A 71,248-nucleotide genomic window follows, 5' to 3' on the forward strand; every position below is an offset into this window, starting at 1 on the left:
ATGCCCTCTTTTTTTCTTAATCTCCACTCCATTATTTACTTTTTTATTTTTATCCGTTTAATTAAAGGGAAAAAATAGCAGGATATAATATAGTAACCCACTTTGACTTTCTATTATCTCGATTTGAAGCCCTGTATTACTCTCACAATCTTGTTTTTGACTGAGGTTCCTCTATTCTGTTTTGCTGGATAGTATCAGGTTCGAAAGTTTAGGCATCAGCTGAGAAGATAATGAGATTCATTATAACGCCCATTCTCGTTGACTTTTATCTACTTTTGAAGACCTACAATATCTCCAATGTTTTGGTTTTGTCGGTTTTATTCTTTACTGTTTTGTTCAATTGTATTACAACTAATGATATAGGCAATTCTATTAGAAATAGCGGGAGGCATTATGGTAACCATTGTTGATCACCTTGTATTATGTTTTTATGTTATCTATTATATCCACCCTTTTGACTTGACCGATTCGGTTCTGTTATGTCACATTTGGTTTTACTCTCTTCCAAAAAAGCAATAAGAACTGTGGGAGCAATGAAACCCAAAATGTGTAATAGTCACTGTAGAAAAGAGAGGAAAAGAAAGTGCTCTAAACTATATAACTGCATGTATATTTAAATGTATAAGATAGAAAATGATATCACAGAGTTTTATTGGATCAGTGAACAGAACTGTTTGCAGTATCATTGTTGGAATGTCCACTCTACAAGCTTTAATTTTGTGACTTGAACAATTATTTCTAAGATGGCAATATGTAATCCATTAACTAGTGATTTCCTACTGCACATTTTTTTCTTCTGTAAATCTGTATAACTTGTACCCCTTCACTGTTTTTTTTTCTTTTCTTTTCTCCTTAAATAAATAAAAAAATTTACATAAAAAGAATGTACCTTGTGCTCTAGTGGGTCTAGAAGCCAGGGATCCTGGTTCCATATAGCGCTCCCTTCTGAAATTAGGTCTCACTAGTCAGTTGCACCTGCCTGTAACCAGTGTTCCATGTGAAAAACACCAAAATATGGTTATTTGAATCAAAAAGTTTAAAGGTTACTGATGGAGATCCATTTATAATTAAGCAATAATTAAGGAGAATGAAAGATTCTAAAGTTTTATTTACTAATTAACCTTTGTTATACGGTTTTTATATTCTTGGTGTCAAGTTAATGGCAAATAATCACACAAGTCTACATCAGCCCATGGACTGCAGCAAAGGAAAAAGACACTGATATTTCCCCCCTCTGCTTATTATGCTAGGTATTTCCTTATTTTTGACACTAAAAACCTGTTATTCTGTGATGAGGTCCTCGGCCAAGGCAACTCAGTGGATGTCCTGGGCTGTTCTTAAAGGAATTTCCCCACATGATGACCCAATGATAATGCTGACTCCAGACCAGGGCGACACATTTTACCTTCCATAAAGTGGAATTTCAGAGTTGGAGGAGACCTTAATCACACTGTGGTCAGGTAGTTCATTTAAAAACAGCTCGCCACAACCGGTGAGTGGGCTGGGAGAAAGAACACTATCCCTCTCGTATGTAAGCAAGCCTCTGGCTGGTTCGGAGGACAGGCTGAGTTGGTAAAATAGCTGAATCGCTATTTTGAAGATAACAAGAGGCAGTATGTTAGCCATTGTTGATTTCCTATTATCTTATTTTGAAGTCCTGTGTCACTTTCATTGTTCTATTCGGATTGGCTCTATTCTGTTGTGTTTTGTTTGGTTTTATTCTCTTTAAAACAAACAATTAAAAAACTAAAAAAAAAATGGCTTGCCAATTGAAAGTATTCCGGGTCCTTCTTGCCTAGAACAAAGAGTTGGATGACTCACACCATTATTACAAAGGTGAAAGTGAAGGGGTAGCGGAGAACTGGCTCTGTAGAGCAAACCAGTAGAACCAAAGAGGAAAAGAAAAAAAAAAAAAAAGCAAAAATAAAACTCCACCTTGGGTCTGGCAGTGTTCGATGGGCCACTGTGAAGAGCCATGGTAAGGAGGTCCTTGCTGCCCCTTGCTGCCCAGATCTCTTGGGAGCCACCTGAGGTTCTGCACAGGGGATCCTGAGAATCCTCTCCTCCACCCTGGGATATTGCATTTGCAGGTCCTGCCCACTTTGCCTGCCAGTTTTGCCACCAGGAGACCTTGCACCAAGGAGACCCATTCATGTGCTCATCACTGGAGGCCACTTGGGTATCCAGCGTGTGTTTCAGAGGGTGCTTCCGGGATGACTTCTCCTGACAGTTTGATGTTCGCCCGGAGCCCCTCATTGGAATGTGTCATACTTCGTATGGCAGGGAGTTTCTCAGATGAGACCCGGGCTCCCACCATGTGACATTCACACTGCTGCATGATCCTTTCTTCTTGCGTGTGCACAAAGCCTGTGGCTTGCTTCTACTGAAAGAATACGGCAAAGTTGTGGTAAGGCCACATCAGTGATTAGATTTCATAAAATCATGACTCTGTCTTGCTCGTAGAATCTCTCTGTTGCCCTCTGGCATGAACACTTTGATAATGCAAGTTGCTGTGATGGAAATGCCCATCTGATAGGAGCCAAGGGCAGCCTCTGGCCAGCAGCCCATGGAGATAGAGGTTCTTGTTCAACAGTCTGCCAACAAAAGCTGGATGAGCTTGGAAGGGACCAAGCAGAGCCTTTAGCGGGGACCTGCTGGGACTGCTGGGACTTGACTGTAACCTTGGGAGACACCCCAAAGCAGAGGACCCAGCTCAGTGTCCTGAACCACAGCCAGTGATCCTAACTGTATCATTTTAAGTGGACAAGTATTGGATAATTTATAATGCTATTGTGTTATGCACAACAGAAAATGGATGCATTGCTGCATTTGTCTGTCTTTCTCTAGCAGGACCAGAAGTTAGCTGTTTGAGGTCATCTGGCCCTTGGTGTGTGTATGTGTGTATGATCCATCGATTCTGAGTGCAAGGGGGATCCCTGAGGTTCAGGGAACGCCAGCTCCTGGAAAGGCTGGAGCTCCTGGAAAGTGCCCCATTAGCCCCCGCCTTTGGTTCTCCCACTGAAACCTCCAAAACGGTCTTTTTCTACCTGAGCCTCATTCAGTTTGCCAACCAGGGGCAGCAGGCGGTTACTCCTTGGAGTCTGAAACTTTTTTTTTTTTTTTTTTTTTGTCTTTTTTTATTTCTATCGGTACTGGGGATCGAACTCACGACCGCCTACTTGCAAGGCAGGTGCTTATGCCGCTGAGCTAAATCCCCAGCCCCTGGAGTCTGAAACTTAGTTTGGCCTGGGTAGGACACCTTAATAGACTAAGTACCACTCCACAGCCAAGGAGTGCATGCAAAGATACATATCCCAGTGTGGTGTTGACGCAGAGTACGAAGCGAAGCGCCTGGAAAATTTAGGGAAGATGGGGAGAAAGAGGGAAATGGAGGAGACACTGACAGGCATTGCGTGGAATTTCAGACAGCCCGGGGCCTCCATTTCCCCCTCTGTAAATCGAGGGTTTAGCTTCAGGTCCTGCAGCCACTGATGCTTGGCCTGACACACTCGGGGTTGCCCAGAGCTGTTCTCCAGATGCCAAGTCAGCTATCAGGTGAGGTAACAGAACACATTTCCTAAGAAGGCTGAGCGGTTAAATCAAAGCAATAAAACACGTAAAACGCGTATCACAGTGTTTGCGCCAGCTACTGCTGCTGCACCGGGCTCCGGGTCCCTGGGGGCCTCCGGGGCCACCGGGGCGGGCGGGCGGAGCGCAGCCCCGCGCCTGGCCAGGCCTGCCCCGCCCACGTGGGGCCGCAGCCCGTCGAATGACTCCGTGCAACGTGTTGGTGGCAGCGCGGGCTCTTCCGGGCTCCGCAGCTTCCTGCCAGGCACCGCGCAGCCGCCTCCGCCGCGGGAGCCGGGGTGCAGCCTGCGCGCGGGTGCGGAGCCGGGAGCCCGCGCGCCGCCGCACACGATGCGCGCCCCGCCGCCCGCGCCGCTCCCGCTCCCGCTCCCGCGCCTGCTGCTGCTGCTGCTCGCGCTCCTGGCCGCGCCCGCCGCCTGCGCCCGCACAGCCCAGTCCGCCTCGTCACCACTGCCACCGCCACCCGGCCCGGGACCCGCCAACGCCACCCTGTCGGGGTCCGGGGCGGCGGGCGGCGGCAGCGTGTCCAACAGCAGCGGCGACGCCTTGGTGACCCGCCTTTCCTCCCTGCTCCGCGACCTGCCCACCCTGAAGGCGGCCGTGATCGTGGCGTGCGCCTTCAGCGCGCTGCTCATCGCCTGCCTGCTGCTGCGCGTCCTCAGGTGGGTCCCCGCGCCTGCGCCGCCGTCGCCACAGGTGCCCGGGCTGGCGGTGGGGGTGGGGTGTCAGGCGGCTTGGGGAGCCCCTGGCACGCTGCACCTGCCGCCTGCCTAGGGTTGGGCTCAGGAGGGCGGGGGCGCTTCTGTGGTTTCTCTTGGGGCACATTCTAGGAATTCTTTCCCCTTCCTTTAAGAATCCACAGTGTATCATAAATAGGGGTTTCCGTTTAACTCTCTGCTAGCGCTGAACACTGAACACCACTCTGGATTTTCACGGCTTTCCACAGGATTTATTTTATATCCATTGAATAGAGGAGGAAAATATTTCCAGGGGGAAAGGTAGCTTATCCAAGTAAACTCAAGGGTGGAGGCGGGATTCGAACCAGGTTTGCTTAACTAGACTTCCGACCTTTCTCCCCACTTCATCTGCAGCTCCTCCTCGCCCCATCTGCTTTTATTCTGTTTTCTTTTCCTGCGGCTGCTTTTTCTTGTTTCTCCTTCTAGCGTGGGGGAGGCCCTAGTGCTCCAGCCGGAGGTCTGGGCATTGGTGCTGGCTTCAAATGGCTGTTTATCTTCGGTGACTATCCATGGGGGAGGTGTGTGTCTGGTGGCTGTCTTAGGCCCCTACCGACTAAGCTGTCCTAAAGAGCTTTCCCAAGGCCTCCAGCTGCTCAAAGAGACTTTTGCAGGGTGCTCAAGGTCAAGGAGAAAAGTGACCAGGAGATTAAGAAGGTCCTTGGTGTGCTGGGCCCCCAGGGGAGGCAAGCTAGGATTTCCTGAGAATGCCTGGGAATCCTGTTTGTGTAGGAAATGGACTCCACGTGTCCTGTTCTTCAGTGGCTGGCCTGGGGATCTGGGGTGCATGTTTACCCTCTCTGCCATGGCCTCTGCTTCCAGGTGTTCTCGCCATGCTTGGTTTGATGGCACCTCTGCTGGTAGTGTTTCCTGTGCAGGAGCAGAACCCAGGCCTAGGGAGAAAGGCTGACACCCATCCACTGAGGCTACTCTTGGTTCTGTGTGACTCTGAACCAAGCCTTCTGGGTCTGCTCCATTCTGATTAAACACCCAGGGTTTGAGAAAAAGGGGCTAAGTTCACCTCCCTGCAATCCCCATGCTCCCCTGACTGTCACTTGCCTGGCTCAGGCCACGTTGCTCCTTTCTGTGTGAATCTGCTCAGCGCTCTCCTGGTTCACTCTGACTGTCCCACTGTCCTTGCTTTTCTGCTTGCAAACTTCAGTGACCCTTTATAACCGCTGCCTCCTCTTTGGGCTACTTAAGTGTGGCATTTAGGGCCTTTCCAAACTGTCCCCAGCCCCCTGCAGCCCTTTGAGGCTTGTCTCACATCTCTTGTGCTCCATGGTGCTGGCCTGTGCTTTCCTCGCTCTGTCCCGATTCCTCTGCATCTTCCAAGCGTGACACAGACGCTCCTGTCCAGCGCTGGCCCTTTCCTTTCTCTGTGTAGATTTCCTGGAGGCGTTTTTTTTTCTTGCTCCCCAGCCGTACCCTTTTGGGTTTATCCTCTAGTGCAACCTTTATTTCGCCACAGCAGGTCACCGTGTTTGGGGCCCTGCTTCCTTACTCAGCACAGAGCCCTGAAGGGTGCAAGACCCGGTTCATCCTAGGGCCCTGGGCCCAGTGGAGGCCTGGCATCCCGCAGGGGCATCCTTGTCATTTCCTGACTTCCTGATTGTGCATCAGGAGTAAACCTGTGCCTACAGCAGCTCCGAGTGTGGGGGGTTGAAACATTTAGCTCAAAATAGGCTGAGCCCACAAGGCTGTGTACTTTTTAAAGAAGGTATTTGAAATATTTTGCCAGTCTGCTCTTTATTACCCAGGAGTGGGAGAGAAAAGAAGGCTGCACAGGGCCAGATGTGAGGGCATGGAGCCTCATGTTTGAGCAGGCGGAAGGGAGCGTCCTTGTTGTCCAGGATGTGGGGTGTGGGAGGAAGGGCTTTAGTACAGAGGAGCTGCTTGTGGGCACGGTCTGCCTCCTCCCCCCTGGGAAGAAGGGGCTCGGGGTAGGGTGAATCCCCAGGTACACATCTGCCATCCAGGATTCAGACTGAGACAAGAACTTGAGCGTTTTATCTCTGGGAAGGGCCTTACAGTACCCAGCCCCAGGTTGTACCCTCAGACGGGAACAGCACCAGTGGCTTCTAGAACACTCTACAAATGTGATGGCCAAGGCGGGCCTGGCGCCTGGTCTGAGCTTTGGCGGTCTGGACTGTGGCTGCTCCCCCTTCTCATGTCCCTCTGTGGGGAGAGTCCTGACCTGATTCACGGGCAGCTCCTTCGCCTGCAGGCCCTGAGTCCTGGGCATTCGGCCCCCCAAAGGCCCCTGAAACCATCTCACCTCTACCCACACTGCCCTCACCTGCTGCAGCTCTCTACCTTAGAGGTTTTCGCCTGGGTGCAGTCCTCCCAGAATCAAGGGTCTCCTGTGGGCTGGGTTTCTGCTTTTGGCCTCACCCCTCTTCACCCCAGCCTCCCTTTCCTGCTGGGATGCTGGTCCTTCTTTCCTCTGCCTCCATGTCCTCCCATTCGCCTCGGCATGCAGGAAAGGCGGTCTCTTGAGGCCCAGGGTCTTTCCTCCCTCTCTAGCTCCTGTGCTGGCTCCGCCCAGGTGCCCCTCACTCACTGATGCAGTCCTGCTAGACTCTAGGGAGTCACGGCCACACAGGTGGCTGTGTGCCCTTCTGGGTTTCCTGGTCAGAGGAGCCTCCCCAGCCCGGACCCCCTGAGCTCCTGAGCATGTTCAAGTTTTAAATTTCCTGCTGGGAGTCCCGAGTGTCTCTCAGTGTGTTCCTTGGCCCGGCCAGACTGGGGGCTCTTCAGAGCAAGGCTGAGCCTTGATCTTCCATGTCTCTGTAACACCTCCTGTGATTCCATGCTCAGGTTGGTGTGTAATAAAGATATTTTTAGCAAAAAGAATATTGAACTCCTGAGCATTTCAGATTGCCGATGACTGAAACATGTCCTGTGTTGCTAGGTGCATGGCGGATAGGAGATCTTGGGAGGTGCAGAATATCGTGGTTGCCCATTCATCCTTTTTGCAGTATAGAAACAGAGGGAAGGGGGCTGGGGATTTAGCTCAGCAGCATAAGTGCCTACTTGGCAGGTGCAAGGTCATGAGCTCAATCTCTAGTTCCACCAAAAAAACCCCAAAAGAAACAGAGGGAAGAGTAGAGGGTGATTGCTTATTAAGCTGTGGTTCAGCCTATTTCTGTTGCTGTTTTCCTGGAAGGAGTCAGCTTGCCAGACAACAGAAAAAAATGTGGATCTGGGGAAACAAAGTTTTCTGTGTATCATAGTGAAAAATACATGTACCTAGTCAAGCAGTTCCATATGCATTTTTTTTTCCACTACAGTGTGCTTTCTTTGCTTCAATGTCAAGGATTAGGAGAAGAAACAAGATTCTTGGAAAGAGATGTTCAGAGCAGTTCGGCTTGACAGTGAAAAAGTTTAAATAACCCTCATCCATTGGTTGGCACTGGTTAATAAATGATACTGATCCTTAACAGTTGTTGAAAGTGATGACATTGACATGATACTGATGATACACTGGGATGTGCAACATGTCACAGAGATGTGTGGGTAGTACGAGCTGATTCCAGTAAATAAATTACAAATATGTACCTATGCGAATGTACAAGGACGTCTGTTATTGGGTGTGCATGCATGACAGTGTGGGTGAATCTTCCTTATCATGCAGTTATTTATCACGATGTATTTATGTATTATATGAATTTCTGCATAATTACGTGACACATCTTCATTGTTTCTATCCTTATATTTGCACTTAGCTCCTTGTTGCATCCTGGGCTGGTACATGTTTGGGTTGTGTACCTGGCAGTGGGACTTCTGGACTTGTATTTGACTTCCCTGAGCAGACACCTGTATAAGCTCTTGCCTGCAATGTCCAGGAGTTGTCGAAGTCTTGCCTCATAACCAGAGCTTAGTGTCAGTTGACTTTCTGATGCTTTCCCATTAGATCGGTATGACTTGATATCCTATTGCTTTGCTTTGTATTTATTTTATACTGAGTTTGAGCCGCAGTCTGTTCCTGTCCTTCTTAAACAATCTGATTTCCCTATATGAGGAATCGTTTCCACTTTTCCATGTACGTTACCATTAAGGAAAATTTCAGATGAGAGACAGGAAGGAGGGCAGCAGTCTGGAGACCGCATGCCTTTCGGTGGACAAGAGTGCACCCTCTTGCTGGTGTCCACGGGCGAACCCCCTCCTGCAGACACGAGGTCTTTGGGAGAGGGCAGGCGAACCGGTCTAGTAGAGACTGGGATCTCTCCTGATTTTATTGTATGTTTTTGGTACTGGGGGTTGAATCCATGGAATCACATGGAGTTAAGCCCCCAGTGCTTTTTATTTTTGAGACAGGATCTTGCAGAGTCCTTAAATTGTCCAGGCTGTGCTTGAACTTGCGATCCTCTTGCTTTTGTCTCCCAGAGTTCAGGGATCACGGAGTGCACCAACCAAGCCTGGTTCTGATTTTTGGATACTGACAAATTCAGGGGCTGGACAAGTAGGTGGTAACTGCTGGTATCAGGACATTTTCCTCTTTTTCCCTTAGAGCACTTCGTTTGAGGTCTGGGGTGGGGTGGACATGTTCTGACTTTACCTTCTAGTGTCATTTGGACGGGGGAAAAGTCAGAGAAATTGTCACCGTGAGCCATGCCTCTCCTTTCCTGGTCTTGGCAGAGTCTGCTCCATGGTGCAGGCTGTGTTTCCTCATCTCTGTTGGCTGCTCGCTTGGCTACTTTTCATTTCAAAACCCCTCTAATATTCTCTTATCGCAAAGGACAGTTCATTTTGGTGCTTCTGCAGGGATTGGGAAGATGAATTCTAGGTGACCTGGCATTGTCTGCTTGTTGGTGGCAAAGGTGCACACAACTGGGTCTTGGAGACATTGGCATTACAGAAGCATAAACTGCTAAGCCAGATCTTTGAAAAGGAACTAAAGATTTCTGACTTATCTTGGCTTCTATAAATTTTCTGTTGTGTGTGCATTCACTTTGGCAATAATAAGGGAAGTTATTGAAAAGAAAATATTAAAACTCAATAGTTTTAGCTTTTAGGAAGACTGTTCTTGAATGTTTCTAGCTCATTCGTATGTCTAATTTTAATAAATTGAAGTTTTGGGGGAGCTATAGTGGAAGGTTTAGCCCCTTTCATGACACTGAAAGACAGTGTGGAACTTGCTTGGTATCGGGGGAAGTCATTGCTGATTGCGGATCAAGGCTCTGAGTGGAGGAAGAAAATTGTAGAAAAGGGATTTATTCATCTTATTTTGCATTTAATTTTATGTAAACATGGAGAAAAGTTTTAAATACAATGAAGACAATTCAGATTTTTTTTAAATAGCACGCTCTTAATTTAAATTTGCAACAAAATCATGGTATGTAGAAAGAATAAAATCCCCAAATGATTCTTATGTGGGAAGGCTTTTGCCCTGGGGTCATCTGGTCGTTTGCAGAGCCCTTTGTGACTATAGGGCTCCACTGTGGGAGGCGGAGGTGGAGAAGATCGCTGTTGGCCCCCAGTGGGTAGGAGCTGGGCTGCTGCTGAGCATTTTGCAGTGTATGAGTGCCTTTCAATAAGGAATTATCCAGTGCCAAAAATAAAGGGTACTGGAAACTTGGAACCCTGCCTTGGAGGCTGGCTGCTTGATGAGGTGACAGGTTTACTGAATGGCGTGGGGCTCCTGTTTTGTATCATTAATTAGAGTACAGCTTCCAAGGGCTGTCAGGTGTTTAGAACGAGGCTCGTGTCAACCAAATCCCTGCTTCCCTTTAAGCAGCTGAGTGTTCTATTGTATTTAAACATATGATTCTCAGTACAGATGCCATTGACACCGGACCTTTTCATCTTGCTTCTGCTCAGAAATGAGGCTGCAGCCATATGGCCAGAATAATCAGACAGGTACATCTGCTCAGGCCTCTGAAGATGAAGCGGGTGATCTTTAGCGGGTGAAGGAGGAGCCCGGTGACTGCCCTTAGTAGCAGGCCTGCGAGCTCCTGGCACCTGTCACCAACTTTCTATCAAACTGAAAAAGGAGGCTAATCCCACTTAAATGTCACCCCGAGGCCCCTAGTTTATATGGCTTTGCCATCAACTCTCATACCCTGTACTCTTTGTGTGCAGAGGTCTGTCTTGGGACATTAGGCACATGTAGGGTAAGTTGGGGTGAGAGTGGGGCCCAGGGAGGCCTCTGGTGTCAGTGCTGCAGAGTGTCCTGCAGAGAGATCGTCAGGCAAGGTGGCCCCAATTGTGTTGGGTGCTTGAGTTTACCAGCTGTGGGTTTGGGTCTGGCTATTTGCAAGGGGAGGCTGTGGGAGCATGCATTTAAAGTCATGGTGTTATTATTGTTTTTTAATCTTTCCTTAATCTCCAGGGCAATCTGTCAGGAGTACAGACTTACATTTATTTTCCTGGAGGTGGTGCTTAGAGGAAGAAACCTGTTTTTGTGGTTCAGAGGAGGGAAGGGCTGTGACAACACTCAGGCAGGGCTCCTCCAGACCTGGGGAGAGTAGGATGCCATGAGCCTGAGTGTAGGGTGCTGGGCCTTGCCAGGACCTCTGAGCCTATGGCTGGCTGAGCCTGGGCATTGGCAGCCTGATATCCTCTCACTCAGCCCTGCCCCCGGGAGAAGATACAGAAGAACAAACAGTGCTGCTGCCCTTAGTAACAGGTCTCAGAGCCCAGGCACATGGGAGGGAGGCCACACAATCTGAAAGGGAGCTGTGTTTCAAAAGCAGTACTTGGTAAACTGAGATTGGGTGGCCACACTGGCTTTGGCTAGGACCAGAAATATGGGCCCAGCATTTCCAGGTGCCCTGGGTCCACCACAGGGTCTTTTCCCACACTAGACTTTAGTGTGGGAAGGCATCGTGTGGGCGGAAGAGGAGGATTAGACTTGGCAGGGTGGGAGGAGGAAGAGAAGGTGAGAGGTTCCAGTGCTGGATGGATGAAGCCGTCTTTGTTGTGAATGGAGTTTGCATAGCCAAGTCCCTTGGAAACATCATGATGACATTAATAATAACAGCATTAATAACAATTACTAAGGGGCGGGGGACATAGCTAGGGTGTAGAGCTCGTCTAGTATGTGTGAGGCCCTCCAGACCCAGAATCACATGACGGCAAGAAAACAATAACAATAACAAACTAAGCCCTACTGTGCACCATGCTTGGAGCTAAGCACTTTTTGTGTTTTCTCACTTCTACAAGGGGTGCTCTGTCCGGGGCCCCATTTTACAGATGAGCAAATCATAGAATAAAATAATGAATTGTCTTGTTCCAAGCCTTGAAGCCTAGGAAAAACTGGCTCACCCTTCTCCTTCCACTGGATTTTGGAAGACACCAATTGCACCCTGAGGGTTTGATGTGTTGGGGGGAGCTAGCACATGATTTGCAGGTGGGAGTGAAATAATCCAAGGGCCATATGAGAAATGCACTCCCCATTAGGTTTTTCTGTTTGCTAAGAGAGTGGATGGATAGTTTGGTGACTGAGGCAGGGAATTAGGATTGCTGGGAAGCTCCTGGGAGGTTTTGGGAACACTGGGATGGAGGAGGAAGAAAAAGAGGAAGAGGAGGCCAAAGAGTCCCAGACAGGCCTGGGGAAGGAACCATGATGAAGGGGTGGTGAGGCTGGGAGGAGGCTTGATGAGGAAGAGGCTCTGGGGGAAACTTTACAAAGGAACACCAGCCAGACAGCTGGGATGTCTGGGCTGGGCTGCGGGGGCTGGAGGCTGGGCTGGGAAGCGGTGGGTGATGATATAACGACACCGTTTATGATCAGTATGTCTCCAGCATTCCGGTCTCCTGGGCCCACCAGGGGGTCCCTGTTGGTCATCCTGTTGCTGCCTGGAACTATGGAGCTGTGTCTGGATTCTGTCTTTGCTGGAAGCCTCCCCTCCCCCACTTGACACCTCCTAGGAAAACAGTGGGGCCCAGCCCTTTGCAAACACTCAGCAGCTGGAAGGCAGGTCTCAGCCTGGCCCAGTTCCCTGCTCCTCAGGGGACTCCTCCAACAGGCAGAGCAGGGTTTGATGGTTTGATCTTGGGCTGTGGGAATCTTCTGGGACAGTGAGTGGGAAAGAGAAACAGGGTGGGGATAGAGGAGGGTGAGACTGGTGATGCAGGAACCCCTAAGCCTTGTGGCTGAGCTCCCCGGGATGGGCTGGCCATGTTGGAGGATCCTGCACAAGGCACCCTCCACCCCCACCCTGTGGCACACTGTATTGTGTGCTTCGTGCCAGTACTGAAGTTGGTCTACCATGGCCCCACATTGTTACTCCCAAGCAGATGGGAGAGGAAACAGCTAGATCACATAAATCATGGCCAGTACTTGTTGATCACTGCAAACTCCCCACAGAGAGAGAAGAGAGACTCGGGTTCAGTGTGCGTATGATTACATCCATCTGTGCTCATGAATTTTTACATATATGGCCAATAAACCATGACCAGGAAACCAAGTTAGATTTTGCAAATGGATGGTCCATGTGTTGGAGAACCTGAACCCCAAATGTGTTTTTGTGTTTTGTTTTGATCCACACAGTGGGTTTGAAAGCTGAGAGAGTTGAGTCAGACATGGTAGAGCATATAATCCTGGCATCTGAGGGTGGCCAAGGCAAGAGAATTGGATATTTAAGTTCCACCTGGGCAGCTCAGGGGACCTTGTAGATAAACAAACAAAACAAAACAGAACAAACCCAGCTGGCTAGGGATATAGTTTGGTGGCAGAACACCCCTGAGTACATCCGCAGTGCTGTAAAAATGAAGAAAACCCAAATCTGAGAGTTGAGAGCACAGAAACATTGACAGTCTCTGTAAAAACCTGGAGCCCCTGCTTCTCTTGCAGATGAGGGCTAATGAGCCTAGTGGCCTTCTTCTTCCCTCAGGGCTGGGCATGGTGCCACACTTTGTGTCTCCTGGTTAGTGTTTGTGGTCACGTCTGCCTGCTTATGTCATAGCAATTACACATCATGGTTCTCTGTGTCTCCAGGGCTCTCAAGCATTGGAATTGCTGACCTGGGACCTTTGGGTCACTGTGCTGGGTGCAGGGACAGAGGCTGCCACATGGACAGGTATGGGGCGGGCCTGTCTCCTGGAGATCTGGGCACACTTGCTGCAGCGTGGGGAGATGCTTGGTCTCAGGTGACCTTGTGTGTGTTGCAGACAGCCCCTTAGTGGCGCATGTAAAATGTGAGCTAGGGGTTGCTATCAGCAAAATACTGAATTTTCCTACTCCCTTGAAATGCAATATATATTTGGGTCTATTTCTGGACTTTCTTTTCTGTGACAGCACCTGATTGCTCATGTGACCCCTGAGCTCTGTTAGTGTGGTTCGACAGTGTGCTTTACTTTCTGGGAGACCAACATCTTTTGTTACTCCTCATCCTTAGAATCCTCCTGGCTTCTCCTGTGTTTGGAATGTCTAGCTCCTCCCCATCTGTTAGTATATTGTTATATTTCATTAAACTTGCAGATTAATTTAGGTAGGTCTTTATGAGAGTGAAGCACAGTGTGCTTTCTTTTCATGTGCACAAACTTCCTTTGGTTGCTTTTTTAAAGAGTCAGTGCATATTTGCTCCACAGCATAAAGCTTTCCTCCCGCCATTTCTGCACATGCAAGCAATGCATGTGATCATCCTCTCTTCATTACCCTCCCTTGCCTACCCCACCCCCAAATCCTTTTCCTGTTTTCTAACAATCTCCCCTCCACTTTTATGACACCTTTTCCACCTCTCTAGATTCCACACATGAGAGAACATAAACAAGTCGTCTCTCTGAGTCTGGCTTGTTCCTTCAACGTGATGACCTTCATTTCTATCCATTTTCCTGCAAATGGCATTGAGACTGGTATGCACTCTGTTTGTGGGCCACATTTCCCTTATCATTCATCCATGAAGGGGCACCTGTGTTGATTCTGTAACTTGAGTATTGCGAAACATGCCTTGATAAACATGGGTGTTTGGTATCTCTGTAGTATGCAGACTAATTCTTTTGGGTATATGTCAAGGAGTTGTAGAGCCAAGTCATATGGCAGTTGAGTTTTCATTTTTTAAAAATTTAATTTATTTTAAAAAATAATTTAAAGAGAATAAAATCAAGCCAAATAAAACAGATAAAGCCAGTCAAAACAAGAGTGTAAGTGGTACAGGATTTCAAATCAAGATAATAGGAAATCAACAATGGCTACCATATTGCCTCTAGTTATCTTCATAATAGCTGCCCATATCATCAGATATAGTAAAATTAAACAAAACAGTAGAACAGAATCAATAAAAACAAAACAATGAACACAATGCAGGACTTCAAAACAAGATAATAGTAAATCCAAAATGGTTGCTATATCTTGTTTGAAATAGCTGCCCATGCCATCAGATATAATAAAATCAAACAAGATAAAACAGAATAAAACCAAACCAAACAAAACAATGAAAATGATACAGGACTTTCAAACAAGATAATAGGGAATTAACAATGGCCACCACCTTCAGAAGGAGGTCCTCCATAGATGCTACACTGCATATTGTTATCCTCTAAATAGATGATCAGATTACTGGCTTTAGGCCTGCAAAGTCAATGAAACATTATTCACTAAACAAGCATTAAGTTGTATTTTACTTCAATAGCTATCATTGCAGCCAGCACATCAGAAGTGGCTGGAATTTGGTTCTCCTTCCCATGCCCTGTGCATGATATTGACTCACAGGTAGTGGCTGACTTTGGTTTTCCCTGTGGCCAGTGAATGGTGCTGACTCACAGGAAGGGGCTGGCATCTGGTTCTCCTCCCTGTGGCCTGTGAATGGCGCCCTTTTATTTATTTATTGAAGTGGTCTCTATACCTAATTCCATAATGAGTGTATTAATTTTCATTCCCATCAGCAGTGTAGGATTCCTTTTCCCCTGCATCTTGGTCAGCATTTATTTATTTATTCTGTATTCTTGATTCATTCAGATTGGGGTGAGATGGACTCTCAGTGTAGTTTTGATTTGCATTCCCTAATGACTAAAGATGTTAACAGTTTTTCAATATAACCACTGGCCATTTGTACTTCTTTGAGAAGTACAGTAATCTCTTCAGTTCACTTACCAATTTATTGATTGGATTGCTTGCACTTTTGTTGTTTTTTGAGTTCTTTATATGTTCTGGATATTAATCCTCTGATAGAAGGTAGCTGCAAAGATTTCCTGCCCTTCTGTAAGCTGTCTCTTCTCACCGTTCATTGTTTCCTTTGCTGTGCAGAAGCTTTTTAAAGTGATAAAATCCCATTTATTGATTCTTGCTATTATTTCCTGACTTCTGGACTTCTGGTTTCTTTTCATCAAGCAGAAACTGGCTAAAAACTGAAGGGACTTGAAGTTACAACCCTGGTGGCTGCCCAGAGAGTATGTGCTGGGTGCCTCTGCCTCAGCTGGGGACACCCAGCATCGAGGGGAGCTCCCCATCCTCTGCTATAGTGTGAATACTTTGGGCTTTGGAGTGTGACAGGCCAGGATTTGAGTCCTGCTTACTTGAGCTGCTCACAAAGTGTCTCCTGGCCTCAGGAGTCCATGAGTCTGTAGGGGGAACCCTCCCTGCCTGTCTGGCTGGGGCTGCCCTGTCCCTGTGTGCCCATTATTTAGCAGTCAGAGCTGCACTATCCTGGTGGCTGCTTTACTGTCACCCCAGAGAGCGGGTGGTGCAGGAGGCCAGGTCTTGTGGTGTCTGTGCCCCTCACCCGGGGTGGTACCTGTGAATGCAGGACACAAGAATCAGAGGGAGCAGAAAACTCAGCCTGGCTGAGGCATTGTGGGAAAACCCAGGAGAAATGGGTGTGCTTAGGGCTACGTGGGGTAGGTAGGGCAGCCGGCCTTGCTCCCCTGGAGGGCTCAGGTCAGAATCTCAGCCTCAGGACACTCCGTCTGTATTGCTGACTGCCTCACTCTGTACTCAGCCTCCACGTTGTCTTTGTGGAGGGGTGAGGAAGGGGGGCCTGTCCCTAAGCAGGTCCTCTAGGCTGGGTCACACTCCCTGCGGGCTGGAGGGAGGTTTGTTTATCCAAGTGCTCCTGAGCAGCTGTTCAAAGAGCCCTTAAGTAAACAAACCCTCTGGCTTCGGGATTACATTTCAGAGTAAAGGAATTTTGAACATCTCCAATCTCATTTTAGAAGTGTGTGTTTCAGAGTGAAAGGAAGCTGATTTGTCTTTTCTAGAACTTCTCTGGACTTGCCTATCCTCTGAATATGTTTCATGTGATATTTACTTAACACTAGCATTCGCTAGCCCAGTGTGGTGACATACACCTTAATCTGAGTACTGAGTGAGGCTGAGATAGGAGGATCCAAGTTTGAGCACAGCCTGAGCAATTTAGCAAGACTCTGTCTCCAAATAAAAAAAACCAAAGCACTGGGGTTGTAGCTCGGGGTACCCATGGGTTTGATTACCACTTACTGTTTCTTTGTTGTGGCCACCTGGTTAATGAGACCTCAAAAAAGGAAAACTGTGACCCAGCAACCACGTTGGTCCGTTGAAGATTGGCCAGGAGTATCTTTCCCTTTTCTGTTTCTCCAGTCTCCACTTTCTCCAGCAGGAGGCGCTCTGCCTGACAGTTCTCACAGGGTGCTGTCTGGCTTGGTCCTCTGGCTTCACCCCAGGCCAGGAACCCGTCTGACTCTACCACTCCTGGAACTGGTACCGCATCCTTATCCCACATGGGCCCCTAGGTTGGATGTGGGTTCTGTCTACCGGCTGAGTGACTTCAGCGTCTCCACGGCTGCATGGTCTTGGCCTCTTCCTCGGGTCACTGGCTTGTGGACAGTCCTGTGAGGTGTCACTCACGATGTGTGTCCCCTGGAAACCTGCCCATGGTAGCCCTAAGCAAGACACTCCTTGCTATTGCACTGAGTCATCTCATGCCTGTGGCTGTGTGTTGTATAAAGAGAGCAGTCCTAGGGCTTGAAAGAGTTTGAAGAAATGGGAAAATTATACTGAGTAGGGAGGGCACACTGTTAAAATGTTAAGAAATCCCAAGATGCTATTTATTATTATGGTGGAGATTTCATGACATGCTGTGCCTTCCTTGGAGACCCTAAGGCCGGTAGATTCTTTAGGTTGCGTGTGACAGAAAACCCGGTCTGGATGGCCTCTGGTGAAAGGGAAGGTAGCTTTGTAGTTTTCCAGGAGATCTGGCTTCCTAGCAGAGTTAGTCTCTTTTTTCTCTGTCCCTCTGCCCTCAGTCTGACCTCTTTCAGGTCTTTTCTGTCCTCTGATTGGTCATGCTTTCCTTCTCTCTTCTCTGTCATTGGCCGGCTAGAGGGTTGCAATGCACTGATCCGCTTGGGTTTCATCTCGGACCCGCTCCTGGAGCTGGGGTATGGGGCCAGGTGTGGGGGTTACAGAGCGAAGAGAAGGAGGCAGAGGATGCTGGCTGGCTCCTGGCCAGCTCATGTCCTACAAGCGCCACGCTTCAGAGAGAGAGAAGAGTGCGTCTAGATCCATGTGATGTGTTAAGTCACACGGTCCAGGAGGTGTAGGGAGGGCAAAGGTTTTTCAGTGTTAAAGTGTAATAGTGGCAAAGTGTGCCGGGGCCGTGCTGGCAGTGATGGAAGCAGCAAGCTGGCACAGCACCTCTTGGCAAATGTGGTGTCATTCAGGGTGATCTCACTGAGTGTCAGTTTCCTCAGCTGTAAGAGCTGGCGGTGACAGGTGCCAGGCGGGTTACTGTGCACAGGAACAAGCTTGGATTTACTGTGCCACCACCCAGCAAGACATTCTGTACAGACTGTGGTTAAGGCCCTTTTTGGTGTGTGTGGTGCTATGGATCGCACCCAGGCCTTGCGCATGCTGGACAAACACTCCACCTGAGCTCTTCTTCCAGTCCCTGTGGACTGATATTAATGCAGAAAGATACAGTATTGCTGGGCGTGGGGTGCTATAATCTCGGTGCTCTGCGAGGCTAAGGCAGGAGGACTGTAACTTTTTGCACAGTTTGGGTAACTTGGCAACTTAGTGAGATCTCATTTAGAAAAAAAATAGCCTCAGTATTAGTTTTCTGCTGCTGATACTACAAAGATTAGGTGAGTTATAAGGAAGGCTTTGTCCTGGCTCACAGCTTCCGCTGCCGTCCTGGTGGTGGCTTTGCTGGCAGAGTCTTTAGGAGACACAAGACATCCTCACGGGGCAAGAGACAGCGCGTGCGTGGGTTTGGCCCCTCGTTCTTCTTATGAAGTCACCTGTGTTGGTCATGACGCTCCCCTCTGATGACAGCCGGGCACTTCTGAGTCTGCTAACCGAGGTCCTTTCCACCCTTTGCACCCTCCCAGGGGGGATGAAGCGTGGCATTGGTTTTAGAGGAGTGCAAAGCAGATTCAGTCATGGCAGACACAAAAGCAGTGTCCACACTCAGAGAAACGTGAGGGGGCCTAGCGGGTTATTTAGGCTGCCCGTGCCCTGCGTTTCCCCTCTAGCATGTTCTTGTCTACATCACGGTGGCTCAGTGCTCCGGCCCTGGCAGGTGGCTGGGGACCTGCAGGCCCACGGGCTGTGTGCATCTGCTCTGCCACACATTACCCTGCTTGGAACTGGCAGGCTGCTGAAGGAAGAGTCTGGCTTGTACTGTGTGGAAGGGGGGCCCCCACTCTCAGTTCATAGGCTGTGCACCCTCCCTCCAGCGCAGCACCTCGTGCGCCTCTGCTAGAATGGAGCGCACTGTCTTTTACGTATTTCAGGAGTTTCAGTTTCTCCCAGTTAATGCACCTGACGGTGCAATGGCAGAAATTATTTTTTTTTAAAAAAAATTTGGTTAAATAGTGCTGTCTTTCAGAGTCAGTTGTTTGAGATGTAATTTCTCCAGTTCATTATGTCAAAACCTCCATTTGGAGCACGCATGAGGGCCTTTGCTAATGGCTCTGGGTACTTGTGAGGGCTCCCCAGAGAAGCAGAACCGATGGTGTGTGTGTGGAGACAGGGAGGGAGGGAAATATATTATTGGAAGGTAGTCTGTGACACTGTGAACATTACAAAGCTGACAGGTTCACATTCTGTGCTCCGCAGACTGGAGACCAAAAGGAGGCCATGGCAAAGGTTCCAGCCTAAGTGTGGCTTGAGATCCAGGCGGAGCCCAGTCAGTCCCAGTGGAGGGGTTTTGTTCCTCGAGGGAGGGCCAGCCTTTTGTTCTGTTGTCACGTGGTGTAATGAGGTACCACACTGGGAGGACAGTCAGCTTGGCCGAGTCTGCTGCTTCAGATGTTAGCGCCATCCAGAAACGCTGTCAATGGCACACTCCGGGTAATATGTGGTCTCCTTTCTGGGCACCCCAGAAGCCTGTTAAGCTCATACATAATGTTCACTGTCACCTTTGGGTGTCATCTTGGAGATTCGGGATTATTTTTCTGATACCTGGGGAAGGGTTACAAACAGCCACGACCCCTCAGTCACTGTCTTGGACATGGTCACCTTGAGGGTCCACAGGACAGGGACTCTCTCAAGGTCTCAGGTTCGTGGACATGCCCTTTTCCTCTTCTTCTGCTTTTCTCTTTGGTACTGGGGATTGAACTCACGACCTTGTGCTTGCCAGGCAGCACTTTCACCCCTGAGCTAAATCCCTGGCCCAACTCACCCTTTTCTAAAACATCTCAGCTGTTGCTTCAGCTGGGGCATATGGCTCTGGGGACAGAGCAGGGGCCTCACCCCTCTGCAGAGCCAATTGCTTCCTCTAGATAGCTGGGAGTCACCCAGGAGGCGATTTAGGGCTGTATTCCATGGAAAGGTGTGGTAACACATGGGTTTGTGTAGACTGGGGGTTTGAGGATGCTTGATTTTTCTTGTGGCTTTGTTGTGGACTGCTTGTGACATGCAGAATCTTTCTGGGTTTGTTTCCCCCATCCAGAATTGGGGATGGAGTTGCTCAGAGACTGTAAACCATTTAGGGAAGGATGCAAAGGTTTTTTTTTTCCCCCCTGGGAACAGAGGTGGAGAGAATGTGGGGCCAAGTGTGTTTGTGATGTTCCGCTTGTAAAACAAACCATTCTAGGTCCCTGGTGAGGGGACTGGCTGTGTCCCTCTGGTTTAGCCTCTGCACACTGTCCTGGCCTTTGCTGTATTCCTCATTCTGCCCTTGGGATACAGATGGACTCTCACCTGTGCCTGGTGTGTACTGTGATGTTATGGGCTGTACCTAGATGTCCCCCAGAGCCTCATGCACTCACAGATGGGGGTTTCGAAGGTGGCTGGATCAGGGTGTGATAATGGTTCAGGGTGTGATGCTGGGGTTAAGGGCTGGGTAAGTGCAGGCCCACACTGAGGCTGGTAGCCTGAGTGGAAGAGAAGGGAGGCACAGGCTTGCTGGAGCCTTTGCTCACTACGTTGGCTGCTTGTTGCCTTCCCACCTCTCTGCCGTGGACATCCTTCCCCTGTGATGCCCCCTGCCACACCGCCCTGCTTTGGAACCAGCTGACTACAGACTGAACCCTTTACAAACTGTGAACTGAAATAAAACTTTCTTCCTTTACCTTTGGGTGTTGGGTATTTTGTATCAGCCACAAGAAAAGTGGCTAAGACTCATGACGACAACAGGAAAGAGAGACTGTTTGGCAGTGAGGCTTGAGACCATCAGATTTGATGACTGGATTCTCCCTCTTTCCCAAATTTCCCTCTCCTTTTTAAATTATTTTTTCTCAAACAACTCCAAGGAGTCAGTGCTGTAGGTTGTGTTATACCAAAGCTATGGTACTAAGGTTTGTTATGTAAACACTGTGGTGCTTCGGTAAGTCTTAGCTTTACTAACTCAAGTTAGGTCCAACAAGAGCAAGTTGGTGTTGTTGAAAAATTGTTTTTAGAAAATCTGAAAGTGAAGTTCTGTTTTCATTCTTCTTACAAATTACTGAAGAGTCTGTCTGTGCCGAGGGCGAGGGCTGAGGGCTGTTATGTGGTCTCCGTGGGAACAGTCTGTGGTCTGTGGGAAGAAGACGAGCATGATTATGTCCTGCTTGGGGTCTTTTGGGTTGACCGGAGTCTCAGAACATCAGTATTCTTAAAAAGGAGGACAGCTGAGGGTACGAAGCAACTGGGAAGAGGTGCACAGTAGTGGAGGAATAAATGCAAGGAGCACTGGTGGCCACAACAAGAGTATTGTTCCCAGCTGGCATCGTAAACTCTCCAGCCGTGTCCAGTGGGTACCGCAGCCTTCACGCAGTGAGTCTCACGCCAGTAGCTTGAGTCAGACCTTTCCCTGTAGCCCACGATGACTCTGCCTTCCCAAAGCTAACAGTGCAGTGATATAACTAACTGTCCTCATAAATCCTGGAAAGGGAAACCATATTGACGCATTTTAAGAGTCCTTGTTATATGGGAGAGGATAGAGCATATTTGGCTCTATCCTCACTATAGGGTCTCACTATGCAGTTCAGACTCACTTTGTAGCTCAGGCTGGTCTTGAACTCCCAACGATCCTCCTGCTTCAGCCTCTCAAGTGTTGGGATTACCAGCATGCAGCAACATGCCCAGCTTTAACCTCTGTTATTTACTGTCATTGCTAACAGTGACTCCCAGAGAGCCTTTTACAGGCAGGTATGCTCAGGAGTGTATCATCCTGCGCATTCTCCCTTATCTTACTGACGAGAAACTGAAGGTCACAGTGATTCACTGACCTCCTGGGGTCACACAAGTGGTCATAGCCAAGCTCCGACTCAGACCCCTGGAGCCATGCTGGATCCTGTGCTCAGTGAGTCCTTTGATCACCATGGATTTTCTTTGCATGCATTTTACATTTTAAAATTGTTGCATTTAGGGCTGGGGATTTAGCTCAGCGGCATAAGTGCTTCTCTTGCAGGCTCCTGGTCCTGAGTTCGATCCTGGTACAAAAAAAAAAAAAGGTCACATTCAGCTGGGAGTGCAGCTTCGTGGTAAAATACTTGCCTGGCATGAAGGAGGCCCCAGGTTCAATCCCCCGGGGAGCAAACAAAAGCAAAAACAAAATATCCCATTAGGTAGTAGAAATCTTGATTTCCAAGTTGGTGCTAGCACAGGTATCTGTGCTGTGTCAGTGAGGACCACATAGAGTAGCAGGCTCAGTAACTGACTCACCGAGGTCTCATCCAGGGTTCAGCGGGTCTTCAGTGGGTCTGCTCGGGGCAGCCTGAGCGGGGGGATCCTGGGAGGGAGGAACCCGCTAGTGCTGCTGTTGTTGGTCTCTCACTGATGTGCTTCCCCTCTTCAGGTCAGGGAAGAGGTTAAAGAAGACCCGCAAGTATGACATTATCACCACTCCAGCCGAGCGCGTGGAAATGGCCCCTCTAAATGAAGAGGATGACGAGGATGAAGACTCCACAGTGTTCGACATCAAGTACAGGTGCGGGTTGGGGACAGAGGCTTCCTCCTGGCTCCCGGAGGAGAGGGCACCCTTGGCCTTTGACAGCACTGTGAGCCCCAACCTGGCCCAGGTGGGCTTGTTCTCTGGTTAAGTGTCAGGCCTTTGGGTGTTCTGCTTCGGAGGGACTGATCTGCTACCTCCCCGAGACACGTGACACCCAGACGCTCAGCCGAGGATGGCTACTGCCTGCTCTTCCCAAGTGAGAACACTAAGTTGGCTTTAAGGGAGGGACAAGAAGAGAGCTGAACTGCAGACACGGAGCTGGCCGTGCACTGGCCTGGGGTGCAGCCTGAGCAGCCCAAGGGCTGCACACTCTGCTGGGGACAGAAACTTCCTCAGCACATCAGGGGTGTCTGTGGGGCCCATCCTGTGTGGATGGAATTTACTGATGAGCTCTGCAGACAGGTGTTTCCTAACGGTGGTCTGCGGGGAAGTCACAATGACCGCGACATCCGAACAGCAGACGGGCCCTTGGAGATGCTCATGGGGTGCACTTGGAGTGTGAGAATCACCGTGGTGGAGCAGAGTGACGCAGTGTGGAGGCGAAGGCTTGCAGGCCCAGGGCAGAAGAGGGATTGGGTTCTGGCCCGAGCTTCCTCCTGTTGCCTGGCTTCTCTGTACCCGGGACTGCTGCCTTCCACCCCTGGCATTGGTTCTTCATAATCTTGGCTGCTGTCAGCCCTTGGTCCTTCTGCATAAACCAGTAGCTAGATTCAGCAACACAGAGTCTTGGATTTTGATAGAAACTGCATTGACCTTGTAGGTCAGTATGTGGAGAATTACCCCTTTATGCTCACATTCCCAGTCCTTGAATATGGAATGACCTTCCATGTATTTAGGTATTTTATTTTATTTTTTAAGTGCCAGGGATTGAACCCAGGAACTCCACTCTGAGCTACTACATCCCCAGCCCTTTTTTATTTCTTGAGACAGAGTCTTGCTAAGTTGCTAAATTGCCAAGTTACCAGGCTAGGTTTGAACTTTAGATCTTTCTGCCTCAGCTTTCCAGAGGGCTGGGGTTACAGGTGTGTACCACCACACTCAGATTATTTAAGCGTTTTATAAACTGTCTTTAAGTGCTTTTAAAACTTGAATCATAAAATTAAAATAAATTTTTGTTAGATGTATTCCTAGATGTTCTGATTCAAACATATGTATACACACCGATATGACCTTAAAAATACTTAGTGTATTTATACTCATATGTTAAAAAATGGCTATATTATTATGTTTACATACAAATCAGTTTTGGGAACAGTTTGCTGTTCATGAAGCACACTCATATAGGAGCATGTTTTATTTTGGTTTGGTTTGGGGGGGCATTTTTTTGTCTGGTGTGATGCAGGTGGGGTTCACATTGACACTGCTGTCAGATTGAGAAATTCCAACAATGGGTCTGGGTCTTCAAATAATAGATTGAGTTCTGGTTCTAGGCTGACAATTAGCCCTGCGTTGGCGTTGCTGCTGCCTGTGAAACTCACTACCAATTTAACCATTACACTGACCACTTGCTAGGTGTTGAAGTCACAGAAAATGCTTTTGCTTTTTAGAAGGGCAGCTTTACTGTCTGCCTGCTGTAAGAGCAGAAGTCAGCTCTGGCAGAAACCAGGTCTTCAGGCCACTCCGGAGCATCTCCGAAGCCACGGTCCCGATAGGTGCTCACTGCTGGCTGTGCAGCAGTGGCCCAGAAACCTTCAGTGTTGGGTGCTTCTGGGCCAAGGACTCTCCTTGGCTCTCTCCAGCTGCTAGAGGCTCCCTGCCTCCACTCCAGGCTGACAGGCAGGACCTGGAGAATCCATTTCTCTTACAGATTTCAGGCCTTTGGCCACAGTGAGCCCCTCTGTCCCACGGGCTGTCTCCACACCTGGGTTTCTCTTCCTGAGGTTGTCAGATTCTGCTGTCACTTGGAGACAGCCTTGAAAACGGCTTCCTGTGCATCTGGGCGCAGTAGTACATGCGATAATCCTGGAAGCCCGGAGGCAGAGGCAGGATTGCTAGGCTGGGCAACGTAGTGATTTAGCAAGACCTTGTCTTAAGGGGGAAAAAAAAAAAAAAACAGGCCTGGGGATGTTAGCTCAGTGTGAAGGCCCTGGGTTAAAACCCTGGTACCATCCCTTCCCCCCAAAAAACAATGCCCCCCAAACCAAACCAAAATAAAACATGCTCCTATATAAGTTAGCATCACTTGATTTGTGACTTAATTTCTGATTTTTTAAAAAAGAAAATAAAAATTTTAAAACCTTGTTGTCCATGGCAGTTGGTTTTTAAAAAAAACCTAGCACCCTTGCTCAATCCTTACGAATCGTGGTGGTAGGAATATGGATCCTTTGGGGTTTCCTACATAGATACGCCATCGAGAGTGTGCGGGTCTGATCATTAGTCCGTAAATATTTTCTCTCTCTCCTCTTTAGGCTTTTTGTCCTCTTGATCTCTAAGTCAGTGTTAAATGGAGCAGTGGTAACAGGCGCCCGGTCTCAGTCTTGATTTTAAAGAATGTGCTTTCAATTTGCTGTAGGGCTTTTAATCCATTTTTTTTCCTCCAGGGAGTTTTCTCTTAGTCTTTGTGTGGTAATGTTAAATTTTATTCAGTGCTTTACATAAATGTTGAAAGGTCATATTTTTTTCTTTATTTTGTTAAGGTGGTGAATTTGTATTAATTAGTTTCTAATAGTAAACCAGGTTAGCATTTCTGAGATAAAAGAGAGCTCGGTCATAGTATGCTATTTTTTCCTTTTTTTATTTTAAAAAGAAAAAAATCCCCAATGATACAGAATTTCAAAACAAGATAATAAGAGATTAACAATGGTTAATATATTGCATATTGTTACCTTCGAAGTAGTTGCTCGGATTACAAGATATGGAAACTTGAACAACTTAACAAAATTGAACAACTTAAGCACAAATCATTGTCAGTGAACTAATAGAAATCAGTAGTATAATTATCTTAGCTACCATATGTATGTGATATATATTCTTTTTTTTTTTTTTTGTCTTTTTCGTTTTTTATCGGTACCAGGGATCGAACTCATGACTGCCTGCTTGCAAGGCAGGTGCTTATGCCGCTGAGCTAAATCCCCAGCCCCATGTGATATATATTCTTTATCCTTCCCTTCTTTTCTCCTTTCCCCCATCCCAGCTCTTTCCTTTTGAGCAGTTTCTTTCCCTTTCACAGTATCTATTATAGATTTTGGATTTTTGTTTACTTTCTCAGTTTTTTACACTGGGGAGACAATGCAATATTTATACATGTGAGTCTGATTTATTTCTTTTATGAGTATGGTCTCTAGTTGCATCCATTTACCTATAAAAGCCTTGAGTTTATTCTTTATAGCTCAGTAGTAGTCCTTTATATAAAAACATCTTTTTATTCATTCCTCAGCTGATGGGCGTTTGGACTGTTTTCAAGATTGAGCTATTAATTTTATTTAATTTATTTTTAAAATTTTTTTGCGGTATCGGGGATTGAACTCATGACCTCACACTTGCCAGGCAGGCGCTTATGCAAGATTTAGCTATTAAAGACTGTGCTGCTATAAACATGGGTGAACATGTATCACTGTGGTATGGTGTTTTTAATTACTCTGTGAAGATTCCCAGAAGGGGACTAGCTGAGCTGAATGGTACTTCTTGTCCTAATTTTTTAAGGTATCTCTGCTGTGATTTTCCACAGTGATGGTACCAGTGTACACTCCCACCAACAGTAGAGAAGGGCTCCTTTTTCCCTACAGTCTCACCAACATTTGTTATTGTTTGATTTCTTGATGATAAACATTTTTTTTGGAGTGAGACGGAATCTCAGTGTTGTTTTAATTTTCATTTCTCGAATGACCAATGATGTTGAACATTTTTCATGTATTTATTTGCGATTTGTATTTCTTCATCTGAGAAGTGTGCATTCATCTCAGATGCCCATTTTTGGATTGGGCTTTTGAATCTGAGGGACCTGAGTTTTTTTCCAGTTCTTTATACATTCTACGTAGAAGTCCTTTGTCTGAAGGATTTTGTTTTCACTGTGTTGGTGGTTTCTTTTGATGCACAAAAACTTTTTCATAAGATGAGATTCCAATTGTTGATTCTATGAAGTGCTTTCTGTGCAGGTTAGATTTTGTTCTGTACTCTCTGCCTTCCCCTGCATCTTCAAGATATCTACTTACTCTGTCTTCTAGTAGATTTAGTGTTTCTATTTTGATATTTAGATTTTTGATCCATTTTGAACTTAGTGCATGGTGATAGATATGGGTCTAGTTTTAGTCTTCGGCATGTGGAAAGCCAGTTTTTCCAGCACCATTTATTAAAGGGGCTATCTTTCTTCCAGTGAATATGTTTGGCTCCTTTGTCGAAAATAAGGTGGCTGAGTGTGTTTGTAGTTGTTTCTGCATCTTCTAATCTATTCCACTGATCCTCAGGTCTGTTTTTTTTGCCAGTACTATGCTGATCTTATCACAGTAGCTTTGTAGTATAATTTCAAATCAGGGATTGTGATGCCTCCTGCCTTGCCTTTGTTGTCCAGGATCGCTGTGGTGGATTGACAACTGGTGGTCAAATTGTAACACCCTGCTGAACTGAATCAGTGAGGTGCTGGGTGAGGACGGCCCACCTGAGGATTGTTGCCAATGGCATTAAAAAGGAGAACTGGAGAGGAAGAAGTAGTTGTTGGTTCTCCTGTTGCTGTTGGTTCTCCTGGAGAAGTTTGTTGAGTTTCTTTTCCAATACCAACTCGACTGTTACTGTCTGAGGAGCTTGTTGTTGCTGAGAATGGCTGTGGTTCACTTTTGCTCTGGTCCTTACTTTGAGCATGCTTTGTGGCTCTAGAAGGGAAGATGGTGTGGTGTTCAGTCTCCTGGAAAAGTTTGTCATTCTGGCTTCCTGATATGAACTTGGCTGTTCTTATTGTCGGAGGAGCTGGGGACCTCACTGTCACTGAGGATGGCTGTGATACTTTTAGGGGGAGCTCTGGTCCTTAGTTTGAGTGTCTCTTCTTGGCTCCAGTGCAGACCCCTCAGCCTGCTGGCACAGATCTTACATCTTGCTGGCACAGACTTTTTAGCTTCCACCATGGGCCTTTGGGCTTTCCCAGTGCAGATCCATGAAACAGACTTGCATGAATTGCTGTTGTGGGCTCTAGGCTGAATCCATGCAGGATATTGCCAGAGATCCAGACATTTAGCTGAATTCTTTTTTTCTCTAGTATGTTAACAAATTTCTGGCACTCTTCTGATTCTTTTGTATTTGACTTTTTGGGTGACTGTTATAAAATAATGTTATAAATTATGTGTCCTATATTAAATTGTTTCCCTTGCAAACTTGGACTGCAACAATTGCCTTTGCTATTTTAGGTTTCTTCTGTTTCCAAATGAATTTTAAGAATGTCTTCTGTAGACCTGTGAGGTATGCTAATGGTATTTTGATTGAGATTGCATTAAATCTGTGTAATAATTTTGGGAGTAAGGTCATTTTCACAATGTTGGTTCTTCCTATTCATGAGCAAGGGATATTTTTACATTTTCTGATATCATCTTCAATCTCCTTTTCAGAGTATTGTAATTTTCAATATACGTTTTCTAACTCCTTTGTTAGATTGATTCCAACGTATTTTTCATTTCTTGGATGCTATTATGAAGGGTGTTATTTCCTACTTTCTGTCTCAGTGAGTTGGATTTTTGTGTACAGAAATGTTATTGATTTTTGAGTGTTGACTTTGTATCCAGCCATGCTACTGAATTTGTTTATTACATGTACCAGTCTTTTAGTGGAGTTTTTGGGATCTTCTCTGTAGAGTATCATGTCATCTGCAAATAACGATAGTTTAACTTCTTCCTTTCCTATCTTTATTCCTTTTATTTCTTTCTCTTGTCTAATTGCTCCTGCTAAACTTTCCAGGACTATGTTGAATAAGAGTGGAGACAGTGGACAGCCTTGTCTTGTTCCTGATTTTAGAGAGATAGTTTTCAGTTTTTGTCCATTTAGTATGATGTTGGCTGTTGGTTTATCATAGATGGCATTTATCAGATTGAAATAAAGACCATTTATTCCAATTTTCTGTAGAGTTTTTGTCTTGAATGTGTGCTGGGCTTTGTCAAAAGCCTTTTCTGCATCTGTTGAGATGGTCATATGATTTTTGTCTTTGACTCTTAATATGGTGTATTATATTTATTGGTTTACGTATTTTGAACCATCCCTGCATGTTATTTGTGTTGACGCTTGCTTTTCATTGACACCAATTACTCTTATGTTTCTTTGTATTGTCTTGCAGCTGTTGAATTTTTGTTTCCTGATATTTTGTTATTTTTAGAGATCCTTTCTTTCTTGATCACTGGCCAGGATCCTGTCTTTAAGGTCTTATCGTCTGTCTTCAGTTTCTTTTAAGTGGTTTTGCCACCTTTCAGTGGAATTTTTAACTTCTTAGATATCTGTTTGAATCCATTTCATGCACTGTATTTCTTTCCTATATTGATCTTTCATAGTGTCCATCCTCATCCTATCATCACCTATGTTTTAATCCATCTCTACTCTAGATTTATTGAGCAATACCTTTATAAATGTTGATATTTCTTTTTTTACTTGAGAGATTATTTCTGATTTCTTGTATAGCCTCATGGATTTGTTCCTTTTCTTTGTGGTACGGGGGAATCAAACTCATGACCTCATGCTTGTCAGGCAGGCACTTATGCTGCTAAGCTAAATCCCTGGCCCTGTTTCTTTACTTCAGTTGCTATCATTTCAGAAATTTCAGGTGTGTGACTTCCCATTTCTTCTGTGTTGATGTCTCCTGGACTTGTTCTGGGTTGGTTGGATGTCTGTTTCTGCATCTTGTCATTTTCTATTTCAAAAAACTTTTTATTTTGTTTTCTGTGGTGATCCTCGTGAGTTTTGGAGGGAGGTAGTAATATCAGTAGTTTCAAGGGCTTTATAGGAAAAGTCTGTTCTTCAGGGGTATCTTTTGTGTGTAGGAGATTCTTGGCTTGTGTCTATCCCAAGATCCTACCTTCCCAATTAACTGAGAGTAGAATGTTGGCTTCTCTTTGGTTCAGTCCCTAGTTTTTTTGTGTTGTGAGGTTGTTACCCCAGAGCTTCCCAGTACTATTATACAGGGGAGTGTCGGTGTCGCTCCCGGCCGGCAGGAAGAACACACGACAAAATCTGGCGGTGGCGAAGTATTCTATTTTATTTCTCTCCTCCTTCACAGTCTACCCCGGGATTCGTCCCGGCCGAAGCCTCTGTTGGTCCGCTCCCCGTGGCTCCTTCCGTGCTTCTCTCCGAAGCCTCTACCGGTCCGCTCTCCGCAGCTCCTTCCGTGCTTCTCCCTCTGGCGGGAGAGGCACTCGCTTATATGCAGACCCATCATCCAATCAAGCAAAAGCGGGTGATGCAAGCTGATTGGCTAGCATCAGTTGTTGCTAGGTAGACTATTCCGCTGAGCGGGCTGTTTATGTAGCCAGGACAATCAGAAAGCAGGAGGCAGGCACCATCTCGGCTCACTCGATGGGAGGGGTAATTTAGCTCAGGCTTCGCTCTTTCCTACAGGCTGCATGACCGCCGCGCATGGTGATCTAGCGCTGCTGCGGCTCCCAACAGGGGAGAACAACCAGTTACAACAAATATGACATCGTAGCTACAGTAGTATAATTAGCAATACTGATAGCATTAAGCACAATTTAGAGACTGACAAACTGTAGTAATTATTGATTTTGTACTTTAGACCATAGGAACAAAGTCTGTAGCTGTATAACAGAACCAATTGTAAATTAGGGGTTTGTATGTAAAGTGTTTTTCTTCCTTATAGTGGATTTATCCTGGGGCCATGCAGACAAGCTGGTTGTCCCCGTACCTCTGGAGCTGGCTGCCTTGTGGCGTAGAGGAATGGGCCAGGCATCTGGTTTCCTCTAGTCAGAGGTTTCCAGGATGGTGGAGAGGAGATGGGCTGGGTCCTGTCTCATGGCTCACCAAGTTTTCCGCACTGGCAGGAAGGTGATGAGTGGGATCTCTCTCCTCCTGCCTAAAAGGAATTCTTAAAACCACTGATGTTCAATTCTTTGAAGAGTTATAGACTATTTAGTCTTTATTTCTTCTTGGGTCAGTTTTGATGAGTTGTAGTTTTGGGGGATTTTGTTCATTTTATCTAAATTTTCAAACGTGTCATATTAAAGTTGTTCCCAGCATTTATTTTTATCCTCTTATACCTCTTGGTGACTGTAATAACTCGGACCCCAGTATAAAATCCAAGGAAGCAAGAGACTGAAATTTGGGAAGCAAAGGCTTTATTTCCAGGCCTGGTGACGAGTCTCTGGGAGCCAATTTGGAGACTGCATGCCAGAGACTGAAGGGAGGACTTTAAAAAGAGGCTGGAGGAAAAGGGGGGGAGAAACAAAGAAACCTGCAGAGCCATCAAACTTGCTGACCCGAATCTGGAAACTGTATAGCTGTCCACTTAGTTCTGACAACCTCGGGAGCCTTTGGCACCTTTTGAGTTACTCCCATCCTGCAGATAAGAATTATCTGCAATAACATTTGGAGAAGAAAGTAGAAAGCTAATTATCTCAGGACAGCTCGTTAACACTAACAGGTGGGAAGGGGTCAAAAGTTACAAGAAGCTGAAACTTAAGCCTTCACAAGGATGTGGAATTTAACCCTTTTGGTGCATTAGGGTTAAGCCACAACATTTTCCTGTAATTTCTTTGAAGCTAAGGCACATTTTGTGACAGACCACCACCGGGTCGGGAAGAGGTCACCAGAAACCCAAAATCTTTATGGCCTAGCCTAGATAGATAGGTAAGGGGAGAGGGAGGCCATAAGGCGCCATACAGAACAGAAAACGGCGGTTATGTTTTTCTTTCTTTCTGGGGAGGGGGTCAAGGTCAGGTAAAGGGTTATGCTAATAAGTAAATGTCCCTGCACACAAGCAAGTTACTTCAAACAAGTGTAAATTAGAGGGCCATCCTAGTTTTCTTTAGCTCTTTAGCGAGAATAGAGGCGCCTAACAGTGATTAACAACCCTTGTTAGCTTGTTTTAGCACAACTTCTGTAGTTTGTAGAGGGCAACAATGGTTAACATATCAATTAGGTAAGGTTTTACAGTTCTTTACAGAGGAGAGCATTGCTTAACATATCAATTAAGTCGTCCAAAGGGAAAAGGAAAACACATACATAAGCCGTGTTTCAGGTTTTGTTATAATACACATATAATGAAGCTATTTTCTTAGAGTACAACAGTGACATGGATGGAGATGTCCTGTTTGTGCTCTAACTACTGGTTATTTTTCCCTTTTATCCTTTTCCTGAATCAGTCTTACAAGGACATTAATTTTATTAATCTACACAAAGAACTCACTTTTGGCTTCTCTGGCCCTCTTTATTATAATTTTTAATTTCAGTTGATGACTGCGTTCCTTCTTGAAGCTTTCTTTGGGTGCGCTCTGCTCTCTGACTTTCTGCCTGAGCTACTTAGCTCACTGGTCACCAGTTTTATCATGTGTAGAAGTGTTTACTCTGTGACTTGCCCCGTACTAGCTGCTTCCCACCGATGTTCATTGTCACTGTTAGCCACTGCCTCCCTGTTAGTCCTGAAGAACTGAACTTCCTGTCACTTCTGTTAGAAGTGTTTCAAAGAAGATCAGGATGGGGAAGAACCTGGAGGTGAATCACAGGACACAAGCCCCACCCAGTCCTCAGGCCTGAGGATGATGGACTAAGACGATTGAGTGGAATTAGGTCTCCTTATCACAAATGGACTATATCAACAGAAAACTGCTGAAGGAGATCAGGGAAGATGAACTTCACTATAACCTCCTTACTTAACAGTAGCCTCTGGGGTGTGGTGTGTGTGGGTGCCTATGGAATTTTTCTTTGCTCTTCCAGAGGAACTTTTCCTCATGTATCATAAGTGACTTTTCAGGTCAACATGCATAGAATAACAGATTTTAGAATCAGATTTTTAAAAATATTTTTTAAATTTTATTTTGAAGGTAGTAAAAATACAACAGAACAAGACAGACCAAAGCCAGTCGAGACAACGCAGTGAAATTGGTACAGAACTTCACAGCAGGATACTGGGATGGTAGTAATAGGTACTATGGTATATCTCATTATCTTCACAATAGTTGTCCAGTCAATTAGGTAGAGCAAAATCAAACCAAAAACAGAACATTATAAAACCAACTGAGAGTATTGAATAGAGCAAAAGAAACAACAAAACAGTGAAAACAACCTTTGCCTTCAAACAGAAGAAGATAGAAGGAAATCCCCCATATTTGCTGTATTGTATATGGCCATTCTCCCAAGAGATGCTCAGACCTCTGTCTCCAGTTGCTAATGGTGGAGGGGAGATGTTTGATTCTTAGCCCGTGCACCTGAGGGCTCCCGGGAGCCACTGACTGGTTCTCCTCCTGGCTCACACCAGGGGCGCTTACCAAGAGGGTGAGTGAATTGCTTCCTTGTGCAGTCGCCTAAGTTCCACCATGGCCGGATCTCGGGAGCCACTGGTTCTCCTCTGTTTGTTTTTGTAGTGTCATGTTTTTGAGGCCTTTTGTCTACACCTTAACAATCTGTTCACAGGAAACTTTTTTTTTTTCCTGTTGAGACACATCTTGACCACACTGTTGTTGATATTCAGTAGAAAGTAAGGTGCATTTAACTTGTATGTGGTTGAATCATGGCTTTGGTTTATTTCGTGATCCAGTGGGAAGGAGAAAATTGTGACTTCGGGCAGTAGGGTGGTAACATGCCTCTTACTATTTATTGCACATGGAGCTTTCTGGGATGTTTTATGGATCAGAGCCTGTACTCAGCTTCCTTGTAGCAGGGGAGGAGAATGCACCTGGGGAAGGCATCTGTCGACAGCCCACTTTTGGGGCTCTGTGAAACTAGCATGTTGTAATCCATGTGACAAGACCTCTAGGGTTTGGGCCAGATGCAGGCTAGTGGTAACTCACTGCAATCTGTTCCCACTTCTGTACTTTAAAAATTTCATTAGAAGGGAGAGATAATAGCTCAATGGTACACTGACAACCCTGGCGTTTTGAAATGGTTCCATATTCCAAGAGGTGTTTGGATCTCACTTGTGTTTTGAGCATGGTTGGCCTTGCGTGCTGTGGCTGTGGTGATTTGAGACTCTGTGCATCACTGGTTTATTACAGGGGACTTTTGTCACCCTTCTAGGCATCCCCACAGCAAAGCAGATGTTGGCTTTTCCGCCCACTGTGTGGCAGGTGTTTCAGCAAGTGTGAGAAATGTGCCCAAACGTGTACTGCTGGGAGAACCACTGCTTCTGCCAGCCCTGGGACGTGTCCCCTGCAGGGGTGTGGCCTTGCATCCTAAACATGCCCACCACACCTCCTTGGTGGGTAGAGCCTCCTTCAGGAATATAATTAAGAACTGATGAGAGTTTGGCTGCAGTGTGAAGGATTATGCCTGGCATGTTGTGTTGGGAACAAAGGGCACTCAGTGTGATTTGCCACAAGAGGCTGCCATGGGGTAGGCTGGGTGTGGAGGCCAAAAACAAACCTGGCTCGCTTATCCTGGCCCAAGGCCAGGGCCTCTGACTCCCCGGCAAACTTTGTTGCTGTTGCTAAGTACACTCAGCTGTTGGCCTCAGTAGATCTTTGGACTCATCCCACTTCCTGGAGGTTTAGGTCCATGGTGGAGGGAGTGAAGGAGTGGTGAGGTGCTTGTGATGAGTGGTGAGGCCCCTCTGTTACCTGGGAACCATATGTGAGGTGTTGATTCTTACAGGCATGAGGGGGAAAGACTGCAGCCTATGGGACAGAGTGAAAGCATGGGACCTGGTAGAGGACCTCCAGGTGTGCTCCGGAGACCTCACCAGATGTGGGGTTCTTGAATGCCGAGGCAGGTCAAGGCACTGTGCTGTGGTGGTGCAGAGCTTGTACCTGTGTGGACCCCGACAATGGCTCTTCCTGAGTTTCGTGGCTGCCTTGTCCGCTTGGGTCCTCAGGTGCATCTGTTCTGGGTGGCTGTGGACAGCAGTGTGCTGCTCTGATGCTTGGTTTCTGAACGTTTCACCGGCCCTCAAATCCTACAAAAGTTTCATTTTTATATGTGTAGTTCTCTGAAACCTGTAATCTTACACCAATAAATGGTAGTAGCTTTACTGATCAGTTTTCACCTCCTTTTCTAAGCTACTTTAGATGATATTTTGAAAAGATTCACTTTTAAAAATTTTATTTTAAAGAGGATAAAACAGAATAAAGCCAATCAAAACAAAACAGTGTAAGAGATACAGGACTTCAAAACTTGTGAAACCAACAATAGTTACCATAATGCCTTTTGATGTCTTCAAAACAGCTGCAGATAACTTCAGACATAGTAAAAGTCAAACAGAACAGAACAGAACAGAATAGAACAGAGCAGAATAAAAACAATAAAAACAAAACAATGAATGCAATGAAGGACTTCAAAACAAGCCTATAGTAAATCCAAAATTGCTACCATAGTGTATCTTGTTATCTTTGAAATAGCTGATGCTGCCATCAAATTTGGCATAATCAAACAAAACAAAGGAGAATAAAACCCAACCAAAAAAAAATGATGGAAACCATATTGGACTTCAAAACAAGACCATAGAGAATCAACAATGGCTGCAACCTCAGAAGGAGATCCCCCCTAGATGCCACACTGTGTACCATTATCCTCGGAACCCATGGTCAGCCCACTGGCCCTAGACCTGCAATGTTAGTGAAACAACAAAGCACCGCAGGCTTCCAAGTATATTTCACCTCCATAGTTATCATCACAGTCTGTGCTTCTCTGAATAAGCTGGTCGCTTATGGTGGGGGTGAGGTGGGATGGGAGTGGGGTGCGAGGATGGTATTTTTTGTTTGCTACTCCGTGCACTGGAAGGGGCTGGGTTCTGGCTGTTTCCAGTCTGGTACTGGCCCACACAAGGCTCTGGTGCCCAGATTGGGCTTGCTTCCTCTTGAATAGATTCATTTTAAAACTTCCTTTTACACAAAGCTTTCTGCACCTGTCTTTCTTGAGCTCCTACTTTGTCTGACACTGTTCTGGGGCTAGACTTTTGAGCTGAGAAACCTGTGGTGTGGCTCTCTCCTGCACAAGTGCTTAGTATAAGCAAGAGATGCACACAGTCAGATACTTGCATAAATTGGCCTGGGCCTGGAGGCAGACACAAAGGCTTAGGCATAGATATAGGCCTGATCTCACCCACTGCCTATTTTTATATAGCTGTTTTAGTAGGCATTCCATCACTATAACAAAATACCCAAGATCATCAACTTAAAAAGAGAAGTGGTTTAGCTTAGCTCATGGTTTAGGAGGGTGAGTCCATGGTTGGCACTGTTGTTGTGTGGCTCTGGTGAGGTAGGCATCATGGTAGGAGTGTGCAGTGCTCACCTCATTGTGAACCAGAGAACAAAGGAGGGGCTGCAGGATGTGCAAAGGCTAAAACATTTACTCTTGGACTTTTATGGAAATAGTTTGCTGACTACTGGTGCAAACACCTGTAGAAGGGCTGGGAAGGAGGGATGCAAGGAGAGAGGGGACTGTGTCCTGGGTGGCCATGTGGGGAGCTAGGGAAGGGGCTCGGGTTGGGCGTGGAGGGAAGGTGTCACTTAGAAGAGCGGAGTGTGCTTTCTAGATGGTGCATTCAAAGGTCCTGGTTTCGGGATGTGGAGCTTCCAGGGGCTGAAAAGAGCTGGTGTGGCAGGGAATGAGATGGGAGAGGAGACCCTGACAGTGGTTCCAGGGATGGAGACCAGGGTGGACCTGGTGGAGACTCTACCTGAAAGGCACTGACTCCATTGCTCTTTTCTTTCAGGTAAAACCTGTTTTCCAGTGTGTTGGTATCCTGTGGGGTGAAGGATCTGGGAGCCGCCTTCCTTCTGAAGCGTGGAGCCCAAAACAAACACTATTTGTGACACTCTGGCTCCACTGTGTGTGTCTGTGTCCAGCGTCTGCTCATAATGTCACTGTCAAGCTTGCTTCCAAATTACCCTCGGAGAGTCGCCTCTGGTGCGCTTGGGACGCTCTTTTCAAATGTCACCTCTGCCTCTTCCTCCTCTGAGAGGCCTTTTGCCTTACCAAGAGGATAAGGGTAGAAACATACTGATTTAAAAAGAAGTTTTTAAAGCAACTGCCGATGCCAGCCAACGATGATTAAGAGGATGAAGAATCTACAAGGCGTCTGCAGGGTCCTCAGCTGTGGGTGCAGAATCCCGCTGTGGGTTCTTTGGGGGCCACATCAGGATGTCACCAGCCTTTGCACCTCCCTCGAGTGCCGGCCTTGCCTCTGGGAGGAAGTGTGGCTGCTCCGGAAGCCCTCACATGACAGCGCCTTTCTGTCTCTTTTCTTCTTTTTTCTTTCTTTAAAGGGGTCAGCAGAAATAGGCATTGTTAGTTTACAGAGAATTTCAAACATCAGGGAAAAAAAAGGTACGTGTGCATGAGTGTGCAAGGGTGCATATACTCAAGTGTGCATGGGTACAAGTGTGCATGTGTGTGCGAGTGTGAGTGCAGGAGTGCGTTCCTAGGGAATAATTGCTTCTCTCAGTGAGTAGACCGCACTAGACAGCTTGGGATAGCAACACTTTTTTTCTTTTGTGCTTTTTTAAAAAAATGTTTCTCTGCCCTGTCAACAGTTCTATGTTGTTGGTCTTAAAAATATAATTAAAGAAATAACTGTGGTGATTTAAATGAGTGGTGATTTGAATGGCTAAGAAACAGGGCCCCACGAGGGACGCTAGGAGTCTGGCTGGGCTGGGCTGGGCAGGGCTCAGGGCCTGCTCACTGCAGCGGGGTGGGTGCGGGGCTTCTCTGGGAGCTGGTGGGATGACAGTGTGGCCCATTGACACCTGTCTCCTGGAAACTGGGCCCCAGGGAGCGGTCAGGTTGATACTGGCCTCCGTTTAACTCGGCCCCCTTATTTCTACAACTGAGGTGCCTCTATCCCAGTCTAATAGCAGGACCTTGGAGCCCTGGGATTCTGTTCTTTCTGGAAAGAGGTTGTTTTTTCTTTCCCACTTCTTTTTTTGAGACAGCTTTCTGTTACGTAGCCCAGGCTGGTCTCAAGCTCTAGATTTTCCTGCCTCAGCCTCCTGAGTGCTGGGATTAAAGATGTGTACCACTACGCCTTGTTTACTGGTTTTCAGTTTTTCATCTCTTTTTTTTCCTTTCCTTTTTGTATTGCTCTGCGGCTCGCGTGTCTGCATTTGTCGTCCTGCTCCACTGTGCTGAGTGAGCACGCTAGCCTCCTGGTCACACGTTTCCAGGCTCTGTTATTTTCTAAGATGGGCTGTGGGAGTGGGAGGGGTGGAAAGGGGCCACCTGGCTCCAGGGCCTGCTGGACGTGGAGTCATGAGGGGGGCTGACCTCTCCGAAACCGTGAGGGGAGGGGAGTGTGGTTCCTGAGAGCAGCACTGCCTAGGCCGTCTGCTGTCACAGCTGCGTGTGGCACTGGCCACTCCTGTTCCTTTCCCTTTATGCTTTGTTGACTTTCCATGTCCCTGCTCTTTCTGTTTGCTTTGGCACGGGGCCTCTTTCTTTTCCCCCTCTGCAGTGATGACTGAGGAAGCTGGGTCACCCCGCAGCTATGTGACCTCTTAGCCTTTGAACGAGGTCCGCTGACACTTTGGCGTTTCCTGAGACCAGGCGCTGTGAGGTGGTGGGGAACGCTGGTTTTTCTGCCTGCTGCACAAACACTGGCCCTGCCTGTCAGGGATGCGCCACTGGTCCTGGTAGGAGTGGCTGGTGACAGTGACCTGCCAAGTCCTCAGTATTGCAGAAATTTGAATAAAGACCCTCCAGGGTGAACCATGTGGGTGCTGGGTTTGGGTGCTTTCTGAGACAGAGGCTGGCAAGTACCTTTCTGGCATTAAGCGTGTGAGCCCTGGTCATTTAGAAAAGGGCTTGGGAGTGGCGTGGTGCTGGAGGAAATGCATGGGTTTTAATACAGGTGTGTGAGTTTATGGGTCTTTTCCTGGAAGCTGACTCTGGGATCTGAAGACACACATCCCTTATTGTGTTTGGGGGTGTCTTGGGGTACCCAGTCATGTCAGAAGCTGCTGGCTTATCTTTGCCTCATACTGGGCTTTTGTCCAGGCAGGGTTAACAAGTAAGCAAGAAAAAGCCAGAAAGAGAAGCTCACCTGCTTCCACTGAAGCCCCTGGTGCACCCCTGACGTCACCAGGAAGTCGAGGTGTGTTCTCCTCAGCATTCTCTATACAAAGCAACTGGGGTCCTTTGTGACTGCACTTTCTCCAAACACAACTATGGCATGGGGGTGCTCAGGGGTGGGTTTCCCACCATCCGAGTCCCCCAGCACCTTCTGCCGGGGCTGCTTCCTGCTTTACCACGGAGGATCCAGCCTGAGGGTGTGCAGGAAGTGGGCGGTGTGGGCTGGTCCTACAGCTTGGCCTTCAGTTCTGGGGGTTCTGCTGGGGTTCTGCTCTCTACCATGCCCCTTCTACACAAAGAAAACCATGGAAGAGGTTAGAAGAGGGCATTGTTAGAAAATGACGCCTTGTAAGGACGTGGGTGCACTGTCCTCAAAAGGTACAACAATGATGTAAGTCTAATTTGTGTCCCGTGACTGCCCATTTCTGTGAGGTTCTTGGGTTTGGAGACACTGTTAGTGGGATCAGAGATCAACAACCCAGAAGAGCAGGGTCCCAGAGCAGGGTGTGGGGTGCACCAGTGCCCCAAATCTGCTGGTGAGACTGGCTACCAAAGCCATCTCCAGAGAGTGGCACCTCGGTGTCACCACCCCCAGCCAGGACAGAGGGAAGAGGAGGGAAGCGGGAGGGCAGGGCTGTGCTGCAAGCATCAGCAGAGAGGGTTGTGGCTGGGCTTAGAGGACAGTGGCCGACCAGGAAGGGTCTGGAGGTGATCCCATGCCAACACCCTGTGGCAAGCCCTCCTGTCACCATCTCCCTGCATTCTCCCTGTAGGCTGCTTTGTGAATTTGCGCTCCTAGAACTGCTTAGCTTTTAACCCCGCACAGCTTCCCGGGTCTCTGGAGGGTGTTTGGGTTAAGTTTGTTCTTATACAAATAAAAGATTAGTGTGTGTGTATTGGGTGGGGGGAAGCAGCTCTGGGAAGGAGGAGTCTTCTCAGGAGCTAGCAGTGCAGAAAAGGGTCTGCTCCATGCCCATGGTGCCGGAATTCCTGGGGCTCCTATTTACCAGAAAATCCAGGAGCACTTGATGGGCGTGTAGGCGGCACAGATGATTCGGGACAATGGGGTTTATTTTCTGTTTTGATGAGAACCAAGTAGATGTGAGCGCTTCATGGCGCTGCTATGGGCCGCACCCTGTGTCACTGCCTCGGTATCCAGAGTCCCTACCTGGGTGTAATTCTCCTTGGTGTTCTTGCTAGTCTTATTTACTTTTTAAATTTAATTTTTTAAAAAAAGTTCTTGTTAGTTTTAGCAGGGGCCTTATTGCTAAGCTCTGTTTTCCAGGGATTTTTTTTTAAAAGAGTAAAACAATAAAAACAATAATACAGAATTTCAAAGCAAGGTAATAGATTAACAATCATTAATATATTGTGTACTGTTATCTCCAAAGTAGTTGCTCAGATTACAGGATGTAGTCGTGAAACATTAATCAAACAAAATAAGCACAAATCATTCTTTTCATCCAACTAAGAGAAATATAGAAGTATAATTATCTTAGGTATCTTGTGTGTGTATATATATATATATATATATATATATATGTATTTTTTTTTCTTCTTTTCTCTTCCTTTCCCTCATCCCAGTTGCTATTTTGTTTTGAGCAGTTTCTTCCTCTTTCACAAGATCTACTGTACATTTTAGATCAGGGGTGGTTTTTTTTTTGATGGGAACAGGTTTTGTGGCTGGGAATGCAGTGAGCTAATGAGTTTCTGTTGGCGAAGCAGGAGGCCTTCTGGTAATCTTGGACCAGGACAGCTCAGCCCCTTCAGCAGACTCGGAAATGGCCATGGAAACCCCCCCAAGCCCCGCCTGAACCGTGAGGGAAGCAGGTTTCCCAGAGCGGAAGAGGTCAAAACGCAAACAGAGGCTGCGGATGACCTGGGTGACTTCACCCAGTCACGCGGAGCTGCCTCACCCGAGTTATGAGGATACTGTGCTGCTTTCCAAACTACTCAGCACTGAGTGTACAGTTGCAAGAAGGACAGGTCTGGCATACAGAGGTTGTACGAAGTGCCGAGTTGGAGACTGAGCATCACCTACTATGAAAGCTTGAAGCAGAAAATTCCAAGTTAAAAGTTACAACAGAAAAACAAGCAAAGTCAACAGCTTCCGAAACACCTGCTGAACCTGAGCAGAGCGACTATTTGGAAGATGACAATATGCAGTGTGACAACCATTGTGAAATGCCCATCATCGTGTTTTCAAATCTTATATTGCTATTGTTTTTTTGATTGATTTTTATGCCTTTTCTCTTTAAAATAAAAATTAAAAAAAGAATGGGTTTGGAGACACTGTTAGTGGGATCAGAGATCAACAACCCAGAAGAGCAGGGTCCCAGGGCAGGGTGTGGGGTGCACCAGTGCCCCAAACCTGCTGGTGAGACTGGCTACCAAAGCCATCTCCAGAGAGTGGCACCTCGGTGTCACCACCCCCAGCCAGGACAGAGGGAAGAGGAGGGAAGCGGGAGGGATGCCTGTTGAGTGTATAGAGTTATTGTTTCTGAAAACTATAACATTGTTTAAAACTAGAGAAACATAAAAAGATGGAAGAAAGAGGTAGCAGACCTCCAATGTCACACAGAACAGAACACACTGACTGTAATGAAATGCAACAGTGTAAATGGGAGATTGAAAAAGAGCAAAATAAGATTTAATAGAGACATAAAACAAGTTAATCAGACACAAGCAGACTGACTGTAATGAAGTGCAACAGTGTAAATGGGAGATTGAAAAAAGAGCAAAATAAGATTTAATAGAGACATAAAACAAGTTAATCAGACACAAGCAGAGATAAGTCAGACGGAAGTGAAAACTAAGTATCTGGAAATGAACTGTCTGAAATGAAATCTCAAGAAGAACCTTTTTATGGTACCAGGAGTTGAACTCAGTACCTTGTGCTTGCCAGGCAGGCACTGTGCCACTGAGCTGTATCCCTGGCCTCAAGAAGAATTTTATAAAGTACAACGGCATGTGTATCAAGAAACCTGTCTGAAAGGTGTCTAAATCACAAGATCATTGTGAGATCAACTGAAAAACCAGCCAATCAGAGGCTGGAGGAGGCTGGTAGAGAACTCGTGGAGAAACAGTGGAATAGATTATGGTATGTGACCTGTTCCGGAGTTCCCTTGTGTTAGCATTTGTGACAGTAGTTTTGTACTTGTCTTTGTTACTTTCTTGCTGCTGGGACAAAAATATCCCACACCCACAAGGTAAAGGAGGAAAGGTTTAATTTAGTTTACAATTTGTAGAGTTTTCAGTACATAGTTGGCTGGCTCCAGGGTGGCACGTGGCAGAGGAGAAATAGTTCATGGCATGGCAGGCAGGGAGCAGCAAGACTTTTTTTTTAATTTTTATTATTTTGAAGGTAGTAAAATACAGCAGAACAAGACAGAACAAAGCCAAATGAGACGATGCAGCGAAACTGGTACAGAATGTCACAGCAGGTTACCGGGATAACAGTAATAGTACATCTTGTTATCTTCACAATAGTTGTTCTTTCAATCAGGTATAGCAAAATCGAACCAAATACAGAACATTATAGAACTTATCGAAACAGAATATTGAATAGAGCAACACAATTAATCAGAACAAAGCAAAAGTGATAATATTTACCTTCAAAGAGATGGTAGAAGGAAATCTCCCATATTTACTATATTGCATATGGTCTTCCAAGAGATGCTCAGACCCATTTGCTCATGGGGAGAGGGGAGGATGGGATGTTTGATTCTCAGCCCAAGCACCAGCAGGCTCATGGCTGCTTACCAGGGAGGCGAGCGGGTTCAAGACTTTCTTCTTTTGCTTTTTATTCCATCCAGGCTTCACACCACCCACACCCAGAACTATGCTAAACCAGTCCCTGGGCTAATCCAGTTATGGTTTGAGTCTGGATGTCCCCTGAAAGCCTCATGTAGTTTTGAGGGCAGGCTGCTAGAATTTGGGATTGATTCATGGTCCAATGCTGGGATTATGGGTGTGAGTGCTATACCTACTGTAGGGTAGGTGTGGCCTACATACAATATAAGGGACAGAAAGAGTCTTCTTTCCTTACTCCTCCCTCTTTGCTTTGGTTGCTTTTGCTGTCTTCTGCTGCCATGAACTGTTGTCCCTCTGCTACATCACCACGTCTTGGAGCCAGCTGATTATGGACTGAAACCCACAAACTATGAGCTAAGTAAACCTTTCCTTCCTTCATTTGGGGGCGTCAGGTGTTTTGTCTCAGCAAAGAAAGAAAAGTTACAGAGTCACCAGTATTACACACCCATGATCCTATAATACACGCCCATGATCCTGTAATATACGCCCATGATCCTATAATACACGCCCATGATCCTGTCACTCCCAAAAGCTTGAGGCTTTGGGGGCAACATCTAGATAAAAGCCACAGCAGTACTTAACCAGAGATTTATTCCCAGACAAAATGTAGTGGCTCTTGCCTTAAACCCATGGCCTTCAAAGTAGGATATCAAGCCTTGAGACCAGGAGGCTACTAAATTTGAATATGGATTCTTTTGAGTTGGGATCCAAAAATAAGTCAAAATAAAAATAAGTTGCCAAGATCTACTTTTGGAAACATCACAAGAATATTGCAGGTATCTTAAAGAAAAAATATCTGAAAGATAGGATTTTATTTATTTGATTTCTTATATAAAGTTTTTGTTTTCCACTAACTTGTATATGCTGTTCAAATTTTGAAGGAAAATGTTTTTGTATCATATATGGATAATGAAAATTCATATAATTTTAAAACTATCTTGTGGCATCTATGACTTTTGATTATCTTGTTTCTTTTTGGTGGTACTGAGAATTAAGCCTAGGGGCTTTTCCCTGAGCTATACTCGCAGGGCTTTTTATTTTTTATTTTGAGACAGTGTCACTAAGTCGCTATGCTGCCCAGGCTAGATTTGGTCTTGCGGTCTAACTGCTTCAGCTTCTTGAAGTGCTGGGATTACAGGTGTGCCCAACTCCCATCTTTTCATCAATAATACCTCAATTATTGAAAGAATGCCCCACACTTAACTAGTTTAGGTTTTCATTTGAGAATTCTAAAGCTGTCAATTAGAGCTTCTAACCAGCATGGGATAACCAAGTTAAATTCTTATCAGGCGAGAGCTCTGTTTAACCTATACATTCTGAGGGGATTTGTTGGGCTCAGGCTGATCATAACAAGTGCTTGTGGCAAATAGCTTACACATAAACATGCAAATAAAAACGAGGAATAAGTATCATGTGTAAAAGATAAATTAATACATAGTCACATATATTCTAGGGGAAAAAGGATCTAATCTCATGGGTCTACAGTGTGGTGAGGGCCAGAGGGGCAGACACAAATCACTGTTGCACAAAAAAGAACTCCCAAACAAGGACGGAAGAGCTAACAAATCGGGGCACAGGAAAGGGTGTTAGGAGGCTGCGTGGGTCAACCAGCTGGCATCCGGGCCGACCAGGAACATGAGTGGATGCCAGTGTGTGGGGGGAGATGGCTTCAAGGCGGTAGAGAACAGCAGGAGTCCAGCCTCCGAGCCATAGCCGAAGGGTTGGTGCTGGGTTAAAGGGATGGAATCTAGTAAGAGATTATTTAAGGGGGACAATGGAAAACCCTCACCCAACAAGAGGACAGACACCTTCCCCAGTGACAGCCCTCTGCGTGCTGTCTGTGGCTGTAACAGCTAAGGGTCCCCCTGAAGGCTGGGTCCCTGACCTGGCGTTCCTCACCCATGTCCCAGTTGTCACGCTGAGGAGGATCCACTGTTCCCCACACTGACTCTTCCTGAAGGACACTGACGATACTTAGCAAATCTTACCTCAGATGTGTCCTCCTCAAAAAGGTAAATAAAAATCACACAAAATATAAACCAAAACCAAAGCAAAATCACCACCCTTAGCATGTTTTAATGCTTTTCTGACCAAGTCACAAAATATTCACACTCTATACTGCTCTGGAAGCATTACAATCATTGCATTAGATTCCTCTTCCTGGCCTACTTGATAGCCTTGAAACACAGCAAATCTATGTATTTTTCTATACTACCATGGAGTGCCATGGTTTACGTCAGTGGCCCCCAAGCCTCATGAGTTTGTGGACTCGAGCAAATCTAGTGTTTGTGATTGGTTTGTTGTCTAGCATTTGGTTTGGTGGTGTGAGTGCTACACCCACCCAGGGGGTGGAGCCAGCATATGATTTATCGGCTGGAAGAAGGTCTCTCTCTCTCTCTCTCTTGCCCGTTGGTGCCTTGCTATTTGCCGTGACCACAAATGGCTGCCCCACCACGCTATGCTGCCTTGGAGCCTGCTGAGTATGGACTGAAACCTCCAAGAACTGTAAGTAATAAACCTTTCCTTCCCTAACTTTGGACATCAGGTATTTTGGTCTCAGTGACAAGTAAAAAGTACCCAAGACAGGTGGTTATCACAAAAGGCCTGCAAACAAACCCCTTGTCCCGTTTCTCACCCTATTGTAACTTTTTTCTTTTAAATCGTAACAGTCTAATAAGTGGGAACACATGAAGATGAAATCACAGGAAAATAAAACACAAGGGAGAATCTGTATCATCGTACTAAGGGTCTAAACTGTACTATAAGACAAAAATAGTTAAGTTGGTATACCAAATGTACTCAAGAAATTAACAGCTCAGAAAAACAGGGGTGGGAGGATAGTGAATTTACATCTCACTCTTGAGCTGGGATCTCCCAAATGCCCCAGCTACAAGGAGGGAGATTTGGCAAAGCTCTCTGCATGAGGCTACCACACAGGACAGGGCTCTGCCAGGCTGGCTTCAGAGGCACGGGAACATGGGCAGACGCCCAGGAGCCTGGATTTCCCCGGGCATTTTGTGGATGTTCTAAAGTGCCAGTTCTGTCAGATGCTTCTGGCCCGCGTGTTTTTTCACTGTGATTCATTGCTTGGTTCCAAGACAGCCTTTTTCACAACTTGCTCTGGTTTCTGGAAAAACAACTGCAATTTTTTTTTTTTTTTTTTTGTAGGGAAAAGCATTCTGTCCCGTGATATGTGGAAACATCTGGATGCACTGATCAACAACAGTTCAATTTCTCCCTGATTAGAGCCATTGACGTAATCCTAACTCACAAGAGAAGCAAAGCAAGCCTCACGTGATGACTCCAAATCACCCCCAAGGCACTGTTCAAACTTCTTGGAGTGCTAGACACTGGCGATAAAGGCTTGGCTTGGCTGGGAAGTCCTCGGGGCTGGGGGAGAATGTAGCCCAGTGGAGCCGGAGAGACTCAGTGGGGACTTTGCTTTTGAGACCCTGAAGGCTCACACTTGGGATGATACCAATGTCACTCAGGCCAAGAGGTCTCCAGTAGCATGGGGAAAGAACACTCCCAGAGCCTGTGCTTCTCCTCTGGGACCCTGGAATGCTCTGTTGGGATCCCCTGAGTGGTGTCAGGGCCTGTACCAGGTCTGTCTTTCCTTTGTCCCCTTATGTGCCCCATGTGTGGGCTGACAGTGGCCTGGTGTTACTGGGAAGTGGGCAGAGACAGGGCTTGGATGGACAGGCTGGGCTGTCTACACTTGTGTGGAACCTGGGTGACCCAGCAGACAGGGTGGCCGTGAGATAAAGGAAAGGGGCGCCTTATTGACATCCCCACCACGGGGCCCTGGCTTGGACTGAGCCCTCGGGGAAACAGTGCTCCTCTGAGTCTGCTCTTGCCCTGGAGGGTCCACTCAGTGCCTATCATGCTGTGATGGAACATTCACCAGGCTGGAGCCTGCTTCTGGGGAGGTTATCCCCCTTTTTTCTCAATGGGGAAAAAGATGAGCCGTGAGGTTGCCACAGCTCCACGATCCAGTGCAAGATTTCCTCTGTAATGATTTCAGATTGGCAGACTATTCCTGGTGGGCCACCTCCCATTATCTGTGACTTCCCTTCCCCTTCCCTCCAGGCTTGCTAAGTGCCCGTGTACGTTCCTCTCCTTACTTTGATTGGAATCATCCTCCGTGGAAAATAATTACTGGAAATGTTCTGGAATAGAAAGCAAAGAGCACGCTAGTTGTTAGAAGCACCACATAAAGTAGCTAATGAAATGGAATAATCTCCTTTTCACTCGCAAGCGATGCAGGGGCGCTGGGCACTGCCTGACGGATCAGTCTTCCTCTGCTTCTGTTCACTGTGCACATGCGCTTAGAGTCTCGGCTTCCCACAAGGCAGGAAGCAGGGGACAGCGGCGCACACAGCAAGTGCTCAGGTGCTCAGTAGATGAGACGTCCCAGTCCCGTTGTCACGCACCCAGCAGGTGTTCAGGGAGCTGCAGGGATGGGATGGGGACTGGTCAATGGGGCAGGCTTGCACCTGGCTGCTAAGCCTGCTGGAGTAGGAGGGTGGGGAGGCCTGTACCACATCTGATCACTGACGCACCTGCATCCCAGCAGCAGGAAGCATCGGCTACCACTTTTTATGGAGATTTTGCTGTGTTCCAGGCATCTCGATAGAAGTTTACTCGCGTTGTTTTAAAGGACCCCATTTGTGCATGTGCTGAACATGAATCCCAGGGCCAGGCTCCCTGGGTGCGAATTTAGTGCCTGACACCAGCCTTGTGGCTTCAGGTGCACCTCTGAACCTTGCCGTCCACTCTCCTCCTCTGTAACAGGGGAATTAAAATAGTGCTGGGGTATTGTGACTCAGCTGTGTTAATATCTTTGAAGTGCTTTTGACACCACCAGGCACGTTGCTAATGTGTCCATGTATACAGCAATGCTGCGAATTAGCTTCTGTGGTATCAATTCTACTTTCAGGGAAGGACACAAGACTTTGGTAATGAACTTGCCCGGGCCCCTTGCTAGCAGTATGCAGGTGACTGCAGAAGGCCTGGGTGCTGTGCATGGTACTATATCACCACTGAGTGCTGGGACTTGGTCCAAGGTCTGGGACCAGGTGTGCAGAGGGAGTGATTCCAACCAAGATCTACAAAATTTTCCATATGAGGGAGGGAAGGAGGGAGAGAAGGAGAGAGAGAGAGATTGGGAGAGTGTGCACACTGAGAAGGGTTCTTTGAGGCCTTCCTCTTTCCCTAGGACCAGGCGTTGGGGTGAAGGGTGCTTGTGGGGAGGGGGATCCATGAGATGGGGAGGTGGAGGGAGAGAGTCAGCTGCCTGAATGGCTTCTGCTTACCTGAATAACCTGGGCCCTCCTCCTGGAAGACAGTGCCTGCTCCTTAAAGGAGAATGATTCAGCCCTAGGGAATCAAAGTTGGGCTGGAGGGAATACTGTACCTGGGTGGGGTGTCTGTCCCCCGTATCCTTTTTTAGGGGCACTTTTGAGGGGCCAGCTTTGGCGAAATAGGCCTCCATACCACGTGTTACTGCCCTCTTCCCTGAGCAGATCATTTGTTCCTTGATTGGGGACCTTGCCTGGATTTGTGGGGTACCCTCTTACCAAATATCTGGCCTCTTTTATGAGCACTGAGATACCTGATGCATCAGGAACCATGTTCATTCTCGAAGATGCCATTGCAGACACAGTGTAGTTCTAGAGACTTCCAGATGTGTTAGTCAAATATGGGACTTGAAGTCAGGAGAAGACACAACAGACTGATCTACAGAGCAGAATCTTAGTAAAAATGTATTTATTAGAAAAGTGATCTTTCCCTTGTGAGATTCTGGAAGGCAGATATGCACAAAGGAGAGAAACTACCCAGATAACAGTAGTGCTCCGTGCGTGGCATTGGGCCTTTCCCTCCCTCTCTCCTACTCTTGTCCCCTTCTCATAATTTGCCAAAATACATTTAATGCCTACTTGTGCCAGGTGCTGTGAGAACGGGAAGGCTTGAGAAGTTGAATCCGAGAGAACCAGGACCCACCAAAACGACAGAGAATAAAGTGCTGTGACAGGGCCAGGGAGACCTCAGGTGTCTGACCAGGGAGGGGCAGTGAGTGGCCTCTGGACTTCTAGGTGTGTGTCTTGTCATCTTTCTCCCCTACAAAATCGGGCCACAGAACCTGATTTTCTCTCTTTATGGTTTGAACATTTCCCCCGACCCAGAAGACATCCTACTTGGAGAGTGGTGCTACTCAGCAGTTGGGGTTGAATCTATGTTGGTGAACATGTTTGGCAAAGGAGGCGTCCCAGAGAGCTGAGATCCTGGGTGGGGCCCTTTCCGCCTCCTCCTTTGTGGTACATTGGCAAAAGGTGGTCAACTTGTAATGCCCAGCTGAGCCCAATCATTGAGGTGCTGAGTGTGGATGGCCTCCTGAGGATTGTTGGCCACAACATAAACAGGAGAACTGGACAAGAAGAGGTGGGGATGTTGGTTCTCCTGGAGGAGCTTGTCATGCTGGCTTCTTGATACAAACTCAGCTGTTATCATCAGAGGAGCTGGAGACCTTTCTGTTGCTAAGGATGGCTCTGGTACTTGTTGGGACAGCTCTGGTCCTTATTCTGAGCATCTCTTCCTGGCTCCAGGGCAGACCCGTCAGCCTGCTGGCACAGACCCTTCATCCCACGGACACACACTGCCTAGCTTCCACCACGGACCTTTGAGTCTGCCCAGTGCAGATCTGTGAAACAGACTTGCGGGAGACATTGTGGGCTCTGGGCCTCCAGCTGGACTCATGCAGGACATTACCATGAGCTCGAGGTCTTCTGCTGGACTCATGCAGGACACTGCTGTGGGATCCAGGCCCCAGCTGAACGGTTTGTGTCTCTAGTATGTGGACAGATTGCTGGCACTCTTCTGACTCCTTGGGTGACTATTATAAAATAATCTTCTAAATTATGTGTCTTGTATTAAATTGTTTCCCTTGCAAACCCCACCTACAACATCCCTCTTGCCCTTAATCTCTTCCCAGTCTTTCAGTCTAAAACTTGGAGAAGGACAAGGCCTGTGTCCAGGCTGAGCTCAGCATGCCGTAGTCCATCAGGACCTTCATGCTGCCAGCATGTCTGCTCCCCACCAAGCCACAGTTACAATGGAGCCTGGGCAGCTTTGATCCCGCTCTGCCCTCCCGTTAAAGGATAGTTCAGCCACCGTCCTCGTAACCCTGGGCAAGGCCCACAGAGAGCAGCAGCTGGGATGGACGTTGTCAGATGAGAGCTCCAAGGGCAGAGAGTTGATGCTTCTTGCCTGCGACAGCCTATGATTCTGCAGCCCCTTTTCCCTACCGGCTGGCACTTCCCAGGGACCCTGAGGCACACGCCTGTGAAGGGGCCAATGCTATTTCTTTCTAGGTGTGTCTACAGGGCTGGGGATTTAGCTGAGCGGCATAAGCACCTGCTTTGCAAGCGTGCGATCGTGAGTTCAGTCCCCGGTACAATAAAAAAAAAAAAAAAAAAAAAAAAAAAAAAAAAAAAAAAAAAAAGACATTTGTAGCTGGGTCACCAGTCATCCCAGTACCACTGCCAGTAAGCAGCGTTTCCTCATGAAAGTTTGGGCTGTAAAGTTTATCTTATAGGAACAAATTCTCTATGATGAATGCTATCATTGTGTATATCTAAAATGTATCTATAAAATAGAAAAAAATGAAGTTTTTCTCTTCTGGTAGCTATTAAGTTTTCCCTGGGACCAGTTCAGGAGCCTTTGGGTTCCAACCTATGGTCTCCCCAAGGATGGCCAGAGCCTGCTGGGCTGGACTGCTGTAGACTGGAGGACCCACTGCACAGATCCCAGAATTCTTTGTCCAAAGACTAGAGGAAACTCCAGCTCAGACTTTGTGACTTCCCAGCTGAGTCTGCCCCTGGAGGGACAATTTCCTCCAAGCCTGGGACACCTGACCCTGGGCCCCATAGCCATGGGAGTGGCTCCTGTCCCTTGGGTGCTCCCTTCTGTGCTGTACCCCATAACTTCCCCATTGACACAGAGGGGGTTTTTAGGGAGTTAGATATCACACCTCTGTTAGGTTGGGAAGGTGTGGCCAGCTCACGAAGGCTGAGAATGGCTTTGGATGCATATGTGGCTAATGGGTACCTTGCATTCATAACTTCTCCTTGGGTGACCCAGGTCCCCCGAATAGGAAAGCCTTCAGCTTTACCCTGGGAGGCTGGGAGTAGGGGAGCTTCAGCTTTGGGGCTCCAGCCACACATTTCTGCGTGGAGACCCTGCCAGGACACCCTGGAATGTATGGAGACAGAGGCCGTAGTGCTGGGTGTCGCATGAGCAGGTACTAGTGTGAGGGGCCCCGGGGACCTCAGTGGAAGGAGACAGGCCCCCATAAATAGGTACAAACAGGAGATCTGCATGTGTGCCACGCACTGCCCCTGCCTGCGTGGGCCCTCGGCGTCAATATTTCCAGCAAATTCCAGGAGATTTTGCTCCTGGCTTGCACAGGGCACTGTCTTGGGGAGAGATTTCTACCTTGCCTGTTCTCTGACACCCTCTTTTCAACACCACGGCATGGCTTTCTGAGTTCTGTCCTGTGGCCATAGCCCAGAGCCCCAAGACAGCATTAGGGTACTTCCTGTGATAAAAATCACAGTGGCCACACTTGTGTACCCTGAAAGCAAGGTAACACCAAGTGCCATCCCAGACAACCAAAGCCCAGAAGCCTGGATGAGGACGTCACCGGCCCTGAAGGGGAGCGGGAGCTTGGGAGGGAAGCTTGGAGAAACAGAATTTCCAGGACAGGTGCCGGGAATTGACCCTTATGCCTAAGGAAGATTTGGCTTGGCTGGTAGGAGGGTTGGTTGCATATCTAGCGGACGTTTGGCTGGGTTTTTCTGTTTAGGAGAAAAGATTTAAAAACACAAAACAAACAGACAAACAAAACAAAAAAACCCCAGTAGAGTTTCTTTTCCTTCTCGGCAATTTACAGGTGGGAAAAAACATTCTGATTTAGAAGCAGAGGATCTGGTCCTGGAGGAAGACTGAGCGCCCTCTGCAGGTACCGCCTGGTGGTACCATCAGGTGCCAGGGTTGTGATCCCTGGAAATGAATGCAGCATGAACAGACTGAAGCCTGGAGTGAGGTGAGGGTGCTGGGAAGCAAAAGGATGTCAGGAAGCTCCGCGACTTGTGCGAGATGCGGATTCTGTTTGGGTTAGGAAAAGATGGGAAGTGGTGTAACGAAAGGGGAGGATGATCGTGGAGGAAATGAATACAGCAAGTGCTTGAAAGCTAGCCACTGAGTTACACCGATCGGCCCGAGGAAGAAATAGATGCAGAGGACAGAAAGAGAAAAGTGAAATGAAATCATCAACAAGACTGTGTAAAAGGCAAGTCAAGTGAAAAAGCACCGGAGCATGGCAGACATGTGATTGGGGAATCTTGCACGCGTGAGGAATCCCGCTCTTGTCTGCAGGATGCTCCAGGTGCCTGAGGGCTGCTGTTATACACGTGGGATTCAAAGGGACAAAATAAGGGCGTAACCAGCAGCTGTGTGGATTCTTAGCAGGATCGGGAGCCAGGTGGTCCTGAAAACAGCATGCAAGGATGAGCAGCAGGAGGGAGCAGCGACACACAGGTCCTCTGTACCCGTGTCAAGCCCAGGTGTGTGTCTGTCCGTCCAGTGGGCACACCTCTCTGTCCAGCACAACACAGATACCTACTTAGCTCACAGCAAGATGGCTCAGAGCCTCTGTACACTTGAGAAGTGGGAGGGACAGGAGGGACAGTGTGAAGGTCAGTGAAATCCATCCTCCCCTCACATGAGGTTGCCTGGCAGGTTTTCTGTCCCAGCACACTTAGCCCAAGCTCCCCTGCTGCTTTCTGGGGATCAATATTTGTCATAGGCGCTAATGTCACCCATGTCATCTTTGCCTCGGTGCCTATCGGTCCTCTCCTTCCCTCCCCTCCCCCACTGGCCATTTGCTAGCTGTTCCCTGCCACTTTGCAGCCACTGAGAGTCTCAGTCCTCCCTTCCTTCCACGCAGGTCCTCTGTCCAACAGCCTGAACTCATGCAGAATTTCCCAGCTTGTCTGACTTTGTAGCTAGGCACACTGTCCCAGGGACTCTCAGACATTTGGAGCATGTCTTAGCCCAGGCAGTCCTTTGGCCAGGGAACCTTCAGTGGCTCCCGATGCCAACTGATTGAAAGTCCAAACTTAACTTAGGAGGCGCTGCAAAGCCCACTCCTGGCTCTACCTGTCTTGTCCTCTGCAAAAGTTGTCCACTCAGCCTTCTAATTTCTTTCATGCTTTTTTGCTTTCTCCCTCCTGTGTGGACCTTTCAGGTCAACACAACACTAGGTGCAAGTTCTACATCTAAGTGTGCCAGGCGCACTATTTGGCTTTGCAAGCTTTCCTTGGAGGCCTGAGGGCTTGGCACTGTGGGACCACGCGGGTCTCCTGGTTCCTGCCTTCTGTCCATCTGCCCTGTTCACTGTTTGTTGTTAGATACAATCAACACTAAAGCATCACATGAGTATGTGAAGGTAGCACTTTGACTTTGTGAAAGAGCCAGTGAGTGTGTTCTGGAGAAGATCAGCCTTGGCTGTGGCAGGCCCACACTCACGGACCTGAGAGCCTTGGATATTCTTGTTTTTTCATATGCTGCCCACCCCCTGCCACTAGAATGTCCCCTGTGACTCAAGTGAGGATCTGGCATACTATTCCTGTCTCCCCTGTTCCTGTTGCTTGCCTTTCTTTTGCCTCATTATTTACTCTTCCTTCTCCTCCCTGGTGCCCCCCAACCCCAGTGACCCTGCTCACTGCTCTGAGTCTCTTTCTCCTCTGAGTTTTGATGCGGTGCACGTCAGGCTGTGGGGACCTCATCTTTTGTCATAACACTGATCAAAAGGCTCTTACCCCTACTCTGGGCAAGTAGCACTTTTTCTCTGAGAAAGTTCCAGCTGCTCAGACATCTCCCACCTGCTCGTTTTCAAATTTGCAATGTCATCGCATTACTCCCTGAGCCTGCTTTAGCGTGGGTGTGGACAAGGGCTTTACTTTGTGCCATAGCCTGAGTCTTGTATTAGCATGGCTTGCTGGTGACCACATTTGATTGTGACAGTGATGGTTCTGAGGACCTGCCGCTAAGGGACTTTGGGAGTATCTTTAGAAAGGAGAATGCGATCAGCCCTCGCTTCACTAAGAGAGTACTTTGAAGCCACCAGATATCCAAGCACCAAGCAAAACTTGTACAAAAGGAGGAGACAGAAGAGGAAAATGAAGCCAGATAAGGAGAGGGACTTCCAGCATGGCAGGAAGAGCAGACGGAGCTCCAGAGATGCCAGGGCTTCCAGGGTCTGCCAGGGTCTGATTTCATTTATTCTCTCCAAATTCAGTCCTATTGTGTGCCGGGCACTGTTCTTGTAACAGAGGGCAAAACAAGCTTGGCTTCTGCTACCATTGGTCTGTTTCAGGCAAAAGGCCACAGTCAAGCAAAGCATCTAGCCCGCTGTGATTATACCAAGCGCTCTCACTGCTGCTCCAGCGAACCATAGCTCCTGAGAGGGTCAGTCTAGAGACCTGCTAGAGGCGACAAAGAGGGTGCACACAGGGTTTAGGGGGACCAACGTGAGGCACAGGAGAAAAGGTTGAGAGACAGGATGTGTTCTGAGTGGCATGGTGAAAATTCCCTTACAATGGCCCTGAACACGATGTCCTATTGTCAGATACTTTTTCTTGGATCAAACTCTCTGATCAGTAAGACAACTGTGTAACTTCTTGAAGAAAAAATAAAGACTAGAACAACAGGCTTTCGCGGCTCTAGTTAGGACTACGTATTCCATATTGCAAGCAGCACCCTGTAGCCTGGATACCAGTGACGTCACAGAGAACCTGCAACTAGATCCAGTTTCATCCCAGAAAAGCGTTCGGTGAGGCTGAGCTTGCAGGGATCAGGTTTGCTTCTGCATCACCTCTTAGCAGGGTGCCTTTCATAGTTCTTTGGGACTATGTGCGTGTGTGTGGCGGTGCCTGGTCAGTAGTGGCTCCTTCTTTGTAGGTATAATTAAAGTCTGGGACTGGCTGTCTTCTTCCAGAGAAGACATTTTTATGCTTCTGACAGATACCTGTAGACCGGGTTACCAGCCTACACTTGTTCAGTGCAAAGCCTGAGTGTGCCCTTTGGGGCGAGTGGGTGCTGGGGTGTGCCTTTTGCCCCCCAGTCCATTGGAAGCATAACCCTGTTTCTAGGCTGCTTCACATGGAGCCATCAGTGGGATGCAGGCTAAATCAGCTTTGAGAGCTGGGTTTCTGGTTCTGGGGTCTCTTTGCCGTGATTGTCTCTGTCCAGAAGCTACTCACAATCATGTTATCTCTGCCGCTTTCAGGAAGAGCCTTTTTTTTCTAATGTCCCCCCTTCTGTCAAAATATGCCCCTGAAGAAAGTTTTAGTTGCCTGGTGGGCCAGACATGGAAGCAGAAGTCTTAGCAACTTTTCTCTGCTCTTCCTTGCTGTGGGGCTTCTCGATAGCTTCCGAGACGTGAAGGCTGGACAAGTGAGCTGGGGAGCTTGTGGCAAGTCAGATGGGAAGCTCATTGTGTCCTCTTGGGAGAGCAAAAGAGTGCAACAAGACCATCCAGCAGAGCCCCAAGGCCGGGAACAGGGACACCCCAGAAAGAGGGGAAGAGTCATGAATGCCTAAAAGGCTGTGGACCCTGGCAGATCAGACAGGAAGAATCTGCTTTCAGGCAGGGTGGCCTACAGACCAGGCCAATGGCCCCTGGGATGGAGGTCATGCTCTGTTTTCCTTGGCTCAGGTTGTTTATCAATTTGAGATGCTGGGTGGAGGGCTCATGTTTCTTCCCTTCCTGCTGCGGTCCTTGGGGAGGAGCACCATTGGGAAGGAGCCTGCTGGCCTTTTGGTAAATGGCCTGGGCAGATGCACTAGCATGGGCCTTTTTCGATGTCTTCCTTACAAGACAATCTTGGAATAGGCAAAAAACTTATCTGATCATTCATTTCACAAATATTTACTGAGCACCTTCTATGTGTCCAGCTGGCTGTGGATCACCAGGAGCATACCAACCTCCAAAACAGACCAAAACAAATTAGCCCCCACCATGTACACATCATATTCTTAGGTCGGTTTTGCTGCAGGAGGATTTCTTTAGGAATATTGCACACTCTTAGGCATCAGAGAAGAATTTCATTCTTCCTGTGCTGCGGGCCTCAGACCACCCCAAGCTTACTTGTTCTCATACAAGAATGATTTTCTCCAGGATTCGATATTTGCCTACAGCCCAGGATGCATGGAATTTCTTTAGTTTCTATGACTAGATCTCACGCTGTGAGCAGATCCTTCTGCCAAATTTGTACCTGCAGGGCTGGGCAGGCTGTATAGCAGATCAGAGCTCAGTGTCAGATACCACAAGGCTTTCTCCAAGGGAGGAACATGGTGCAGGGACTGAGGAGTGCATTGTTAGACAGGGGCAGCAAAGAGGTCAGCTAAGAAAGCTGAAGTTCATTTAGCTGAAATACTAGGACCTGAAACCAGAAGTGACCCTGCTGGGGCTTTGATGTCTAACTTCAGAGAGCAGAGACAGATGAAGGAGTTGATCCAGTTGTAAAGTCTTTAGGATGCTTTCACTTGTATTCTCTCTCCATTGCATAGATTAAGAAATAGGATGTACATCCTATTTGCATGATTGCAATTAAGCACGTCTTAGTATATCTAAGTGATTGAGCTCCGGTAACGATGTGTGTGATGCCAGGGAGGCTGCTGTGCTGGGTGGCGGTGGCCTCCTGCATGAATCTCTTCTGCTTGCCCTGGGAAGGGAGTCTCTGATCTCCTGTGGCTCCTGAGTTGACCTGGTCACTAGTGCTCAGGATCACAGATCTACACAAGACCGAAGCACACCCTTGTCTGGGTGCCCGTGTCTGAAGGGGCTTCTTACTGCCCCCTGTCCTCTTCACAGTCCCCTCCCTGTCAGCTGGCATTCCTGCTGCTCTTGTTGAGAACAGCACCATTTAGCTAATTCAACCACACCAGGCATTCTTTGGGCTCTGCGGTTCACTCTATCTTCCGCTTTGACAAAGAGGTCACGCTGAGCCACAGACAGTTTTCAGAAATGTTACTAGCACCCCGCCCCTCTCCTGCACCCTCACTGCTTCCTCTTATTTCACCTTCTCCTCTCCTTTTTGGGAGGGCCTTGCTGTTCTGTTAGGAAGGACAATATAGCCTTTGTTGGGTCCTCTGTCTGACCTTGCAGTCTGAACCCCTGATGTGCTTAGCAATGTCACGCGCTTTGCATCCACTAAGGCAGCCCTCACAAGATGATACTTAGTACTGTGCAGGTAAAGAGAAGATCTCCAGCCCTCGAGTGACTTCCCTAGGATGTGCCACACACGTGCCTCACACGTGCCAAGATGCTGTGGCCTGCAGCTCTCTCCTGGCCTGGGAACTCATTAATGGGAGTGGATTAGAAGCAGTCTACCAGGGCCTATGGTAGACAACTTACCAACACACGCTTCATATGTGTGTAACAACAAGGACCTCAGAATATGTGGTAGAGGGGCCCTGAGGACATCTTCTCCCTAGCCTTAGCAGGTCTATCATCCTGAATGATGCTGCCTGACAACAGCTGTTTGCTTCTTGGGGCTTGATTTGCCTGTGTAAGGGGCTCCTTAAGGTGAAGAAAAAAACCCCAGCACCCCATCCCCCAGAGTCCCTCAGTTTCTCTTTTGCACATCACAACAGCACTTCAGTTGTTTCCGAGGAGCCCAGTGGGAAGCAGCCTGCCTGCTCACTGATTGCTTTTTGGAGCCAAACGGTGCACACCATTGTTTCCCCTGGCTCTCTGTAACCACAAGGTCGAGGCCAGGCATGCTGAGGTCCTGGTCTGAGCCGGCAGAATTTCGTTAGCAACTTCAGTCAGAAGTGAGCCATGAGAAGAGCGGAGCTGAGCTCTGATCTGAGCCAGAGATGAAGATGAATGTGAACAAGGGGGCCGTGTCCCTCAAAACAGTGGTGAGCCTCGTCTCACTACTCCGTGGCAAATCCATGTGATAGAGTTCAAAGCATCCTCTGCCATAGTCATATACTCAGGGCTGAAGCTTTTGCGAAGGTAAGTGGAGCATAGGGACACTATACGTATCACTGGATTAGGCCATCAGTGAGTTTAGATGCCTCACTGTGCCTTTCAGAAACATGGTCAGAAGAGGGGAGTTGCTGGGGCATGATCTGGAAGGGTGTATTTGTGTCCTCTCTCCTTTCTGTTTCCTGTGTGCTATGCATTGAGTAGCTTTCCTTTGCCATATCCCTCCCCTGTGCTGTTTCCCGCCATGGAGGCAGCCTGCCATGAACCGATCCCCACGGAAACCGTGAGTCAACATAAACCTCTCCTTTACGTGGTGGGTATTGGGTATTATGTCCCGGCGGTGAGACAGTGACTAATACAGTCATTAGGGTAAGGAATGGCTTCTTTTTCCAGGTTGTGTTCCATTCCTTTTCTAGTAGTTGTTACACTGGGGAGACTCAAGAAGTCTTTGTTCTAATGGAGATATGCCTAGCAGAGGCTGATACCTCCAGAAGTTTACAAAGGTGCAACGCTTCCATTACATTTCCACCTAATTCTCTGTTTCCCTGCGTATTCAGCACCCAGAACAGTAGGTAACTGAATATCTAGTCATTCAGCTAACAAGCAGATGAACTCCCAAACATGTGAGACGATGGTCGGGAGGCCAAATGGCTATAGAGAAATTCAGAAGAGAATGGCTCAGGCACATCAGATACCTGTTTATCTCTCACATAATATATGTACTCAATTGTTGGAATGGGGACAGGAGAGGAAATGCTGCTCCTCAGAGAGCAGTGTGAGCATGACTTGTGCCATATTGGACAACTGGCTTCCAAGACACTTAGCATTATTGCCAGCACAATTACAGTTCACGGGACATAAAGAAAAACAGGGATACTTGGATGTGGCATGCACTTTTCCTCACATTGTCACCTGAGGCTTGTCATTGAAAATAGGGTAAAAGCCAGTTGGCTACATACCTGGGGATGGAGTAAGAGGATAAACAAGTGGAAGTAGAGACTTGTATACCCTAGTTTGGAAGAGACCTCAGACGGCTCCTCAGCTGCAGCCTCCAACCCAGGACAAGCACTAGACTTCCTGGGTGATATGCTCCCAGCCCTTCATGCATCTCTAAGCTAATCTGGGCTGGGGGAATCCTTAGAATCTGTTTCTCGTATGAAAACAGGATGAGTCTCTTCCTTTAGACACATTCCTTGCCATTTCATAAAAAGGAGAATATAGAGGAGGAAGAAAGTAAATCAAGAGAGGCTACCTGCCCAAGGGAGCTCATTCTTCACAGGCCTGAGAGGCTGAGACCATGTCGTGTCATCCCTAGGCTCTGCCATCCCCTGACTCACAGGGCTGTGTGACCCTTCTGACCTATCATGAGGTCCCTGGACACCACAGTCACTGCTTGGATTGATAGCCAATGCTGCCTGTGATTACATTCCTAGGAGAACTTTTTAAAAATGATTTTGGAAGAAAGTCAACATCAACTACGTGTGGCTTTTAAAAGGCTTTTCCGCATCCTAACTGCCTGCCTCAAATAGGCTTGTGCTTCTGTTTGGCCAAACTTACCTCCAAATATCCCACCTTTCCTCCCTGTAAGTTTCTTACACAAACCCTCCTGCCCTGGCCTAATGGCATCTTCCTTTCTTCTTGGACTTAAAGCTTGTGTTTCCTGTTGCTGACCTTGAGTTTGTGTTTTACTTGCCTGTACTGAGCATCTGGTCCCCTTGACTGTCTTGGCCACTTACGGACACTTGTCCTGTGCTTCTGCATATATTTTCCCAGTACAAATCATGTATTCGCACTGTGCCCCTCGCTCGTTTGGAATTCATCTTGCTGTGCATAGTGCAGCGAGTAAATCATGTGTGGATGATGGCAGTGCTGTGAGAACTTGGAGACTTTGCTCTGATTGGAGCTAGAGATGTAGATGAATGTGACATTGATAAATCCCTCTCCTGGTCCACACCCTGGTAGCAGAAAAGTGGAGACTTGACGAGAGCAACAGAACGAGAGCTCATAGCTTCTCAGCCCAGGGATGGCTGGGTCCCATCCTCACAGTCAGTGCCCTGGGCCCTTGGCTGGCTGGTGATGCTCAAGTGCTGCAGACCCAAAGCTGTTGCTTTTGGAAGATCTCAGCTCAGTGGGTAGGACAGCAGCTTTCGGAAGAGCTGGGCAAATGAGGGATTGTGGGCTACTTCTGGCTTTGCTGAGAGAGCAATGGGGTGAGCTGGGGAGGGGGGGATTATCCATTTCTGGTGTCTAAAATGAAAGGGTATCAGAGGGAGCTCTGTCTCACCCTCTGCAAGTTAACATTTAAAGGACTCCCAGCTGTCCCTAAATGCGAGCCATTCAGGAAGTTTCAAGTACAAGCATGTCTGTACTTGAAACTTGGGTTTGTCAAGAGCTGCCTGGGATTCCTTGAGCAGCGTCCCCTGGAGTAAATAGAGTTTCTTCAGCAGTGGAGAGGAAGCGTGAGAAAGGCTTAGCATGCGCTTCTCCGGGGCTAATTTTGCTGGATATGGGGTGAGAAACCTGTGTGCCTTCCTTGTAGTAAGTGCCTGAGAAATTCCCTCCTTCCTAATATTTTTCCTGTTATCACTGCCAGTCCCCAGTTAGGGGCCATGAGCTTTTGTACCTCAAACTGAAAAATGACAGAAAGCATGCAGAGGAAGCACTGGCGAGACATGAATGGGTTCAGGAATGACCTCGGTAGCACAGTGTCTCTGCTGAGACACTCAACTGGAGCCTTCTTTATGGTCCCCGTGCCTGAAGTCACTTTTCCACATTTGACCCCTCTTCCCTGGCAGCTCTGCCCAGATCCCAGATGTTCACCGTGATGCACCACGGAGAAACAGAGCTTGGAGGGGAGTCCGTCACGAGCTCATGCTAATTGGCATTATCTCTCCCTGGCACCCAAGCAGAGGCTGCCAGAGTCCCCGAAAGTCCAAGGGACATCACGTGCTTCTTTAATAGTGCCATCCCAGTGATAGTGAAATATTTATCAGCTCTTGAACATTGTTGGAAATAGTGGTCAGGCAGAAAAAAATCAGCATGTACTGCATGTGGTAGGAATTTCACAAAAGGGTGAAGATTTGTTTTGTGAAACTTACGCTTCATCTCCGGGTACCTTCATGGTTGTGATTGGGACTCACATGAGAGTGTACTTCTGACTGTATTTGGGTCTGGTTAAAAAGACATGTGAGATTCCATTCAAGGGACTTGTCTCACCTGATCCTGGCATTGTGCACAGAGGGCATGGGAAGAGAAACCCCAAAGATAAGAGCTGAACTTTTATGTTGGCTCCTCCAGTAGGTGTAGAAAACCTCCTTAGACCCTGAGGGTCTCAGGATACCTGACCCAGCTTTGGGTGCCTCGAGAGACTATCATGGGCTTTGCATTCTGACCCCTTCCTACAGCATGGTCTCCCAAGTGAATCTGGGGAATGAAGACAACTCCTTGGCAATTTAAATAAAAAAGGATTCAGTGGTTAGCTGAGATGCACAGACTGGAAGAAGAAACCTTGCTGCAGGCTGGAAGAGAGGAAAGAGGAGATGGGAGAGGTCATTTGCCATCTCTCTGCTTCCCTTTCCAGTTCCTGGGCCTCCCTTCCCATGCTGTCTCTGGTGGGAAGGAGACTGGAATAGACAGTGGGGACAGTGGGAGGGCTCGGTCTCTTGGACCTTCTTCACGGTAGGTCAGATTCTCAGCCTCCCAGGAAGACCTTGTGAGGGGCTAGTACTTCTAGGGGAAGTGGATGAGTTTTACAGAATGGAAGCCTGGATCGTGCAGCTTTCTATTGTTTGTGAGTGACAGGTATAGCTTTCTACAAGGTTTAAGAGTAAAAAGCAAGGAGGAATGGACATAGGTTGAGTGCTCAAGGAAGATAGGCATCCAGGACCCCTGCGGCCAGACAGTATGGTGGCTGCCTACCAGGGGCATCTCAGACTTCGCTGTTACTTCTCCAGTGGAAAAATCTTTGGATGAGTGGTCATATCTTGCCCAAGATAGAAGCTAAAACATGGTAAAGGAACATGGCCTGGGGTAATTTTCAAAAGTAGTGGCTTCTTCCAACTCTTTGAGGGCAAACTCGGGCTTTTTTTTTTTTTTTTTTTTTTTTTGTCTCTTCTCTTTTTTGGGCTCCCTGTTGAGTTAGCAGAGGTCTCACCATGTCTCTGGAGAAGATAGGCAGAGCAGAAATGTCCTTGGCTACTCTCCCGCTCCCAGATTTTCTCCTACGTCACAGCAAGGAGAATGCATGGGGACAGGTCCAAACCCAGCTTTCCTTATGAGACAAGGCAGGGTATGCATGGACCAGAAATCTTTCCTGAAAGGTTGGATGCACCTGTATGGACACTGTCTCTCCTAAGCCCCCGCTTCACCTCCATGAGATTTCTGAGTGTCTACATCCCATAGTGTAATGACAGAATTGTGGACTCCTAGGTGTGGGCCCACTCGGAGTCAAGTTCTTGGAACATGTGGCCATTGTGTAATGTCAACCCACAGCACCTTTATCAAACATCTTTTAAACAGACAAAAAAAATTGAGCAAAAGAGGTCGAGTCTTCCCAGGAAGTCCATGTGGTGGGAATGATTTGTGGCCGTATTTCAGTTTACTGAGGTCCAGGGTCATGCTCCTCCAGCCTGGTGTCCTGGGAAGCATATATGTCCAATAAGACCCCAAATCTTAGCTAGCAAGGACCACAAGGGCATACTCTGGGTGAGCATTTCAATTTGGAAATTCAGAGAAAAGCTGGGAAGAAAACAGTCAATTGTGGATGCTACAAAACTTCCAATGGCTTCCACCAACCATTTAGTTTGACCCTGAAGACTTCACTGCTTTGGTTTGAGTCTCAGCACAGTTTTTTGCAGTTTTTCTTAGAAGCCCTCATTCCTGTTGACTGTTCAGATCATGCCCTGTGCACATCCATTTATTCCTCATGGGCATGACCCCTGTTGTCATCTAAATGGCACTCTGTCTTGGTAGTGTCCTTGGCAGTCAACTCAGTATGGGTGAGCACTGTGGCATTTTGCTGTTTACATTCAGCTTATTTAGTAATAGCCTAAAAGTGTAAGAGGAGGGATGCCAGTAATTTTATTAAATACTTGTTAATCTCTGTGACATTGATAATTAACATTTATGGCAGGCATATATTATAGGAAAAAATAGAATATATAAAATTTGGTGCCAACTCCAGTTTTAGACATCCACTGGGAGCTTTGGAACCTGTTCTTGTGGGTAAGGAGAGCTACTGTAACTCTGAAAATGAAAATACACCCTCCCCTCATTCTCCAGGGGGTGGGAACCATACGGTATTCCGTATCTAAAGTCACAAGTGCTCTGATTGGTTGTCTGACTACACTTCTGTTTAGCCACACTAAAGATTGTTATTTGATAAAAGAAATAAGCCTTGTTTGGTGTGAAAAATAGGGGCTTCCTACATGCACTGATACAGGAATCTGATCTCTTGTGGTACACCTCAAAGCGTGCCTTATCAAAGGAGTCACGAGTCTATACAGTCTGATATCATTCCTAAAAGTTTTTTTGGGGGTAATAAATACTAAGTCAGCCCTCTCCAGCCCATGATGCCTAAACCCTTAGCTTCTTGCCCATAACATTAGCCCACGACAGCTGCATTTTGACTTGACCAAAAACTAGACATTAAAACTTTAAAAAGTCAGAAAAGTGCGAAATAACTGGCTATTAGAAAAATGTCAAATTATTATAAAAATGTCAGTTATCAATGTATTTGTAATAAAAAGCAGAAGCTCTATTTTATCTTTTTTCCCTAGGGCCTTATGGACAAACGCTAGTCCTTTAACAAGGATTTCCTTTGCATTTATGGCAAAGGGAAATTTATAATAATTTTAATAAGAAGATGTGTGGCCTTTGGCCAGGAAGAATATTTTCTTTTGACTGGGGGCTAAAATAGCATTATTTCTCATGCAATCAGTCTCAAGTAGTGTAATTGGACAGAGTGATCATTTGATAGACAGGTAGGGAAGAAGCCCCAGCCTTCCTAAGACTAATGCTATGTGTTAGGAGAACATCCCAGAAAAGTCTCATGAATTCGTGGCGGGACCTTCTGGAATGTAGCTGGCTCCTGGCGGTGCAATGGATTAACTCCTTGATGAGTTTATATCTAAATGTGCTGTTGGGAGGTGAGCCCTGCACTGGAAGGGATGGGTCGCTGGGGATGCAACTTTGGAGCACATCTCCCTCCCAACCTCCTCCTCCTTCTCTACTTCCTGGTATGGAGAAGGTAGGCAAAGTCACTTCTCAGTCTACCTAGGCTAGGGATGAGGCAACCCAGCCCCTTAGCTAGGAGCAGGGCCTGATTGTCCCTGTCTTTTTCCATTCTCCTCCCACCAGAGCTGCCATGGGCATCTTAGGATCAGCTCCTGTTCAGGCCACAATCTTGTTTATGACTCAGGCATAGATCAGTGGATTAAAAAAAGAAGCATAGACGTGAGTCATGAGGAGGGATGCCACCCATGACAAACCTGTCCTCTGGGACGCTTGCTGGGGACCAAACTTCCTGTGCTGCAGAGCAGCTGGACTCCAGGAAAGCTCCAGTGGTGAGGTGGGTATAGGAGAGGGGCCAGTTGGAATGTTTCTTAGTATCCCATGAGAATAAAATGCTGAAGGAAGCCTGAATGAAACATATCATTCACCTCTTGCAGCAATATTTTTCATACTCTGAGTTGCAAACCATTAGTGGGTTGTGAAATCAATTTAGTGGTTTATGGCCAGCATTGTAGGAAAATAAAAAACAAAAACCTCAGGGTATCACTTACATAAAGAGTTACATGCTTTTTCCCCCCCTTTTCAGATATATGTGCACCTATTTATGTGTCTATTCCTACTTGGGTTTTATATGTAAATATCAGTGCTGGGTGGTGATGAAAGTTTCTTAAATTTATTTCTTAATGTGGTTTTGTGGTAAAAAAAAACTTTGAAAGGCATTGGCTGGGCAAGTCATTCCCTTGTTCACAATGGAAGAGTAGGGTCTGTTTGATGGGAATCTGGGGCCCAGCTTATTGGCCCATGGACTGGCAGAGCAGTTTTGAGATTCCTCACTGGGGATTTTAAGTCTATCTCTACCTGTCCAAATGCTGTGGCTCTTCATGGTTTTGGGGCCTTGGATTTGTACAGATTGGAAAAAAAAAAAAAAAGCCTAGTGAAACTTGGAAGAGAAAGACACTGGCAAGGCAGAATGGGAAACAAGGAGCTTATCAGCAGATGTGGGTGGACATCTGGAATGCTGAACCTGAGCTCTGGGGTGGACAGGGCTGCAGTGTGCACATTCAAAAGCGTGCAGTCTAGAGAAGCTGGAGGTGCCAATGCCAGGAACCCTCTTCCTGGCAGATCCAATGCAAAGGCCCAAGCGGAAGGCCATTCAGGAGAACTCAGAGGATCAGGGCTGGGGCTGGACCTGCTGGATTTCTTGGTCAAAGCAGTCACCTTTGGTAGCTACAAGCTGCTTTGGAGAGAAAAGAGGAACAGACTTTAATCTTCCCTTCATGCAGGAATGCGCCACGAGTCAAGGAGACGCCAGTATCCTGAGTGCTGAGAGAGTGTAGGAAGAGAACGATTGGTGTCGTCATTTGGTGCCTGGTGGTGGTGGCATCTGGGGAGGATGGTGCACCGTTTGGGGCATCTCTGAACCTGCGTGGTGGGGAGGCCACACAGAGTGATGGCACTTTTGGTTAAGGAAATGAGTATCTAGCACAGCGCCTCCAATACTCCGTACACTTAATTTAGTTAGGGGTGATTTAGCAGAAACCTCAGAATTATTTGTGCTAGCAGCCACTGTGGACTCCAGGAATGGGGCTGCTCAAAGGCATCTTGTCCCTGGAGAGAGGGCAGCATACAGCAAAAATTGAAATAGAGACTCTCAAATTAAATAGAAGCTCTGACTTTTGAAATTTAGATCAATAATCCATTGTTCTTTGCTTCCTTCAAATCCCTCTTACATCTCAGGCTCTGATTAGTGAGCCTTCCCCATGTCATCCCCTCTTCGCTTGTTTCCTCTTGTCCTTGCCACCCCTGACCAGCTGTCCCATCTCCCTAGTGTCCGAAACACCGAGAAGACAGAAGAACTGGACCAAGAGAAAGTATGGGTGTTGGTGCTGGGTCCTAACGCTGAGTTGACGGTCTAGGCTACTTCCTAGATTTAAACTTCAGTTTCTCCCCAGTGAGCAATAAGGAAAGGTGACCCCCCTGCAATCCCTTCTTCCATTTCTACATGCAATTCGCAAGCAACTGTGCATCACACCCTCATTAAGGGACTTGAAAAGGGACACAGGCCTGAAGTGTTGGCTGCTAGAATGTTTTCTCAGCAGAGAAAGCTCAGAAGCAGAGACAGAATAGAGGAGAGTGATACTTGGAGGAGGTCATACTTAACCAGCTGAAACAGAATTTCACCACTCTTGTTTTAATAAAAACAGGTGCATTTTTTCTTAGTACAGGTGTTCAGTACATGTCCACATTCCTGGTGGGACTTTGATGCATGTACAGAACACATCTTAATTCCCTTTTAAAAAATCCTTTTGCCTTTCCCTCACGCTCCCTCTACCCATCTTGTGATTCCCTCTTTCCCTTCTCTTGGACTTCAGAATAAAAACGGGGTACATTTTTCAGGTCAGACTTCTGTGTATAACAAGGAGGCACGAACTGGAATCCCTGGGTCTCTTTCCAGATGTCACTGAGATTTTTGAGAAGGCCGACATCGTTTGATTGGAGAAACAAAACATTGGACTCAGCCATGTTAGTAACATACGGGCTTTTTAAATGCTAAATTTTAAAATTGAAGAAGAAGCTGCCTGGCTTCCCTTACTCTGGTAAGAAATACCCTGTACTGAAGGCCTCCATTCTGATTTCTTGTCAGTGGTTTGCATTCCAAAACTCTGTCCTGAGACACTCGAGGGTGCTGCTCTCCTCTCAGAGGAGTGTCATAACATATTGTGACATTCCCAAAGTGACCATAATGACATCTGTTAGACACCAAATTATTAAGTCATACAGACCTAACTTCCTATTAATGGAGCTACCAGCTATTTCTTTCAACCTGGGGTGCTGCAAAGAAATCTTGGGATGCCAAGGGCCTCTTGCCTTCCCAGAGCATCTTCCCAAGGCACCTCTTTTGGGTTCAGTGTGAAGCTAGCACATGCACAGCTGAATGGACACACAGCTGTGGGCCTGAACACATAACATCTCTGCTATAAGTCCCCTTGCTAGCATTCTTGGTGGTCAGCTTTGTTGAATCTCCTGTGTCTAATTTGTTGCTGTAAAAACAAGTTTCAGGTTGGATATGAATCTGACTTCAATATTCAGCACCAACCTACAATAGCACTGGAGGGAAGCAGCCATAACTGTAGCTGTTGAGATAAGAGAGCCAGTTAGGGCAAAGACCCTCAAACTGACACCTAGGTGGGCAGGACTTGCCCAGGCCACCAGGCAATGGGTGGCTTTTCCTCTTCCTTCCTGTCTTTACCCCGCTGTCTTGCAGTCTGCCAGATGGGATCTGTGCTTACCCCTTCCTCCCGTCAGCTCACACTCGGGGAACTGCACATTCTACTGTGCAAGTGCTTGCTATCTGGCAGTTGTTTCTAACTGCCTTTGGAATTTTCTCAAAATTCTCAGCAGTTGGTGCCTTGGATCTAGCCAGATCCCCAAGATAGGGCTCTAGACATTTCCACTGGGGCCAAACAGCTAGTCCACTGGAAATGTCCAGTTTAATAATTCAATCCTATCCCAGGTCTTGGGGCAGTCACAGCTGATGTGAGACCACAGGGTCACTGCCTAATCACTTGACAAGACTCTCCCTGTTTTAGCTGAGGGAAATTCAATGTGAAATCCCCAGTGGGCCCAGCAGGGACTCTCTGTGGCTGGGGACTTGTTCTGTGTACTGTCCTCCTCCTGGTCCCCACCAGCTCATTCTTTGCCATGGCTCATGTCCTTTCTGGCAAGCAGCTGGGTAGAACCATTTGCAGAGATGGGGCAGGGCTGTATGGAGATCCCAGCTCTGGGTTTAACAAATCTTTCCTCAGGGAGCTGGGCCTGGCTCTGCCTTGCAGCAGGCATTCACCAGGGTGTGCAGGGCTGGGGCTGGAGGGACTGCAGAAGAGGCAGCCTCTGCTTCACACACCTGCAGACTCCTGCATAGCCATTGCCTCTATCAAGACCTGAGACAGCATTTCACAGATGGACAAAAAGAGGCCTTGCTTTTTAAAAAAGCACACTTAAAAGCACAGTGGCCACGTAGACCCCATCTGATCAGATTTAAAGCCTATGGTTTAAGAACCTTTGGGAATGGGGTCCAGGATCCACAGCTGCCCTGTGTTCCTCTTCTTTAGCCGCCATGCTACCCTGGGGAAGGGGAGTGGTGTCTAGCCTGGTCTCCTTGATGGATGGGGCCAGCCTGAAGGCAAAGGGACACACAGGACCGGCCTCCTCCACTTGGGGCCCATCTCTGGGGAATCAAGATCCTTTCATGAATTCTGTTTCTGGGGCCACGTATAATGGCTTTCAGACCTCAGAACCAGCCCGACCTTGGAGCCCACTTTCTCCTGGCCTCCTCCGCTGATGGTGACAACCCTGAGTCACTTCATGAAGAGACTGCATTTGCCTTGGTATTGTGCTGAGAGCAGAGACTACAGTGACTGTTCAAAGTGGCTGTCCCTGAAGGGCTGCAAGTTGATTAGGAAGAAAAGCTCAAGTGCAATGTGACGGGGCCCTCTGCTGTGACTTGAATGTTGTGTTCCTAAAACGGGCTCCAGTGTAGGCATCCTGGTCACCAGGAAGCTGGGTCCTGACACAATCAGGAAGTGATATTGCTTGCTCCGCATGTTTTTGTGTCTTTGACAAAAGATTTCAGACAGCAAGCACAGGCCTTCGGATAGAGTACAGGCAGGGTTTGTTGCAGCAGTAGATTTTCAGGGTGAGTGCGAATACACATACCTTCAGCACCTTCCAGTGTGAAGGTGGGCACGCAGCAGTGCTGTAAGCTCTTGGGTTGAATTTATATGATTAACTGACAATATCCTCCTCCAGTTAAGTCATTTACATGATTTCAGGGAGCATCTTTTCTTCCTTTTGGGGAATATTTTTTTTCTTAGGAAAATGGGCTGATTTGACCAATGTCAGAGGGAAGAAGTGTCCTGTTTATTCCTTAGGTGGGATGTTTCCATATAGTTTATTTGGAGACCTTAACACCTTAACATTTTCTCAAAATCCTCACCCACCATCTGGACTCTGTATGAGCCCTGGAACTTAGCATCTTCAGAGGAGGTTGCATTCTCTTGGGCTGAAGTTTGAAACCATGAACTTACTTGGATTTTCTATAGCTTATGGTTAAGAAAACAAAGGAAAAGAGAAAGAAATGATTCCTTCTCCCTTGCTTTTCACGTCTACACAGCCTGTCTTCGAGTTTGCTCATATCCGACTTTCTGCCTAACAACCTGAGCTGAATCACACTGAAGGGACAGATTACCCAAGGATGCAGAGAGGACTCAGGGGCTGGTGGGGACCATGGCTTGGGTGAAGGCACAAGGTGAGGTCTCTCAAGGGTAGAGAAAGAAATAAATGAGGGTGTTTGCAATGGATGGAATGAAGTGTGCAAGGGTGAGGGTTCATTTACTCTGGATTTTATTCTGCCAACTCTGATGAGCAGCAGCTGGGCAGAGAAAGGGTTGGACAGGCAATTCAGACAGAGCTTGTTGGCCTAGGTCTACAAGGGACAGATCTAAGTGAGGTCAAGAATGGGGGCAAAAGAGGAGACCCCTGCAGTGGTGAATACATGCAAGTGAATGGGGTTCTGGGGAGGTGCCACTAAGAAAGGAGCAGAGTTGGGCTGTGGGGTCAGAATGACACATATCCTATATAGCCTCTGGGGAGATGGATGTGGAGTATTGGTTTTTCCTGGCCATATGAGGCTGTTGGTCCTTGGCATTCATGGGTTTCCCTACCATTGCTGATGAGATGGTCCATTGTAGAGGAGAGGATCCTGGAGAGATGTATAAGGGCCAGGTGGAGGAGGCAGGGAGGGGAACAGAATGCAGGAGCATGTGCCTGGGTGCCTGGGGAACCATTATCCACTTTCCTCTCCCACTTCTCTGTGAACAAGTTCCAAGAAGGCCATGACCAAGTTTGAGGGTTGACCTCTTCCTAATGTGCCTAGCAATTTGGCAGACCCCAAATAGAAATTAGTGAGATGGAAGTTAGGGTTCTGTTAGACAGTAAGGGCAGAGGTCCCAAAATAGACTTGGAAAACAAAATGGAGTCACCACTCTCCAGGGATCTTACAAAAACATCTTCCAGATGTCCTGCTGTTGCCAGGGACCTCACTAGAGCACCATCAAGCAGGCCATTGGCTCAAGGGCACATGGGCCCTCCATGGGCACTGCACTGGACCCTGAAAGATACACAGGATTTTGTGGAGTAGAGATCATATCACTTGCACAATAGCCCAAACTCTCTTTTTAAAGCCCTTGGAAAGCCCTAGACAAAAAGCTTTCTTGGGGTATCCAAGGACCCCTACTTGGCTATGAGAGCTCTATTTCTTTGCCTTCATAAATTTTTCTTTCTGATCTTATATTTTAAAATAAATTTTCTTGCACTCCTACATCAGTATTGTGATATCAATAGATGCTAAATTAACGTTAGGTATCCTGAATACCAAATGTAGCATAGATATAGTAAAATGAGGGGCTGGAAAACACTGAGTGGATTTGGCAAGGGCGAGGTGGTGGGTGCAGATGCTGGGGCCTTTGGCTAGAACAGTTTTGGGAAAGAAAGGAAGTTGGGGTGGAAACCAGACTTCAGCAGAGGGAGAAGGCAGTTTTTGGGGTGGAGTTTGGTGTGAGGAAAAGTCCAGCAGACATCTTCTCCTGATTTCTCATGCTTCCCCACGTTAGCCTTATAACAATATCAGTAGTCCTAATTAACTGGCCTCTTTCTTGACAGAGGCCCTCAGCTCTAAAATAGAGAACCAAATGTGAAACCGATCAGTGGCCATGGACTAAGATAAATGACCTGACCCCAGAATGGTGGGCTTCCAGCTCCTTCATTCAGTGCTATTCCTTACAGTCCCCTTGCTCTGTAGGAGAGCTGCTGTTTGGCATTTCAGAGACAGAGGTCCTGCTAAGGTGTTTATTTCAAATGAGGTCAATCCTAGCTGCTAGCCCTTCCTCCTCTCTTCTGTATTTCTTACACTGGGTACATGGTAGAAGGGTTAAGGAAATTGAAGACAGTCTCCATATTTCTTGTAGAAGTTTGTCCAGGATAAGAAAAGAGAAAGAGTATAAAACCAAAGGTTTGTGGTTGGAGCACATTTGAGGAACTAAAAAAGATTGCTTATTGATCCCCCAATATTGTTATGTTCCTTGTAGAAAAGTGAGAAAAACACATAAAAGAGAAAGATAAAAATCATCTGTAATTCTGTTACAAATATATACTGTTAAACCTTGAATAATTTCCTTCCAGACCTTTCTTTTTGTTTTCAAGTAGGAACAGTGTCAGTCAGCACATTATTTTTGTGATTTATCTTTTTCACTTAATGTTTTTTTGAAAACATGTCTCTATTTTTCTTTTGAAGTATCCTATAAAGTTTTACCTACCTGCTTAATATTCGA

At 47.1% G+C, this 71,248-nt stretch overlaps 1 protein-coding gene across 1 annotated transcript; it reads left to right on the top strand.

Annotated features, from left to right (window-relative positions):
* Positions 1–3,810: 3,810 nt before the first annotated feature.
* Positions 3,811–37,279, top strand: Fam174b (family with sequence similarity 174 member B). The gene is made up of 3 exons (XM_063249989.1): positions 3,811–4,250; positions 22,466–22,597; positions 36,405–37,279. Exons 1-3 carry the CDS (start codon positions 3,919–3,921, stop codon positions 36,406–36,408), a joined length of 468 nt encoding a protein of 155 aa, XP_063106059.1. The 5' UTR covers positions 3,811–3,918; the 3' UTR covers positions 36,409–37,279.
* Positions 37,280–71,248: the final 33,969 nt, after the last annotated feature.

Source organism: Cavia porcellus, unplaced genomic scaffold, assembly GCF_034190915.1.
Source record: "Cavia porcellus strain 051 isolate PalLab524CR breed Dunkin Hartley unplaced genomic scaffold, mCavPor4.1 scaffold_6, whole genome shotgun sequence".
Lineage (NCBI taxonomy): Eukaryota > Metazoa > Chordata > Mammalia > Rodentia > Caviidae > Cavia > Cavia porcellus.

Coding starts and splice junctions, on each gene's coding strand:
- Fam174b (XM_063249989.1), top strand. CDS start 3,919: ATGCGCGCCCCGCCGCCCGCGCCGCTCCCGCTCCCGCTCCCGCGCCTG. Junction 4,251..22,465: donor CTGCTGCTGCGCGTCCTCAG/GTGGGTCCCCGC, acceptor TCCCCTCTTCAG/GTCAGGGAAGAGGTTAAAGA.